The following is a 71,542-nucleotide window of genomic DNA, read 5'->3' as shown; positions in this document are numbered from 1 at the left end:
GTACTCATCACTGCACACTGTATGATGCCTATAGTACTCATCACTGCACACTGTACGATGCCTATAGTACTCATCACTGCACACTGTACGATGCCTATAGTACTCATCACTGCACACTGTACGATGCCTATAGTACTCATCACTGCACACTGTACGATGCCTATAGTACTCATCACTGCACACTGTATGATGCCTATAGTACTCATCACTGCACACTGTATGATGCCTATAGTACTCATCACTGCACACTGTATGATGCCTATAGTACTCATCACTGCACACTGTACGATGCCTATAGTACTCATCACTGCACACTGTACGATGCCTATAGTACTCATCACTGCACACTGTACGATGCCTATAGTACTCATCACTGCACACTGTATGATGCCTATAGTACTCATCACTGCACACTGTACGATGCCTATACTACTCATCACTGCACACTGTACGATGCCTATAGTACTCATCACTGCACTGTATGATGCCTATAGTACTCATCACTGCACACTGTACGATGCCTATAGTACTCATCACTGCACACTGTATGATGCCTATAGTACTCATCACTGCACACTGTACGATGCCTATAGTACTCATCACTGCACACTGTACGATGCCTATACTACTCATCACTGCACACTGTACGATGTAGGGCTGCACGATATATCGTTTACACATCGACATTGCGATGTGCGCATGCGCGATAGTCACATCGCAGGACGTGCGATGTCAAAAGCAAATTAACTCGTCATGTTGCTTGATAAACTCTCACTTTAGGGGTAGCCTACTGAGTGAAATGCAGGCTCTCTCAAAGGAGAGAGACGCCCCGCTACTGTACTCACTCATTTAATGCTTAGCTTCAACACAACAAACATGCACAGAGAGCAAAATTGAATTGTTTTTGCTTATGTTGCGTTGCTGACAGTAGCCTGTCTGTAAACGATGTGATTGCGAGGCGGACTTGTCCACAGCTTGCAGCGCACTAGTATACAGCAGGCTGGCTGCTGTAACTCAACATGTCCGTGGAGTGGAGATATTTACTCTTGAAACACCAAAAAGCAAGACCGCAACTTATGACACGAAGGCTAAAGTGATTACTGAGAAGTTGTCCGTGTATCACCGCAGCTCTCTCTCCCCCTCAGTCTGATGATGCATCAGATGATAGCAGTAACGTTACGGTAGAGGTAATCATACATAGCGACTCATTTACACAAAACATGTCGGTGAAAATAAAAAGACAATAGACATAGCTGGGCAATTAAATATATATTTATTACTTTTCACGAATGAATTGTTTGTCACCGGTCGGCTGCATGTGAATCCTCGTCTCTGTACCATAGATATCTATGCTCTGTACTGCCCTGCGTGCGCTCAAAAACCGGAACTCCCCAAATGCGGAGCGTACCACTTGGTAGTTTCTGGAGGGGGGTCAGACCAAGTGTGTGAAGTAACCATGTGTGAAGTGGCAGCGGTGTTTCATTGTTGATTTATTGAAACGTTAGAAGAACGAAAGAAGTTGAAAGCAGTGATTATAATCAATTAAATCTAATGTTTTTCTGCAAATAGCATCATTGGGAGGTAGATTCTGGCACTCAATATTAGGGGTGGGCAATATATCAAATTTATAACTCACTTTTTCATGTATGTAAGTCATGGAAATCCATTGGTCAAAATGTGTATGCACCCTGATAGATGACGCTCTGAGGCCTACCAGTAGGTCACATCCCAGTGGTTGAGAAACATTAAAATACCTAATTTCCCCTCCAAAATCAGATGGACTCCTCTACAAAATCATCCCAATCATTCTAGAAATATTATTTTCTTTCAAATAGAGCTAATCTGGTGAAAATCTGTATTTTTTCATATCGCAATATATATCGCATGGGCGGGGAATATCGCAATGTCAGTTTTTTCCAATATCGTGCAGCCCTAGTACGATGCCTATAGTACTCATCACTGCACACTGTACGATGCCTATAGTACTCATCACTGCACTGTATGATGCCTATAGTACTCATCACTGCACACTGTATGATGCCTATAGTACTCATCACTGCACACTGTATGATCAGGTTGGGTGGTCTCCCCTCTCCCAGAGACACAACATATTTATTCATTTAGAAGGCCCTTATCGGCAAACTTCCACCATACATTACTTACATGCTTGACTGGTCCTCTGGACCACATCTCACACACTGACTGGCTCTCCTTAAAAGTCCAGAGTTTGTATTTTCCTGAAACTCTCTGGAGAGCACTTTAAAATTGGACTCTCTGGTTATGCATCCCTTGGACATTTTAAATCGCCGCTCACTAATCACTTGTCTTTTATTTTTATTAATTTCATATCTTCGGGGAGCTTCGCCAGCAGGACGTAGCACGTGGGATGATCATGCTATTCCCACCAGTTCCCTTCCGCCCCGAAGAGGTGCCCCGACCGACCAGAGGAGGAGCTACTGCAACGACCAAGACACATAGCCCCATTCTGGCTTCCCACCCACAGACACAGCCAATCGTGCCTGTATGGACGCCAGACCAAGCCGGAGGTAACACGGGGGCGCGAACCTGCAACCCTCGTGTTGGTAGGCACAGAAACTGCCGCTACACTACGCGGACGCCCCGTGTATCTTTTATTTCTTATACACTTGTTTTAAAAAGGTACATACCTTTTATCTTTTGTACACTTGTGTTTTGATGCTTTCTTCCATCTGATACCTTATCATTTTATCTTGTTTGCTCGACATCATTGTCAATTAGGGCTGATCTTTCGAGTCTAAATACTGTAAAGGTAATATTAATAATACTTGCATACTCATAAAACTATTATTTTGAGTGCTGTAGTGTAGTATGCCATTGCCATGTCAGACAATGCTGGGGAACATGCTGAGTCCGCACAAAGCAGATTCACAATCAACCCAAGCACTGGCAGACTTTGGCTGCCCTCTGCTGTCAGACTAAAGTAATACAAGCATTACAGCAATGGAAACTTAACAGGCATATATATACATACCGTACATATATATACACATACATATATATACACATACATACATACGCTGGTGGGGACATTACTGATGACATTTCTGAATACAAGCATTACAGCAATGGGAACTACAGGCAACGTTTGACCCAGGAGGGACAAACGTGTTTATGTATGTGTGTGTATATATATATATATATACTGGCGGGGACATTTCTGATGGGGACATTTCTTGTGGAACCAGCTTTGTCAAAGTAAAACTCTTTATATAAGGATTTGACTAAATTCCGACTGTGGGGAAATGACTTAGGTCCTCTATCAAGCTAATCACATTGAAATGACTACAAATTATCTGCATTCCTGAATACATTCAGTTCTGTTAACACCACATCTCTCTCATGGTTTTAGTGAAAGGATGTTATAGTCAAATTGCACACTAGAGGGAGTTTTTTTTAAAGCGATCTTGTTTATGTCATTTGTTCCCACATTAGTCAGTACCTTCATCCTGTTGACTTCCCTGTGTTTCTTCCCCCAGTCAGCTCTTTCTCTACAAATATGACAACGTTGGCCGTGTCCATGTTGTATATAATAAAGTGTAGGCTAGCGTGTTTCAAATGCCATTTTATAATTATGCTGTCTCTTTAAAGGCCATAGTTAATCATGTGTAACTTTTTTGGGGAAGTTATATCACTTTCTTAATATCATGTTGTATTAAAGTGTCATAATATAGTGTAATGATTTTTTGAATGCCACAGTAGCGCTTGTCATTTTTCAAATGCCATAGTATATGCTGTATTTCACAATAGCATAGTACAGCATGCTGTTTCTCCATATGCTGTGATGCAGAGGATTTCAAAGTGGGAGGCGGGCCTGCCCAGGGGGGCTCCAAAGAGTTTCAGGGGGGGCTCAGTGAGTTATCAACAGGAAAACATAGAATAGCCAAAAGATGTGTCTGATTTGGTTAAACAGATAGTACAGAGATTCAGTAGTTTTGGGGAATTTTATTGTTTTTCCCACTTTGCCAGAGGCAGAAGCAAATAAATGCCTTTAGACAGACCGTTTTTACGTTACAAAAAAATACATAATGTATTTGGTGTAGTCTGAAGTATATCAAATAGGGATGCAAATTGTAACCAAATTCCTGAATCGATCATCATAACGTTAACGAGCAATCAATGGATTCATTTTAATTAAAATGACAGATTTATCAAGCAATACCAACTTTTTCTCTCTCAATCAAACACTATTTCCACAGCAAAAACATCCTTCCTATATTATAAAAGGGAGCAAGTGGGCAATTTCTGTTTGTTTCAACTTTTGTCCGGCCACAGCTTTTTTGTGGTCAGTTATGATTTAGTTTAGCATTGAATTATAACGGTTACTTTTAATTTACCTACCAACATGCATACTTGGAGAAGGTTGACATACAAGTATTCAGAGCAGCGCGCCAGAATCCTCACCTGTCCTCCAGATTTGCCGCGGCCGTACTGCCGCCCCTCCTTGAACCCGGCGTCCCAGTCTGTCCGGATGATGCGGTCGTCCAAACGCGTGCCGTTTACGAAGCGCATGGCGTTTTCTGCGTCTCCACGCGTGTAGTACCTGGTACAGCGGGGGGTCAAGGTCTGACTGGGACTACATCATCATGGTGGATACATTTAAACCGATTAACGATACTATTGAAAAACAAAACAAATAATGTTAACGATACAGATCGTGACCCACAACGTGTGTTGAATTCAACTAGCTTGCAGTAAACTGACCGAATTGCTGACGGATAATGTTGGATTCGTGTGGGCTGGGCTGTTTTGTTAAGGAGAGATAGAAACACGCGTTTCTATCTATCTCAGCAGCCCATGTACTGGAGCGACTTCATGGAAACAGGCCAGTTGAATTCACAGTTTAAGACTTGTAATTTTACTCACATTGGGTTGAAAACAGGGAAGAAGGTGAAGTTTTACTTGAGGGCGCCCCTCCCTAATTGGGGGTGGAAGCTGCATGTGCATGTGAGTTACGACGGCAAGCGTCTGTGCTCCATGGTAAAAGGATACTCGACAAAGCAGAACCCGCAGGCCGTCTTCTTGACTTTGTCGAGGCCGATGACGATGCGTTTGACGTCCCCGCCTTTGGAGAACAGCTCGTACACCTGCATGTTAAAACCGACAGACAAAAGAGATAGATGTGGAAGAGGTTTGCAGAAATATCACTATTAAGATGATAGACCAGACGGAGTGCAGACTGCCGAGTGCCGAACTCTGTGCACTACTACTACTACTACTTAACGGGAGCTTCTATCTCTCCCAATGTGAAGGCTGGATGGCTGCAGCAAGGTCAATAATATACAGCCTTCATTTTCTCATTGCTACCCCTGGGGTTCTCAAAGTTAAATTTAAGACTTTTTAAGACCACCCAGGCCTGTTCCAGGCCATTCTTCTAGGTCTATAATGCTTTATTTTCAGAAAATTCTGTTCAGGGAGAATTGTAAATAAATCCAGTTGGAAATAAGGTCCAAGTTGTAAAAACAAATGGAATTCTCCTTTAAGTTGACTAATAGCTTAGCGTTAGTCCTTTAACAAATGCTCTATAGGTTATGAGTCAGACCTGCTCCTCTGTGGTGTAGAAGGACAGGTTTCCCACATACAGTGTGGGGCTGTACTTCAGCAGCTTCTCCTGCTCATAGCGGTTACCCTGAAACACACACACATTACATTACATTACGTCATTTGGCAGACGCGTTTATCCAAAGCGACTTACAATAACACATTTTTGTCAGCAATAGAGCAATCAACTATGCAACATAGTCTATGACAACTACAACACCTGAAGGAATAGTGGTAAAGTTAAGTTAGTAAATTATTTTTTTATGAAGAGAGAGAAAGAAGTTAGTTCAAGAAGGGCCCAGATGGAGCATGAAAAGGTGTGTCTTTAGTCTTTTCCGAAAGATCGGCAGTGATTCAGCCATCCTGACTGAAGGTGGAAGCTCATTCCACCATTGAGGTGCCAGGGACGAGAAGAGTCGCGATCGGGATGAGCGACTTTTTAGCCCCCGTAGCGAAGGAGGGGCGAGGCGTCCTGCACTAGTGGAGGAGCGAAGGGAGCGGTGAGAGGTTTGGAACCTGACCATAGATTGCAGGTACAGAGGAGCTGTCTGGTGTACTGCCCTGTAGGCCAGTACCAGTGTCTTGAATTTGATGCGTGCCGAGATGGGAAGCCAGTGAAGGTCCCGGACGAGGGGAGTGACATGAGAGAATTTGGGTTGGTTGAATACGAGACAGGCTGCAGCGTTCTGAATGAGCTGAAGCGGTCGGATGTCGGTGGCAGGTAGGCCGGCCAGGAGCACGTTGCAGTAGTCCAGGCGGGAGATGATAAGTGACTGGACCAGGAGTTGAGTCGCTTCCCTTGTGAGAAAGGGACGGATTTTGCGGACACACACACACACACACAGTGACCAAAATGCATTGGCCAGAGCTACACATTTACACACTCTAGAGTTTTTAATGGGTAGTCTAGATTTCTTTTTAAATATACCTTCAAAACGTGATTGGATTATCAATAATTTTGTAAGCATATGCACCCCCCCCCCCCCCCCCAATTTGCGGCCATCTCATTCATTAACCTGGCTAGTTATTTTATTCTGTTGTTACTTATTTGAGATGTAAAGTGGAAACCTGGAGCACAAGATCATCTCTATTCCAAATGAACATCCTTCAACATGTGAACATTTCAATCCGTTGAATCATTGGTCAGCGAGTAGAATAGGTTAATAATACCCGTTTTGTTTCAACTGTTTTTGTTGTTGTTGCTTGCTTGCTTGTAAAATGTAATTTGAGTGATGACTGAATGTTACTGACATTTTCCCATACTCTGAACTGACATACCTTGGTAATTAACTAATTGCTGGGTCGGATTAATCAGATAAACAAATGCTCACTTCGAATTTGGCCCAATATAACCCAACTAACAAAGTAACGAATCAATCCAACGCGTGTGCTGGTCACTGTGTTGTTTGTTAGCCGCTAGCGTTAGTTAGCGGACAGAGCTAACCACGTTAGCTAGTGGAGTTCACTGAATAAAAGCATATTCTCCAACATACCTTAAAATGCTGGTCTCTGTACTGACTTATGTCGACATACGAGTCACTGTGCAGCGCGTTGAGTTTAGAAGACATGGTGAATGTATTTAAACAGGCTATCTGCAGCGAAGAGTTTTGGAGTTTAGCTCGCACGGCAAGTGTTGCCGGACACGGAGGCGCGACTTCCGGTTCTGTGCGTCCCTCGTTTTAATAACGCCGGGTGGAACATGGAACGGGTGCGTTCGTAAATCCACCCTCTACACTGAAATGAGCTCACGGTATGAAAAGCAATATCTCTGTAATGTGTTGATATAGTTAAATTACTCACAAGAGAGTATTCCTAAATGTAACTTGGCAACCTTAGGTTTGAATGATAAGATTTATCTCATTTTTGTAGAAAGTCATTCCATAGCACGTGCGTGTGTGTGTTTTAATACATCTGTCATTTTTCTGTTATATATTTATGCAATTGACATGTTTACTGATTTCTCTCAATGTGGTTTAGTGCATTGGATCATGGTATCTCATTGATGAGCCAGATTGTTGACTCCTCCCCCTGCTTTAACCTATGAGTTTCAGGCCTCCCCTTATACAGCTTGTCAACATTGAGCTGCGCGCGCATCGTGTAGGCAAAAAGCCTTCAGCCCAGCATTCACAGACAGTGAAAAAGCCCCGCTGTCAGGACTGCTCTATGCCCATCTGCAACACACAGTTATATTTTAGTTTTAAAATGCAGTTCTCGGCTTACTACCACAGCTTATCGCCTAGTGATAAGCAATGTTATGCATCGAAATTAACGTTGTTTAATGGGATATGTCTTACAGACCCATACGCACTGGCGCTGTCAATTGGCCAAGCCTAGTCATACATATCGTGCATTCCTTTATAACTGGGGATAGCGTAGATAATTATTCTGTAACTTGCAAAGATATATTGTTATGTTGATAATGCACACAACTCAATAATGACATTATGTAATGTTACTTGGTCGTTAACTAACCGAGCGATGTGGCTGAGCAGCCTACAGCTTCAGGCAGCTTACCTGATTATGAAGAGCACTACAAAGTCGGGCATTTTTAATGATGTCCTCGTTCCAATCAGTTCAACTCAATAATGACATTATTTAACGTTACTTGGTTGTTAACTAACCGAGCGATGTGGCTGTTACTAGCAGCCTACTACAGTTTACCTGATATGAAATGAGCGAGCACTGCAAAGTCGGGCATTCTTAACGATTTCCTCTTTCGGCTTGCAACCAAAGACACCTACACCTACTGCATTAAAAGCAGTATGAGTTGACGGGATTCGGTAAAACTTTTGTCCTTGCTTTTAATGCTAACCGTAGGTGTCTTTGGTTGCAAGCCGAAAGAGGAAATCGTTAAAAATGCCCGACTTTGCAGTGCTCGCTCATTTCATATCAGGTAAACTGTAGTAGGCTGCTAGTAACAGCCACATCGCTCGGTTAGTTAACAACCAAGTAACGTTAAATAATGTCATTATTGAGTTGAACTGATTGGAACGAGGACATCATTAAAAATGCCCGACTTTGTAGTGCTCTTCATAATCAGGTAAGCTGCCTGTAGCTGTAGGCTGCTCAGCCACATCGCTCGGTTAGTTAATGACCAAGTAACGTTAAATAATGTCATTATTGAGTTGTGTGCATTATCAACATAACAATATATCTTTGCAAGTTACAGAATAATTATCTACGCTATCCCCAGTTATAAAGGAATGCACGATATGTATGACTAGGCTTGGCCAATTGACAGCGCCAGTGCGTATGGGTCTGTAAGACATATCCCATTAAACAACGTTAATTTCGATGCATAACATTGCTTATCACTAGGCGATAAGCTGTGGTAGTAAGCCGAGAACTGCATTTTAAAACTAAAATATAACTGTGTGTTGCAGATGGGCATAGAGCAGTCCTGACAGCGGGGCTTTTTCACTGTCTGTGAATGCTGGGCTGACGGCTTTCTGCCTACACGATGCGCGCGCAGCTTGCTTTGTTGTCATTGTGACGTAGGCGTATAATTGGTCTATAGTAGTTTAAACTGTGATTCCACTGCTTTTCAGTCAGTCAATGTCAGTGTGTTGATCTGACCCAAATAAAGACTTTTTAAGATGACCTCCTGTTTGATGCTGCTGTGTTCCTCATCTGTGAGCACCGGTCATCTCCATTGCAGGTCTGAAAGAGAGAGAGATTGGTTCTACAATACAATTATCAATAAATTAAATATTATGGTATTTTGTGTAATGGCAATTTGATTTGAATTAAGACAAAGGAGACATAGGTTTGTTTGCAAACAGGCAGGTTGTTATCCAGACAAATGTTTGTGTGGTCACCCTATTTTTAGCATGTAAACTCTCAAGAAAGAAAGAAAGAAAAAAAGAAGCCTGGTCGCCAGAATAAAATGTTGCTAGTTTGTTTCTGCAATGTCAACGTGGTTTGCGAATGTCACCATTTCTGCAAACCATGTTGAATGTCAACATTTGTTAATCAAAATACATTGCATATCAACAATGATCTACTAATACTGTAATTAGTACCCACTACCCAATTATGCTAATAATTCATCAAAAACAATAGTTTGCCCAGGGTATCTGCACATTTTCAAGTACAAATGTAATTACTTTTAAGACCTTTTTAATACCTCTAAAAGGAAAAAAATAATAGCATTGCCGGAGCAAAATAAATTGACAAACTAGACTACAGTATACACACCACGATTGACTTTTATTGAACTTGACAGAAACAGAAATATTCAATGAATAATGCCTTCTCATTAACGAAATGGAAAACAGTGTCCCCTGGGCCCTGTAATATCATCAATCTATCTCAGCAACACACTCTCGCGAGATTTGGCAACAGGAACTCAGGTTAGCAGGGAGCGATTAGCTAAAGCTAAAGCTGAAGTTTGTTGATGTAGTGGCTAAATCTGTGCCTAGAAAATATCTTAGTTTCAACTGTATTGAGCTAACAAGGGGCAGCTTTGTGTTTATATGTGTGGTTTGTGTGGAGTTTGGGAACTCACGCTCTCCATTTCAAGTTAGCTTGCTAGGTCAGCACTAACCCCGCGTCACCAGGCACACAGTCCTCTCACAACACTTCAGGGGAGAGGTGACCACGTGACCATTTAGGAGACTTGCTGCTACCATTTGTTAGAATTGGTGGAGCCTGCCCTGCGGTGACCCACCTATAGTAATATAATATCTATGGTCAGGTCTCCTGATTCGGACACTAGTAAAAAACTATAAAACACACTATATAGTCCACTATTTCTGTAATAGGGACCAGTTTCAAACAGGGCTCTTGTTTCCATTTTGAATAAAACCTTTACCATAACACAGTGTGTGATATATAAACACACGACAACACAACAAAGCACACAAAAAAGATATCTACATCCAAAGTACATACTCGCATACATAAACACTCAAACCCCCCTCCACCACAGATAGCAATTAAATGTTTACTCTCCTGTGTGGAGCATCATGTGTCTCATCAAGTGTCCTTTACGACCAAAACCTTTACCACAGAATGAGCAATTCAATTGTTTCTCTCCTGTGTGGACTATCATGTGTCTCTTCAAGTCTCCTTTTTGGCCAAAACATTTACCACAGACTGAGCAATTCAATTGTTTCTCATCTGTGTGGATTATCAGGTGTTTGTTCAAGTCTCCTTTTTTACCAAAACATTCACCACAGACTGAGCAATTAAATTGTTTCTCACCTGTGTGGATTATCAGGTGTCTGTTCACATCTCCTTTTTGACCAAAACCTTTACCACAGACTGGGCAATGAAATGGTTTCTCTCCTGTGTGGACTACCGCGTGTTTGTTCAAGTTTCCTTTTTGACCAAAACATTTACCACAGACTGAGCAAATAAATTGTTTTGAACCTGTGTGGACTAGCATGTGTATCTTCAAGGTTCCTTTATGACCAAAACCTTTACCACAGACTGAGCAATGAAATTGTTTCTCACCTGTGTGGACTATCATGTGTTTGTTCAAGTGTGATTTATAATAAAACAATTTACCACAATATGAGCAACTCAAGTGTTTCTTCCCAAGAACGTCACTGTTTCTCTGTGAGTCTAAACCTGACTGAGCTTCACTAGTTTCCATCCATTCTTCATCATTGTCATCATCAGTCTCAGGTTCAGAAGATTCTGAAGTCTTGCCAGCACTAGTTGGTTGTAAATCACTAGCTGGATCTAAGTTCCTGGCTGGTTCTGATACTCCACAGTCCTCTCCTTTAGCTTCTGTTTTGAACTGTTCAATTGAGCTGCTAGCTAGAGGCTCTGCCTCTCTGTTCTCAGTTTGGCTTTGATGAAGCTGTGAGGACTGAGGCTTCTCTTCATCATCTTCACTCTTCACAGGGGAAGCAGTGAATGGGAACTGGGTGATATGGGCCTCCTCCAGCCCTTGAAGCTGCTCTCCCTCCTGACTTGTCCAGAGTTCATCCTGTTCCTCTTCAATTTGTGGGGACTCTGTGTCCTCCTGACTGATCCAGAGTTCCTCCTGTTCCACTTTAATGTGTGGGTGCTCTGGGCCCTCCTGACTGGTCCAGAGTTCCTCCTGTCCCTCTTTAATGTGTGGGGGCTCTGGGTCCTCCTGGTGCAGACTGGGGCATTCCTTCTGCTCAGCGGAAACCTCTTCTTTAATGACCAACAGCTGCTGGAGGTCTGGAGGCAAGGCTTCTCCGTGTAACCGCACAGCGTCCAGCAGTTTTCCTTGTCGGTCAATCTCCTCCCTTGAGCAAGCAGCTTCCTCCTCGTACTCTGCTATCGTTCTTTCAAACAGCCCACATATCTCTCCAACAGCCGCAGTTAGGCGCTGCTTCACCACCGCTCTCAGATTCTGGACTTTAGACATTTTCATTTTCTGGAACTGGAACGTTTCCTCCTGAACGAAGGTAATACTGACACACTTTATCCTTCAAAGCTCCAATAGCTTCACAGCTAGCTAACGGTTAGCTTTACAGCTAAACCATTCACCTGAGTCCACAAGAGATTAGCTTCTTCTTCCCATCAGAGTTAAACGGTTCCAGTTTATATATTCGTGGTAATATCATCCGCACACACGAGTCTTCTGTTTGCAAATTAAACTTCTGAAAGGATATACCCGGAAATATATGCTACTTCTACGTTTGTTTGTAGTGTACACACAGATACGCCATCTTGCGCAACGTAACAAACGCGTCATATTTCGAAAGCCACGCCCACCTTGTGAACGGCCTCGCCTGTTGAGGATTGTGAAGCCGCAGAAAATAACCTCGCGTCACCAGGCTCTTCTCGGCGAGAAAGAGCCTCTCCGTTCACAAGTGATTTTGTCACCCTGCCTGCTTCCGGCCTAGACAGGAAACTACAGCGGAAATAGCTCGTTAACTTGACAATTAGACACAACGAATCAGAAAATAAAACGGCAAACAACAAAACAAAAGATGGACGTACCGAACGAAGTTTTTGAAGAAGTTCTTGTAGAAAGTTTAGTTAATGTTCATCAACCATGTTTTATTTTGAAGGGTATTACCGGAAGTACCTTGTTTGTTTGTCGCAGTGAGTCTTGTGTCGTGTGACCTGCAGCGTCCTCCACACAGATTTGACAGTCGGCGGCGGTCACCTTAGGACAGATAGGAGCATCGGAATCATGGTTTTCGAAGAGAAAATGATCGCGAACGGAGAACCCGAAGATGTTAGTCACCTTTTCGGATACAAAGCTACTTTTATGCTGATTGTAACCTTTGGCAATGTGAGCTATAGTTACTAGTCAGACAGACATAGCATTAGCTAGCTAACGTAATAACGTTAACTTAAACGTCGGCTAACGTTATTTTATGTTAGGGTAGCTTTGCCCGTTGCAGGACTGTAGCCGCATATGATTTCATCATCCGTGGTCCGGCAGACGATGACATCATATGCGGCTACAGTCCTGCAAGGGGCAGGTTAGCTAACGTTCATGCTAACTCATCTTCGTCACTCTGTCATGCTGTTGTTGTAATCTGTAGCCTACAACTGTATTGTAAACACCGTAGTTGCTGCAGTAACGTTAGCTAACTGGTGGTAACTTTACTGGGTGAATCTCTGTGTGTGTGTGTGTGTGTGTGTGTGTGTGTGTGTGTGTGTGTGTGTGTGTGTGTGTGTGTGTGAGAGCTGCCTCAGGAGGAGGAGGAAGAGGAAGAAGAGGAAGATATGGTGGTATGTGCAACAACTAACATTTTAGGGCTAATGATTATTTTCTCTTACTAATTACTAATCGATTAGTCGTTTGGTCTATAAAATGTCACAAAATAGTGAAAAATGGTAATCACTTTTTCCCCAAAGCCCAAGATGACATCCTCAATTTTTGTTCCTAACAAACCAAAACCACAACCCAAAGATAATCAGTAATTACTGTCATAGAAGACTAAAGAAACCAGAAAATATTTTCACAGGAATGAGAGAATTGTATTGCCTGATATCAGAATGAATTGTCAACTCGTTACACTCATTTCCATCTTCAAGAGCAGCCAAACTCAACTCAGTGGAGTGGGTGGATTCGAAGGTCTGGACTAGGGATGTTCATCAATTATCGAAAATCGATAATCGATCGTTAAGGATTGGAATCGATCCTGTGGCATTTGGATCGATTTTTTAATTATTAAAAAAAAAAAAAAAAAAAATTTTTTTTTTTTTGGACTAGGTTTGGGTGGAATTCGTTACTCCTCGCCCCACTCCATTGCACAGCCGACTAACGTGAGGTGGAGCTTCATATAGTCTCTAGTTTTCTGGCTGGGCACGGGCCTTTGTGCCAACAAAACTGTTTTAAACATGGGAAATTCACACCGGCATGCGCCGGGGACAGCAGTGTTGGAGAGGAGACACATTGAAATAAAGAGTTCATTGAGGAGAACACGTTGTCTTTCGTATTTTCTGCCATAGGCATTCATTTTGTAAAAAAAAAAAAAAAAAATTGAAAATATTGAAAATTTTCTAAGTATTAATAAAATCGATAATCGATAATTGATCGTTAATTCTCACCGATTATCGATTTTGGAAATTTTTCAAAATGAACATCCCTAGTCTGGACCCAGGCAAAGAATTTTAGTATTTTTACTAAAAAATAGTATAAATGATTAATCGCTTATGAAAAAAGTTTTCTGTTGATAATTGTTGCAGCTCTAAACATTAATATGACCTACTTGCATACCTGCTGCCAACACTCCTGATTTACACGGGAGTCTCCCTATTCTTAACCCTTTCTCCCGCTGTGCTCCTGATTGGTAAATTCTCCCGCTAATCTCCCGATTTCATAGTGATACGACAACTCAAATGGGTGTTTCATAGTTTCTGTAATATATACAGACTGTAGGATGTGTCGTGGTACCTGGACCGCATGTAAACAGTCAATGGGCTCTGCTCGCTTTGTCACTGAAAATGCGAAACAGGTCCCACAGAGAAGAAATACGCATCCAAATTTCAGTCCACTTGGTGAGAGATCTTCCCGTTTCTAACGGCTAGCCACATCAGCAAACGTGGTTTGGAAGCTTTGACATCCTGTCTCACTTGCCTCTGCAGACTGTAGTACTGCATAATTCTTTATCATTCCTGTTCTTCTTTTTTGAAGGCTTTCTCACTCACGGGCACTCAGACTATTTGGACTTGATATTTTTTGTAATGTAAATTTTAGATGTTGACTTTTGTTTTGATCACATATTTTTGTACATTTTGTATGTTTATTTTATTTTATTATTATTTATTTAACTGTGAGACATGAATTTAAGACTAATTAAGTCATTCCCCGCCAGGCGTTTCTGACCATTTTCACTGATCTTCCGGGACCCACAGAATATTTTCTTCTGTGACTATGTAAACACAGAATATCTCAAAACACAGAAGAACGCCTCTACTTTCATGGGAGGAAAAGTTTGTTTCTGCCTTCTTCCATTCTTTAGTTATCGACACTTGAATGTAGGTCGTTTTCACAGATAATGCCCGTCTGTCCCAGAGCGCTGAGAAAAATGCCTTTTTGTGCAGCGAAGATGAGGGAGAGATTCACCCCGCGCTAGAGAGTGGACATGGCGGGTCAGACCCTCATCTTGCCCGGGAGCGGTGGCTTCTGGAGCTTTGATGTATGGAGGTCTGGGGGCATATTTGACGGCTGACATTTACACAATGTGAGGGTTCACAAAGCGGATTACTAATCTACCTGACAGGAGAAGTGATTTGTGCGCGTTTACCAGCGTCTGGTGAAAAAAAATCCTTCCGCTTTGAGTGACTGTCACGAGAGCGTCTGACAGCACGTGGAGCTCGGGGGAAAGCTGCTCGTTGCAGCGCTTTGACACACCAGAAGGGAGATCATTGCTTTTTCCACTGGTTGGTTGCCATCTTCTATCACATGGCGGTGAAAACACGGATTTACGTCAATCGGCCAAATTTTCATATCGGGGCATTCCCTACTTTTAACTCATTCCCCGCGATTGACGTAAAGCACCGATTGAAAATTTTGTCCGATACCGATAACCAGTATTAACATTGCTTTTATGGCCAATAACCGATATATACCAATGTCGATATGGTCTGTATAAAAACACATTTCTATGATAATCAAATTTGGTACAGACCGAAAAACATGTAAACACAAAAGTAATGCATTTCTCTATTTCCAAAACATTTGGAAAAGCCCGTAATAGATTTACCGTATTGTTTCCTCTCAATATGAACATTTTGGCCAAAACCGATAACCGATATTAACCTTGCAACATTGGACCGATGCCGATATATTAAAAAAATGACTAACATCGGTCAATACCGCTATACCGGTAATTGCAAACATATGCATCCGTAATTAAAAGTAATTTAGCCTACTTTACATCCTTGTATTTATTCTATTGATTTGTGGTTTAGGGTTACATGGGGGCGGGGTGACGGGGTGACGTTGAAGGTAGGCCATTCACCGATCGCCACCCCAGAAAATCTCCCTCTTTTTCACAGCCCATGTTGGCACACGTATGCCAATGAGTGTCAAACGTTGCTGGGGAAGCTAAGCCCGACTAGCTCAGTTGGTAGAGCATGGGACTCATACCTTCTTTTTTTTTACATCAAAAGTACCGCTTATAAACTTTTTTTTAACCCAGGAAAGCAGCATGGGGTGATCGGCTTTTAAACTTGTAGATTGCATCTCAACCTGTTCAGTTGCTCCCCGGAGCGGGCTCTCGTCCCCCTCCCTCCTATGAGCAGTTTGCTCACATGGCTGCCCAGCATCAGGCCAGCCAAAACAAAATGAGGTTAAAACTTTCAAAATAATGTCATTCAAACCAAAGTAATAGCCTATTGATGCACGTTGAAGGAGGGAAAAGTTATTTCAATGAATGAATCAGCAAACCTTGTATCAAAATACTCGTGATGTTAAGATTACATAATGGAGTAAAGCCTTACTGAAAATTAATATTAATGTTAATGTTAGAATAAGGGTTTAATTTTGAAAGCCCTAAAGTGGATGACCTACTTACATTCTGGCTGACTTGACGCCTGACGCTCGTGCACTAAATGGGGGAGATGCTTTATTCTGTCAGCATATTCTGTAATTTGGGTTCCATTGGACACAATGTAAAGACATTTTAAAGTAATTAACCATTAAGAAAGTCGAATTTCAGCCTGTGGGAATCACATAATAACTGGCTCGCTCCGGAAATGTATATCAAGTGCCGTTCACAGCTGATCCGTTTGTGGATATTAGTAGGTTTTTTTTGCCAATCTAAAAGGGGCTTTAATCCCAGGGTCGTGGGTTCGAGCCCCACGTTGGGCGGTTGCGATTTTGTGGTTACCGGTAACTATAGATAAAACAAGGTTACCTTGAATTTCATTTTGTAATGTCCGTATGAAGCCCCCCACTGCAACCCCTCATACTGGAAATACATGTTATTTGATCTGTACAAGGCATTGAAGAAGTGCAATGACATGCTAAATGTTGACTATTCTATTCTAGGATCCCCTTGAGACAATGCGACAGACATGTGAAGAGGCGGAGCATTGCGTCCACACTCGGGAGCTGCTGGAGCAGTGTGAGAGCAGAGTTGGCTCCCGGTCTGCCACTCAGGAGGACTGCACTGAGGAGCTGTTTGACTTCCTGCACGCTCGCGACCACTGTGTAAGTGTCATATCTGCAAAACAAACACCATGGAGCCAGGAGTCAAGATTACCCAGCTAACACATAGCGAACTAGGTTTCCTGTTAGGGTTCAGCGGTAATAAGGTAATACCGTATACCGGTGTATTTGAAAATTGCAACGGTATCCATTTCATTACTTCGTTGTTGTTGTTTTTTTTTTTTTTTTTTTTTGCCATTTTGCCTTCATTTGTGAGGATAGTGTCATGGCAGACAGCGACAGGAAAGCAGGGAGGGAGAGAAGGGAGGACATGCAGCAAATGACTGCAGGTCAGAGTCGAACCCGGGTCAGCTGCGTTATGGACTAAGCTGGTGTTCTACTAAGTGAAATTCTGCTGTGCAATGTGCGCATACCTTACATATATATATATACAGTATATATATACAGATACTTTCCAAAAAATTTGAATATCATGGAAAAGTTCGTTTTTTTCCATGATACCTTTCAGAAAGTGAAACTTTAATAGATTATAGATTAATTACAAAGTGAAATATTCTAGCCTTTATTTGTTTCATTTTTCATAATTTTGGCCTACAGCTCCAGAAAACCCCCAAAACAGTATTTCAAGAAATTAGAATAGTGTGAAGAAAATCAGCAGTTACTTCTCAGTTATGACTGATTTCAGCCTCAGTCCACTCCCTCTGAATCTCCGCCAAATGTTTGAATCGTCTTTGCTTGACAATCCGCTGAAGCCCACGGTCATCCATGGTATTTCCATGATATTCAAATTTTTTGGAAAGGATCTGTATATACCTGTATATATGACCCGTAAATGTCCTTTTGGAATGGCCATCAAAAAATATAGCTGTAGAATAGATAATACTCTGTTTGAAATATAAAAAGACAACCTAGTAACTCTCCCTGTTACAATATAAAAAGACCACAGTGTTTTTCTTTCTTCCATTCTGTCAAATGAAGTCCTTCCAGATCGTTGCTCTACTGGCTGATGGCATTCTTCAAATACTTAAACATAAGAACATGGTTTAAAAAAGATCCACTATGGATCTGCTGTATGTTGTAATTTAAAGTGCATAAATTGTAAATTGAGTATTGAAACAAGGTTGTGTCAGCAGTAACTCTTCCCGTTACAATATAAAAAGACCACCTACTGTTTTTTCTTCCCAGTTGCAGAATATTTTGCCTGAAGACTGAGCCTGTATAATTTTTTCCTACCAAGGAGTAAAGTGATTGATATTATTTTATGTGATTAATATCAGGTTTGACTTGAGTACCATGGCAAAGCTTTCTGAGGCTCACACATTTTGGACAAAGTCAAACAATTGTGTGTCTTACAAGGTTCAATGTTTGTATTATGGAATTGCCTCTTATTTCCCTTTTCCTCTAGGTGGCACACAAACTCTTCCATTCTGTCAAATGAAGTGCTTCCAGATCGTTGCTCTACTGGCTGATGGCATTCTTCAAATACTTAAACTTAAGAACATGGTTTAAAAAAGATCCACTATATGGATCTGCTGTATGTTGTAATTTAAAGTGCACACTGTATCTGCTCATGTGAATAAGTTGTAAATTAAGTATTGAAACAAGGTTGGGTCTGCATTTAATTAAATTTGATGGCATGAAAACCACTTATGTTGTGTTATGTGTCCATATTTTATGTCTATACAAGTATGAGATTGTAAAGTGATCATGTCAGCCTTTGATGTCAAATAACGTTACTACACCGTTTATTTAAACACGACTGGCTGCATTTCCATCTAAAGCGTCTCTGAGCACTGTGAAAAGTGCAATATAATTTTAATGTATTTTATTATTAGTATTATATGTAGTGGCTACATTTGCTTTTGGGCCGCTAAGGATCAAATCATTTCCTACAAGATTTTATTGCATTGGCCTTATTTCAGGTTACAGTTAATATAATAGTTTTACCTGTGTGAAAATGCCTGTTCAGTGTTCATGCAGTTCATTATTAGGTAGGGCTGTCCTCTAAAAGTCAAATCATCAGTCGACCTGTGAGTCCATGGAGATTCCTCAAGTCAAGCAGTTGTTTTTCCCCCCATCTAAATTCCAATCTTAATTCATTATTCTTGTTTAAATTTATTTAAGGCCTATTCGTTTTTGAGAAATAGGCTAAAGAACTGTATAGCCTAGCCCTAATAATAATAATTGATTGGATTTATATAGCGCCTTTCTAGACACTCAAAGCGCTTCACATATCAGGGGAGGGAGGGGGAGGGAACTCAGCTCATCCACCACCGATGTGGTGGTAGGCATTGGAGATGTCATTTCAAAGCAGCGGTAATGTCTTATTTGACACCATTTCATTTGTTTATTCATGTAGCTTTAGGGCTCTGTAAGCATTTTCAAATGACTAGGGATGCACCGATCCGCATTTTTTCACATCCGATCCGATTCCGATACCTGAATTTGGATATCTGCCTATACCAATATTATGCTGATACCAATATTTTTCTTGAATATACAGTATAGGCAAAAATTTGACCAATTAAAGATTTTTTTTTCAAATATACCTTGCAAAAAGCAGACAAAATTAAGAAAATATACAAGGCAAAGAAGGATACTATTATACATGGGCAAATTACGTGTGCGGCCCGCGCTGTAATTGGAAAAAAAAAAAAAAAATCCTTCCCCCGATTCCGATCTGAGAATTAGTGCCAATATTGGCATCCGATACCGATATTGGATCGGCCCCATCCCTACAAATGACTGCTAAAAACCTACCTTTCAGAGTTCCATTTGAAGGCAACATAACATATTGGAGACGGCTTATGTTACTGTGCAGGTTAAGATATTTAGGCAGAGGTTCTCAAATGTTTTTCAGCCAAGGACCCCTTACAAGATAGAAAATATACTTATATATCTATGGGAAAATGTCCCATAGAGGACAAGTTTTAAAAATGACAAACCATCGCGACCCAATTCACAACATCCCTTATCTATAAATCGAGACGAGCGAATGTGAATAAATGAACGTTCCTGACCATTTTTACTGTCACTTCTGCATCACCTTATATCTTGAATAGGTAAACCAGCCGTTACAAAGAGATAACTATATGTTTGATAAATCACAACTTCCTTTTATGCACCTTATAATTGGAAACAGAAATGATACCAAATAAATGCATTTAGGTGGAGTTAACAGGCTATCTCATTGTTTTTATTTCCAATCAGGAAAACAATGTACACATTTTAAATAACACTGTGGAAGAAATTTTACAAATGTATTTATTTGGCGACCCAAACAAAATCTTCTGCGACCCACCTGTGGGTCCCAACCCAGTCTTTGGGAAACCCTGCTATAGATAGAGAGCCAAAGTCCCTTACCTTCCAGCGTATAAAAAAGAAGAAGAAAGAATGGTGGTGAAAGGCGAGATACGTTACTTTTTTTTAATCCCATTTGAATTGTGCCACGGGGTAAACACATGATGTTTGTCAATTTAAAAGATACCTTTGGAAGTCAAGAAAGTCGCAGTTTGTGGTAAAACTCTGGCACTATAAGTTGTAAATCAGAAAGACTACATGTACGCACAATCGGTCTCTGGTGATGCTAGCCGCAGCGTAGCGGCTCTGTGTGTGTGTGTGTGCATGGTGGTTAGCAGCACGTTCTCCAGCGTGGTGCTAGTCGCGGCTCAGTGTGTGTGTGTGTGGCACGGCGGTTAGCAGCACGTTCTCCAGCGTGGTGCTAGCGGCTCAGTGTGTGTGTGGCACGGCGGTTAGCAGCACGTTCTCCAGCGTGGTGCTAGCCGCGGCGTAGCGGCTCAGTGTGTGTGTGTGTGTGGCACGGCGGTTAGCAGCACGTTCTCCAGCGTGGTGCTAGCCGCGGCGTAGCGGCTAAGCCGGGCCGTTAACCCTTTCCTCTGCAGGTAGTCCAGCCGGCCGGTGTTGATCAGCATCTTACACAGACGACCGACTCGCTGCCACTGCTCCACCGGGAACATGCTGCAACCAGGAAAACATGCTTAGCATTTATATAGGAATAACCAGGAAAACACTGTTTTATCATATGATGATATATCACATGGTACACGGCCTGATAATCTAGTTTGGTAGGACTCCGGCCCCTTGTGGTGTTGTTGTGTTGTGTTTTTTTATGGTCCGTTTGTGTTTTGGAGGTCTACAGGCTTTTCTGTCGTCCGTCATGTACTGTAGATGTGATAATATTTACTTCTATTTGCTATGGCTGATATACCCTTTTGATGTGTTGGTTTGCTTATTTATAATGAAAACAGCGTCTTTCTGGTCCCACGGGGCTGCCGTAACGTTTGTGAAGATGTATGCTGCACATGCGCACGGGAGTTCAGTCCGGGCCATACAGAGGATTGGGGCCATAGCCCTGAACACAGCATACTGATAGTTGATTGATACTGATTGATCAATACGTTATTATGTGACTGCATGTTATTGATCAGTTCTCTGGATCCTGACTGACCCGCTGAAAGTGTCCGGTCCCGCCTCCTCGGCCGGCTCGTGCTCTTCCTCATCCACCGTCTGATTGGCCGGGTCCTGAGGTGGAGCGTTCGGATTGGTCGGGTCCTGAGGCAGGGCGTTCTGATTTGCCTGGTCCTGAGGCAGAGTGTTCCGATTGGCCGGGTCCTGAGGCAGAGCGTTCCGATTGGCCGGGTCCTCCTGATGTGGAGAATTCCGATTGGCCGGTGTCTAGGGGTGGGGGAAGAAATTGATAAGAGTATTAGTATTGTTATATTTTGTGTGGCAATATATCGTATCACACGAATGCTAAGTATCGCGATATTTGAATATATAAATTGTCAGGTGCATTGTGCATGCAACATTTATAACAGGTTTTTATGAGTGTTGGTCAGTCTGTCTACTTGACAATTTTGCTGCAATAAAAATGATTGAAGTGAGATGAACAGACTGGAAACTGTATCTTACATAAAACAGATGTTGACAAAGTTTTCCTTTGGGGGCATCATTCACAGTGGGAAAAAAGGTAATAAATCACAATATAGCTATACTCAATATATCACAATACTAGCATATCACAATACTATTGTATCGTGATAATATGGTATCGTGGGGCACCTGGTGATTCACAGCCCTACCGGTGTCAGGCCGCAGATGGCCCAGCTGGACATGCGACGAAAGGCGTCGAACTCTGTGGCTCCAAGTCCTCTCTGCAGGAAGAAGTCTTTCCCCACATAGTGACGCCACGAGCAGCGGTGGTGACAGCACAGCGCCACCGCCAGGCCGCACACAGAGACCCCCGGACCTGGACCTGGATCTGCTGGTCCTGGATCAGCTGGCCCCGGCTCTAGAGCTGCATCAATTAACTGATTAGTTCTCAACTATGTATATATATGGTTTGAATTCACTACTGGGCTTGAAGGCCCCAGTTATAGAGTTGTGGTTGAAGGGCCCAGACCCCTGGTTGCTTTCAGGGTTCAGGTATAAACGTGGCTCAGTTCTTGGAGCTGGCGTTGTCGCAGGCACACTGGCAAGAGTGCGATGGAGGCCCCTTCTTCCCATAACCCGCTGGCCAACTGGGTGTTGACCAGCAAAATAATAGATTAATAAACTGAAATAATCGTTAGTTGGAGCCCTACTTGGTTCAGGGTGAGCTGGTTCTGGACCAGCTGGTCTGGGGCGTTTGTATGGCGGTTCTGTGGGTTCCTCTCTGCTTTCTTCCTCGTTGGTTTTTTCCTCTGTGGTGTCTCGTCTCTCAAACAGACAGCGCAAAGTGAGATCTGAGGACAGAGGAGAGACTGCAGGAGAAGAAGAAGAGAACAAAACAAGCCAAGCCAAACAGGATGCCTACAGGAGTGGAGACAGGTCCCTGTGCAACCAGGCCAGAAACATGCTGACCGAAGCGGTCAAAGCAGCAAAACACAGCTTACCTGTGGCGTCTCCACATAAATGTTTCCCGACTGCGACAAGCGGAAGTCTCTTCTGTCTGAGCAGAGGGACTCGACCTGCAGGACAGATTCAGATCCAGAGTCACACCAGATCCACATCCAGATCTTAATGGATTTATTAGAGGATATTTTGTCTTAAGTGAGATCCAGACTCACTCAGATCAAGGTGCTGGTTATGTGTGTGTGTCACTGGTGTGTGTGTGTGTGTGTGTGTGTGTGTGTGTGTGTGTGTGTGTGTGTGTGTGTGTGTGTCCTCACTCAGATCAAGGTGCTGGTTATGTGTGTGTATGTGTGTCACTGGTGTGTGTGTGTCCTCACTCAGATCCAGGTGCTGGATGTCGACCTGAAGCCGCTCAAAGGGAACGTCATCATCCTGGTTTTTCCCATCCACCTGACACACACACACACACACACAGTCACCAGGGGCCTGTACAACCACTCAAGACCATTTCAGTCAGAGCGAAGGGAAATCCCGTTCCCTTTCCTGCGTGTTGCTCTGAAATGCCTCCGCCGCTGTGAGCAACCTACATGCTGAAAATGGCAAGTTTTGACAAAGATTTGGATTGTGCCATAAAGCTGGCCTGCTTGGTGCTTTCGGTGGATGGTTGTAAAGATAACGGAGCCTTTTTCCCCACTATACCAGAGTGAGAGTAAGAGCACCCAGAGACAGCGTAAAAAAGAGATAGGTCTGGCAAGCAAGACTACTTCAGGTTTAACCCTGGGTTTGCCATCCTACGATGCTAGTTCACTTCTTACTCATAGATCATTCAGACTTATAGATCACCATAGCAACTCATGCTGAACAGCTAACCTGCTCCTAAGTTCAGCGGATCAGATCAAAATGCATGGAAGACCCACCTTCTGACCAACAGTGAGTCACCCACTGATATAGGATCCCCATATGAAAAATAGATTGCATTAAAATGAAAATCACAAAAGAAAAAAGAAAATAAAACCACTAACGGTTTATCTCAATTCGTAGTACAGGCCCGTGATGCTGCACTAAGACCCCTACAGACATGTAGACTGTATGATGTGGTCTTGCCTTGAAGCGGGTGCTGGATCTCTCCACCAGCAGGAACTGGTAGTCCGGCTGGGTCTGGACCCCTGTGTCGGGTCCGGGTCGAACCTCTGGGTCGGGTCCAGGTTGGGACCGGATGGCCTGGTGGATCCAGTGGGACAGTTTCCCTTTTCCAGCACCGAACTCCACAAAACACCGAGAGCCGGACAGCAGCTGCAGCTGCTGCAGGTTCCCTAACAGAGAGGCCTGAGGAGAGAGACAGATGGTGCCGGTGAAGCGGCAGCCGGTTACGTGCAACACAGCTCTGTGTAGTTTTTCATTGTTTTTAAGTCTTTCAGTGTCCGTTTTTTTATGCTGTTGGTTGTCTTGAGTGTTGAATGTAGCTGCATCATTAATTACGAATTTCCTGCAAAGGCTCAATAAAGTATCTATCTATCTATCTATCTATCTATCTATCTATCTATCTATCTACAGACAGACACAGACGGACAGTAGTTGTACCTGCTGCTTGAGGTGTTTGGTGGCAGACTCTCCGTTCTTGGGGTTGTTGAGTTCCTCCTGGAGAACATCATGAGAGAGAACGCTGTCCTGCAGCTCCGCCTCCAGCCCTGCAGAGCGTGACATCATCACTGAGTGACCTCATCACCGAGTGATCAGCTGGCTGGTTAAACGAGCAGAGGGGGAGGAGTCTCACCTTCAGCAGCCGTCTGCAGTTTGACGATCAGAGCCTTAAGCTCCGCCCTGCTGCATTTATCTCGGAGACACACCTACAGACAGACACACACACACACACACACACAGGAATGAATGTGTGTCTCATTCCTGCGGTACTCTATTGTTATTATTATTAAATGCTATAATTAAAATGGCACCTCACCTGCTCCTCATCTTCCTCACCTGAACCTGCGTTTCTGTCTTCTACATAATAAACCTGCAGACAGACAGATTCTGTTAGACACAGACAGAGATAGGCAGAGACAGACAGACAGACAGGCAGACAGAGAGGCAGGCAGACAGACGGACAGGCAGATAGACAGAGAGGCAGGCAGACAGTTGTCTCACCGGTCTGGGTTTCAGTCTGGAGTTACACTTCTTCAGGTGTTTCTCCAGCTTGGATTCTCTCACTGTGCTGAGAGAGACAGACAGGTTTACATTTGTATTTATTTAATAAAAACAGAATAAATTGTTATTATTGATCTCTATAATGAGAGTATTTCCAGCAAACATTTTAGAGGTTGAATAATTGTTGTTTGAGCGTCCAATCAGATGTCCCGTTACGGTTCAAAATAGTTCAAAAATGAAAGTGTGGACATGCGGACGTTACGTGGCCGTCAGAGAGTTATTCATTTAGTTAATTAATTTACGATTTGTAGTAGAGAATTGGGGGACAAGAGGGACTTGAAGCGACTTTTATTTTTTTTTTTAAACGACTTTTAGGGTTAGGGTCAGGTTTAGGGCTAGGGTGTGGGTTAGGGTTAGGTATTGGGTTAGAGGTAGGGACAGCAACAAACTGATAGTCGAGTGGTTACGACAGGCGGCTTTCAAGCCAGGGACCCCGGGTTAAAATCCCGCATCAGGTTGTAATTTTACCAAACTCTGAGACTGGGTTGTTATTCACACGAACGCTACAGGTCGCTAAACGTTGAAATGTGATTTTAGATTGTATTCAGCTGCTTGTACAAACGTCCTGGGTCGTATCCACTTGGAGGTCAGTCTCAAAAATAAACAAAAACAACTCTGTTGTTGGACTGCATCCACAGTGGCCTGGTCATCCTTGGGAGTGGAGCGGAGTCACTTTTTGTGTTTGGTTTCCCCTAGGCCGGGCATAACAGTGTGTGTGTGTGTGTGTGTGTGTGCGTGTGTGTGACTGACTGTTTTGGGTCGAGTGGACAGACGATCCTCCCCGTGTTGCCCTTCTCCTGCAGACAGAAAGTAATCGCATTACAATATGACATCAGCGCATTACAATATGACATCATCGCAATAGAATATGACACCATCACATTACAATACATCACTACAATATGACATAATTTTGATGACAGCGTTTTCATGTTGTATTAGCTTGTGTGGAGCTTTGTGTTTGTTCTGTGCTCTGATGGAGGAGTTTGGGTCTTTGTATGGGATTGTAGGGGCTGGCTAACTTCATGAGCTGATAACTGACAAAGCTGCCATTCTGCAAAGGCCATCATACTAAAATATAATCTATGGGCATAGTACATGTTCAAAAACCGTATAAGTGATATTTTGGGCTTTTGGCCCATGGACTATTTTGTGTTATTGCTGTTGTAATGCACTCATTTATAAGTACCAAACTTGAAACTTTAAGACAGTCTTCCCGTTGCATTTACATGCATTTGACCAGCAGGTGACGCCAGCGCAGGTGTTTCCAGCGTTTTGAAACTGTGAATCAATGTTTGTTTCATACACAAAGTAACAGTGTTGGGGAGTAACGTCAGTTACCTTAACGATAGTTCATTACTAACATACCACTTAAACTACAACTTGCACTAGTTGTGTGGTAGTTTAACTACATACTGCCTGCTCAGCTGCTCAGTGCTCACACGTCATAGCATGTTGTTAGCATGTAGCTGGACTGAGCATGTTAGCATGTAGCTGGACTCACTCACCATGTCATGTTAGCATGTTGTTAGCATGGACTCACCATGGTGGCGTGTTCTCCACAGAACTCCTTGCCCCTCCCGGCCTCCATCTTGCAGAAACGTTTCTTCTTGTCGATGTAGAAGCTGCAGCGACCAGCCTCACGAGCGACAGGGACGGCCGCCATGTTGGATCTTCTTCTTCTTCTTCCGTTTGGTTTAACGGCGGTTGGCATCCGAAATGTTGCATTACTGCCACCTTCTGGATCAATCCACATCCAGTTATCATTAGTCTCAGAACAGACGAGTTGGCTTCCGCAATTTTCAAATGCTGTTTGTTTAGCTGCATTCGCCGGATGTAGATGAGACAGTCTGTTTTAAGAGACTAAGTTATCATCGTCCTTCTCTCCACTTTATATCTCATGCATCATGAGATCAGAGTAGACCACAGTCGCCTTGAGGCTACTTGACACCAGTGTTGGGAGTAACTAGTTAGTTACTAAGTAACTATAACTAGTTACTGTAACTGAACTACTTCTTACTTTTCAAATTTAGTAACTCAGTTATAGTTACTAAAATAGTAACTGGGCTAGTTACTAGTTACTTTAGGACATGAAAATAAACTAAAACTCTCTCTAAACTCTCGTAACGGACAAGCCCGTCTTTTATTGTCACACGAACAAATAACGGACAACTTCAGAGGATTATCCGGTTTCTGATCCTCAGACCTAGTTCGGGGAGAGAGCTGCAGCTGCAGCCAGAGCCCCGGCGGAGGCTAATGACCTTGATAGGCTATAAGCCCCAGAGGCTAAAGACCTTGATAGGCTATAAGCCTCCCAAATAAGTGAACGTTCAATGCCACACTGTGGCACAGCAACACTAACATAATGTGTGCATTAATAACAATCGAAGCAGACTTTTAAAAGTAATGCAAAAGTTACTTTCCCTAGTAACTAATTACTTTGAAGTTACTAGTAACTTTAAAGTAATTAAATTACTTTTTGAGAGAAGTAACTAATTACCAATTTTCAGTAACTTGCCCAACACTGCTTGACACACTATAGGCTGATGTAGGCTCGTTTGAGTTTACTGCTGCCTCACCTGGAAAGCAGACGAGAGCCGAGCGCAGTCAGGCTAGGCATCAACAAGTCGAACACCCTCGACTGCACACTCTCACTGCAGCTTTTCTTCTTCTACAGTTTTGTTTAACATCAGTTTTGTTCTGATATTGAACAAGGGTGGCAGCATTAATGTAGGAAATGCACATAGCTAAACTCCAGGTGATGAATCAGCTGTGTGGAATCTAAATACACTTTTAAAACATCTACAGACAAAGACAGACAAATATCAACTAATAAGCTGTTCAAAGTTACAAATACTATATTCTGTAGGCCGAATAAAGTGTTACCTACATTGTTATTAAACGTTACTTTCAACATAATAAAGACACTGCAGACACTGTTAAAGGGGAATATTTATTTGAAAAGAAATTAAAATTAGTGTTTCAATACAGAATCATGTGATATCTAACTCCAACACGACTCCAATCTAACAGACACAGTGTGCAGTGTGTGTCTGGACAGCAGGGGGCACTCTAAGGCAGAGAGCCGCTCAATAATTTATTCCAAAATGAAATCAGCGAAAAAAGCCTTTTCTCCCAGCTGAAAACATGTGGGCATCAGGGACGCACGTGATATCCCACATCATCAGTATTGGACAATCAAGGCTTCACAATGAAATATCGGCATCGGCCCGATATGGCAGGCCGATAAAATGAGGCTTTAATTATGCCCAAATGCTTGACGCTTACATAAATAAAAATATGGCATGTTTTACATAAGTTAAGTTGAAGTAGTTTTCTTATTTTACCCAGCAATTGGAAAAAAAGTCCCATATGGTGCACCCCTAGTTGAAACAGATGTTAGATTCATTGAACATTATCATGATGTTTTACTGTTATTGAGTTTCTTTAGCCCTTACAAATTGTGAATATTTTAGAGCAGCGATTCCCAACCTGTGGGTATTGCAAGTGGACCGCCAAATCATTACACTGTAATGTGCGTGTATATGTATGTATATATATATATATATATATATAGGCTATATATACTGTATATATATATATATATATATATATATACACTCACTATATTCACATATATATATATGTATATATATATAAATTATATGCTGCTGTGGTAGTGACTGGAAAATATTTTCAAGTACGAGTCTGAGTTAGAAATGGTTGGGACCCGCTGTTTTAGAGAATGTGATTGTGTTGACTGAAGGGGTGTGTTGGTGCTAATGAAGACACGCGACGATGAAATGTTTCAAACCAAAAATTGCTGATCGGGCTCACCACACTGGATACATCAACAAGGATAAAATTGCAGCAGAATTAATAAATTAAGAATTTAAATGTGTCGTCCGTTTCCTTCTGAAAACTGAATGTTAAAGTAAGAAAATCACACGTCGCTCCGGACGTTTCTACACCGGAGAACACGAAAAATACACAGAAACGTTCTGATTGGATCCAACATAACATGAGTGGAATCGTACAAAACACAGAGTACAAAATAAAAACTAACAAGCTGAGTAAAAGTGGAAGGTGTAAAACTCGTTTCTTAAACCTCCTTAGAAAAATCAAACAATAAAACAGCGTGATTATCCTTCACAACAAACAGCGATATAGAGTTCAGAACAGGGTTTTGCGTTAGCTCACTAAGCTATCTGGGCGTGGGTTCATGCATTCAGGTTAAAATCTCTGAGATCCTGCTGACAGCAGTGGGGCTGTTCACACACAGCGTTTTGGCCTTTCCTCAGTAAAAGAAAAGGTTGCGCCTGCCAGGTGCACAACAGATGGTTTTCCCTTCCCTATTTTCAAAAGCTGAGAGATGTTCAACTTTTCAGAAAAGCTGCGGGTGAGGTGAACCTCTTTTTCTCGGCTGACCAATCACGATGAAGCAGCCGTTTCCCATAGCAACAACAAATATGAACGTTACTGTAACAGTGATCTTAAAGGCAGCTATGGATACCGGACATGTATTGGAAATATCTGCTAACCCTTTGCTTGTTCCACAACACTGTATTGTCTGCTAGAAGAGCTAACCAGTTGGTTACTGAGCTAGCAGCTGCTAAGCTAACGTCAGGTGATGCTAGAAGAGCTAACAAGCTGGTCACTGAGCTAGCAGTGGGTAAGCTGATGTCAGGTGTTGCTAGAAGAGCTAACCATCTGGTTACTGAGCTAGCAGCAGCTAAGCTAACATCAGGTGATGCTAGAAAAGCTATCAAGCTGTTCACTGAGCTAGCAGTTGCTAAGTTAACGTCAGGTGATGTTAGAAGAGCTAACAGCTGTTTACTGGGCTAGCAGTTGGTAAGCTAACATCGGGTGATAAGATCTAACCAGCAGGTTACTGAGCTATCAGCTGCTAAGCTTAAGTCAGGAGATGCTAGTAGAGCTAACCAGCTGGCCACTGAGCTAGCTAAGCTAGCAGCTGCTAAGCTAATGTCAGGTGATGCTAGAAGAGCTAACCAGCTGGTTACTGAGCTAAAATCAGGTGACGTTATCATGATCTGCTTTTTATTTCTCCTCACCAAAAGATCTCCAGGCAAAACACCATGTGTGTGAACTGGCCCTGAGCCTGCCAGCTAGTCCTCTGCAGGCTGTGGGGACTTTCCTAACAAGCATGGGGAAAGGGGGGGGGCGCATGTGGTCCCTCTGTGAGCACATTCTAACAAAGATGAATGTGTTGAAGTGAGAGAGGCAGCAGACATCACGTGGAAACCACCAGAAACATGAAATGAAATGTAAACTAGGAACTGCTTTCTGCTGATTTAAAAAGAACACTTCTGACTGGAGGAGGCACCGGGCCCAGACGACCACACCAGAGTGATTTAAAGAGAGAGTGGTGCCAATGGAAGACCAAAATGCTTGATCGTCACGTGACTCACATAGCTATAGTGTGTGCGGGAGGAATAGTTCCAGGAAGTATGTTTGAATGCATAAAATAGAGCTGATAATATACAATTTGATTCTTTAAAGGGATACGCCAACGAGTTTCGTCCATTTGCCATATTGCCCACACATAACCAAGATACACAATACCTTTACCGTCACTCTCCATACAGTATACAGTGAGCTACACTCGTCCAGTTAGTTTGTATTGGGGGAAACAGTACAGCTGTTCAAAGTCACCAAAAACACAGCGCCAAAAACCTCTATGTGCATGTTGTGACGAGATTCAATATTAATCAAAAATGCCTAGAAACAATATATTTTTTAAGGTAAATAGATAGCCAGAACTATTTTCTAAACATGGCCACCAGGCGTACAGCGCATGGTACAGGCAAACAAGGAAATAACTCAGTGTGGGGATTTACTACGAAAATGACATTTCACGTAATGACATTTCACATAACTATGGATTATTATTTCATCACGTGGTGAGTACCGGAGTCATAACATGTACATACATAGAGATTTTTGGCACTGTTGTTTTTGGTGACTTTGAACGGCTGTACCGTTTCCCCCAATACTAACTAACTGGACGAGTGTAGCTCACTGTATACTGTAAGGAGAGTGAAGGTAACTATGAAGGTATTGTGTATCTTGGTTATGTGTGGACGATATGGCAAATGGACAAAACTGCCAAAAAGTTGGGATACCCCTTTAAACGTCTTACCCTTTTAAAGTACATCACAAACGGTCCATTCTGCTGCAAATCTACAGCGCTGCATAATCCAGAACCTTACTTCCGGGAACTATTCCGAGGTAAAAAGAAATGGTCCATTGGAGTGACTCTTACTTCTCTACGGCTCTGGATCGCACCACCCAGTTTGGATTAAACCCAGCCCGTATGACAAAAGCCTTGGATTCCAAACTGGAAAAACATGGTGGCTCGTTTAGAAAGGTTACCGTATAGGAAAATGGTTCACTGAAATGTGTTTCCGAAAACATTTGAAGAGAGAAATCAGTTGTGCAACTGCTGAATCTCTAACGAGTTTCGGGAGTTTCCACAGACAGCAAGTTACGTGGTTTCATACAGACAGCGAGTTACGTGGTTTCACACAGACAGCGAGTTACGTGGTTTCACACAGACAGCGAGTTATGTGGCTTCATCTAAACTGGGTTGGAAAACTACAGACCTGTGCTGAGGGGATGGACACACTGGCTCTCAGTGCAGTGAGAGCTGAACACTGAACACGGTGACGTTCAACCTCGACCCCGCCCCCTCGGTCAGAACTAGACCTTGACCCCCGCCCCCTCTGGTCAGAACTCGACCTTGACACCGCCCCCTCTGGTCCGAACTCGACATTGAGCCCGCACCCTCTGGACCTCGACCCTGCCCCCTCTGGTCAGAACTCAACCTTGCAGGCGGGGAAGGTGGCGTCCTGCATGGCCACGGTGCTGTTGCTGCCCAGCACGGTGACGCCCAGCTCCCTCTGCCGCTCGTGTGTCTCTTGGTACCAGGCATGCATGGCCAGCGAATCAAATGTCGGGATCAGGGTCACCTGCAAAGGTCAGGGGTCAAAGGACAGAAAAGAAGCAGGAAACAGGCTGATATGAACGCTGAGGAACAGTATCAAACAGTATCTCTCCAAATTTCCAAAATGCAGGGTGGCCGAGGCAGTGATGATTTTGATCAGTAATAATGTCACTGATGATGTCACAATGTCTATGACATCATCAGTGATGGTTGTCAAGGTCGGAATTACAGGTTGGAAATTCAGCTATCATTTCAGAGCTCGGTTTGTCCGAGTTGATGTCATCGTCAATGTTTGTTGACCTAATTTGAGGTGTAATTATGCAATATGTGTTTATATTCTTTGTATTTCGCTCTGATTATAGCAATATGTTGAATTCACCATTCACCAAAACAAAAAATATGTTCAAAATATTTTGAACATGAGAGAGGCAGCAGCATTAACGAGACGCGCAAATGAGGCAAACATCAAAACCTGCTGCTCGTCAAGGTAACCTCTCTGTGTTGTGAAGGGGGGACTTTGGAGTCGTCTTTCAGACATAGAAATGCAACTGATAGAATGTGCACTGCATGTAGCGTCATACTAACGATCTGTCTGGAAAGGCAGATCATGGAGCCATTATAATCGTTAACGATCTAAGATCGTCATATCGCCCACCCCTAGTTGGACCCTGAGCTCACCTGTACATTGGGCCAGGCTGTCTTCCCCTCCAGCAGAGCGTTGAGGATGCCCGTCATAGCGGCCTCTCTGCGCGGCTCATCTCCGGACACGATGTAACATGCCGAGCGCACACGTCGGAAAAAGTCCACATCCACGCTGGAGGAGGCGGGGCCTGACGGCAGGTAGGCCAGGTCCAGGTACACCACAGAGCCTCTGGTGGCTGCGTGGGAAAGAGCAGGACAAAATATTATTGTAAGTGTCCTCCGCTATGTGGACCGTGGTCGGTCCGTTACACTTCTTCTCAGACGTCACGTCGCTGACCGGACTTTGACAAAATGTGGGGGACGATGCATCTCACCACTGTGTTCTCATATTCTTTACATTACACTGAACAGGCTAAGGGTGTGCGTGTGGGGATCTAGATTATAAAGATATTGAATTCTGTCTGTGGTACAACTCTGCTCAATTAATAGCAGACACCAGCTGATCCAGTTTAAAGTCGCTCACCATCTTCACTATTCCAAAGATAAATTCCACAAGATCTTCCCTTCTGTTTCACCATTGTGTGACAGGTGTCAGGTGTCTGAGAGCACACTATCTCATGCCTTCTTGTTCTGCCCTTCATGGGACGGGATTCTGGGCCAAAATATTTGACTGGTATTCTAAGGCCTACAAAATAACCCTTCAGCTGGAGGCAGAACTTGCCATCTTCGGCTACTCGGAGTCCTCTCTGAACTTCCCTACAGCTGTGCAACAAACAGTCTCTGACACTGGGGACAATTGTTGAAAAAAAAAAAAAAAACTCATTCTGAAGGAATGGAAGTCCCCCTCTTCACCTCCTTTTCAATTATGGTTGACAGACCATCTGTTATACGGATGGAGAAACTCAGGTTCCTGAGAACCAACTCACTTAAAGTCCCTGGAAACCAGAAATTATTTTTTATTATTTAGCATTTTGAGTTCATCACATCACAGGAACCTATGTTAATAAGCCACCAGCCAAATTTGAACGATGATGAACGTCGCAAAGTATATAAATTTAGGTTTGACAGTCATGACAAAAGTCATGAGAATCAATTCGATTTTAGACTTTTCTCCTGCGGACTGTGTGGGCGTGTCCCGTGTGTGTGCGTGCAGGACTTCTCCTCCGAGAGAGAGAGAGAGAGGGAGGGAAACGGAGAGAGAGGAGAGAGAAGGAAAGAGAGATGGAGTGTGTGTGTGTGTGTGTACGCTCGGCGCATACTGACAGAGAGGAAGAGAGACTGCCGCTGCGAGTGCACAGCGCTACTGTGTGTGTGTGTGTGCGTGCATCCGTGCGTGCGTGTGATTCGATTAAACCTTATGACGTGATAAGATCATTCATTGTAGCACCGCGCGCACCGCTCTCTTCAATGAGGAAGTGGAAATCCAGACCTTGTAGAAAAGTGGCGATTTTGGGGCTTTGGGTTGAAACTAATGTCTCCTACTTTCTGAGGCACACAATTACTCACATAAGACCCTAAATTTAATTGTTAGAAGGTTTTTGTGGATTTTGGTTTCCAGGGACTTTAAAAAATGTCTAACCACCCATTTCCAGCCTACCTCGATGAGGTTAGGGGCGATGGGTGACTCACCCGGCTGGTTTCTCAAGGACCCCTTGCGTGGGATCCCATGTGCATCTCTTATAGGCACAGGGGCACCTTGTGCGGCTGATAGCACCACGTGGTAGTGCTGAATGTTGATGATGTTTGTATGTTTTTTCTTTCTTCTTTTCCTGTGTCTGAGCCTGTTTGTTTTGTTTTGTTTGTGTACTGTTCTACAGAAAACCTAAAATAAAAAAGACATTGAATGACAAACTTCATGGAATGTTTTTCCAAAATGGATTCATAGCATTTAGGATAGAACATAATTACCGTATTTCATCTAATGGTGGCCGGTAGTGAAGTCAAGGGTACTCTATAATAAATTAATGTGAGTACTGTACATGCACTTGAATACTCATATTACTTAAAATGCCATCCCTATTCCAGCACCATACATCCCTACCTGAGTTGGGGTTTTTTGCAGTAGCAAGTCTGGAGCTGCCAGCGGAGCTTCTGGACGTGAGCTTCATGTCGAGGCTGGAGGTCGTCTTCACCGCCGCGATGCTGCCCACCTTCGGCTTGACGTTCGGGGCCACGGCGTTTCCAGACGGCACCTTCTGGGTGGTTCCTGCCGGCTTCTTGGTCTTAGCAGCTGAGATCTTTGGGTTCTTGAGACTTGAAGCCTCGGCCTCTGTGTCGGCCATGCAGGCTCCGGGCTGGGGCGGTAAGGGGGGCAGGTCCTTCATCGGGGCTGGGGGCGGATCCTGAGGGGAGTGCGGCAGCCCCCTGTGGGAGGCGTGAGGGCTGGGACGATCCTGTGGATGATCAGGGGGGAAAAGACCACTCGAGTCGTCATCGGAGTCTAAATCTGCGGTGATGGAGGGACAGTCCTCGGTTCCAGGGGGGACATCGGAGTCTGTGGTAGTGAGGACGGAGTCACTGACTGATGTGGGCGGAGTCTCCTGGCTGTATACAGAGCTGTGACTGCTGTGACTCTGCGGTCTGGCCAGATCCTGGGAGTGGCTGTTATCGGAGAGATCTGGTGGGCTCGCGGCGGCTAGGCCAGGGCTAACGTGCTGCTGGTGGCTCTCTGGGGACTTGGGGTGCTGGAACTCGCAGGGTGACACCAAGCAGAGGTCTACATCGTGTGGAACATCTTGGACAAGGTCCGACATCCCGTGGATGTGTTCCTCAGAGCCATATCCATGGTGCAGGTGGTGAGACGTTCTCAAAGGCAAAGTCATCTCAGTTTTGGAGTCAGAGTTGCTGACATGTCCGTTAGAGTATGATCGGTCTCCTAGCGTCCCTCTGGGCGATTCTTCGATAGACGGCAGCACTTGCTCAAAGGAAACCGACAGTGATTCGTCGACCTCTGTGGAGTGAGGAGAGCCAACCTCTGCGGGCATGGAGGTCACGGTGGGGGAGGAGTCTGGCAGGTTGTCTTTGAAAGGACTGAGGGTCAAAAGACTGGACTGTTTCTCCTGAGAAGACGTGGAGGTCTCCAGGACAGACGTTCTACAAGAACCTCCCTGGTTGTCTTCAAAGTCCTCAAAGCCCAGGCTCGGGACTCTGGTACCGAGGCTGCTGTCCTCACCTGAACCCTGAACCTCCTCCTCGTGGGACTGATGGAATGGAGTGTGACCCGCACTGCTAGGAGCGGAGTCTGCAGGAGAAACCAGCTCCAGAGTCTTCTCCTCTGGGCTACCACAGATATCATCTTCTTGTCCATTGTTCAGGGAGCCCTCACCCTGCCTGTACGCAGTTGGAGTCAGATCAAAGTTAACACTGCGCTCGCTTTTTGGCGTTTTGGCGAGAGGTGAGGAGGCCGTGGCTTGGTCCAGCTGAACCGGTGTCTCCAGACAGTGGAACTTCTCTGGACTTTCTACCATCGACTTCTGGTTCCCGTTGGCCCTCGCTACTTCAAGAGAGTCTCCGTCACCCACAGAGTTTGCTACCACTGTGGCCTTTGAGTTTTGACCACTGTTCCCGTTGTCGTTTTCTAACCGAAGTTTTTCAAATTCTGCCGTCATGTCCTCAGGCGTGGACATCTTGGAGCGATCAGTCTCCATACCAGAGGTTCTCTGGTTATTCTGCTCCTTTACACTCAACTTGGCTTTTGTACCCTTGTTCAAAGCGTCTTTCTTGGGCAGAGTTCCGTCTTTCTTTAGAGTTCCGTTCTTGGCTAAAGCTTTTTTTGTGTCTGAGTTTGCGGTCAACGCTGTGCTCGTAGCCCCGCTCATTCCTTTCTTCACTTCTTTAACAGCAGATTTTGCCGTTTTCTTCTCCTCCGGTTTCACATCCTTCTTGCCATCTTTCTTTGTATCAGGTTTAATATCTTTCTTTGGCTTTGAACTTAGAGGTTCCTTCTTTACCGGTTCTTTCTTTTTCTCCCCAATCTCCTCTTTCTTGACAGCACCAGCGGGGGTCTTCTCATCCTTCTTTTTCACCTCCTTTTTCTCTTCTTTCAACAGATCTTTCTTTGGGACAGACTTTTCAGCAGGCTTTGCTAGCTTTACTTTCGCTTCGCCATCCTTCAGTTTGGACTTCTCCTCCCCGTCTTTCCCCTCTTTAGGGGCGGAGTCACCTGCTGCCTTTGGCTTTGTTTTCACTTCCTGTTTCTTGACATCCACTCGTCCGAGCTTGTCCTTGAGCAAGGCACTACTGGGTCTAGAGTCTTTTGGCTGAGATTTAAGGCTTTCACGACTCTCCGCTCGCTTTGGTTGTTTCTCTGTTTTGGACGTCTCTAGGTCTCTCAAGCACACCACCGGGTGCTTGAGGAAATCTAGATGTTTCAGTTTTTCAAGTGCCTCCAGGATTTTGGCCTGTGGGGTACATCCAGGGAAAAGAACCCGAATGATCTTCTCCTGAGGGTTGAACGGATGCCAGACCAGCAAAGCACAAATGGAAACAAGGCATGGCAGTGGAAGATCTGAGCCCTTCATGGTTGATCCATTGATTGGCCAAGTCTGCATGAAAGTCTCAAGTTCTTTACTGCCTTTGACTGGATTGAGGGTGTACAACTCCAGACGGCCGACGCCCATCTTGTGAAACAGGATGACCGGCTCAATGCTGGGTCCACTGGACCGGCTGAGAAGCTCGGGTTTGATGGCCAGCCTTTCTAAGTGCTGTAGAGCGAGTGCTGCTTGGTCACAGCTCCGTAGCTCTTTGGGATCTCCTTGGATGGACTTCAGCCTGTCCGGAGCGTTGAGGAACACCACCCCGACTTCAGGAGAGATCAGGTTCTTCACCCAGTCCTCGGCACTCTGAGACCCAGCAGACTCGTCCTCCTGCTCGGCCACTTTCCTCAGCAGCAAGCTGTTCAGTCCGGGGAGATTGTCGACGCCAATGTGGGTCAGCAGCACCGAGTCGATCCTGTCCAGGTGTCGAACCAGCTTCCAGAAAGACGAGCGGAGGTCAGAGCCGCCATTCACCAAGATGTTGAAGCCGTTAACGGCGAAGAAGGCAGAGTCTCCCCTCCCACCGGGGAAGATGTAGCAGCAGGGCCGGGAGAGCTTCAGAAAGCCCACGTTGCTGGGTGGCTCCAGGAGGTCAAAGGGTGACTCTGGCTCCAGAGACTCAGAGAGGTACTCCGTGAACTCCTGCAGACCTTCCATCTCCGGGAGGACCAGGGGAGGGTTGATCCTGATGTCCATGAAGTCTTGCAGGTTGTGTTTCTGCAGCGCAGAGTCCTTCCACAGCCCGTAGTCTGGGCAGCTCAGGGTCAGGCTGGCCTTCACTGTCGGGTCTGCCGAACTCAACAACTGTCCAACCTGTTCACACAGAAGAACAGCTTTAGAAATCTAAACATCAGAAAAACATCGTCTCAAAAAACTTTATTCTGATTGGCTGATAATAGACACCTAAGTAGTTCCAGTGAAACTGTCTGTACACATGGCCTATCATTTGTTGGTGGAAATCTTGAAATTCACTTGGCTGCTGTTGTATCTGTGATTTGTTTTAAATATTTACTGTTTCTCAACCATACGCAATGTTATTGCCCTTGAAACTTGCTAGCATAACATTAGCTTTCTAGTTCATAGCTGAGCCAAAGGGTTCTATGAGCCAAGCGGACTAGATGACCTCCTGTTGCCAAGTCGTGGTCCTATTTATTGGAGCAGTGATAATTTCCATTGCATGAGAAGGTGATGGGATGGTAATGATTGTTCCTGGCATTAGTCAAACCCTCAGGTGTTACCACTTACCAGGGAAACAGAGTTATGGCGGGTGAAAAACTTTCATTTGATTGCAAAACGCATGGAAATATTAATTAATGGTCTTAATGGTTTTTCTTTAGCAAGTGACCCTGGTAAGCGGAAAATGCCTGATGACGCATCTATGCGCGTCGGCCAGTCTGGCCTCCCCATCGCCTCCCCATCATTAATTCCTGATCAAAATTAAGTTCCGGGTTAGGCATACTACAGACATTTCATAAGATGCTTATAGAAGCAGTTGACTCCCACACAGTGACTTCACTTAAACAAGACTTTTATTAAGTGACAAAAGTAAGTTTGGGTCAAGGATCTAAAGTGTATTTCTTGAAAACATTACATTAGTACACCATGTTTTATTTGAACTATCCATTCCATATAAAAATTAAGACTTTTTTGGGTCATTAGATACATGAATCTTGTTAAATAAAACTCAAGTTGTTTTCGTGACGGAAACTGGGTCAAACAAAGCCTCAGTCTTGTATTTGCATAGCTAGTATCGATTGGCTGCTCGGCTTTTGTTCGGGTATCGGCCAACACACACGGATTCGACGCGCACCCGCATAAATATTCAGTAGCCACGCCAGCTGATTCACAACATTCACAACAGCTGAACCATGGACAAGCAAGAGTCATCCCTGTCATTGCGCCGAATAGAAACTCTTATGTTCGCTCATGTGTTTTAATTTGCGCACGGTCTTGCCAACATAGGCAAGGCCACAAGCACAATAGATCATGTAAATCGCATGAGTAGCGGCACAGGTAATAATACTTCTAATAGCTCATTTCTTTCCCATGTGTGATTCATCATCCACACAAAAGAAGAGTGAGGTAGTGTGTGAAATTCATTTGGTCGTTAGTGTTGGGGAATTGTGAACGAGTGAACCATTCCGAACACGGGTACTGACAGGGGAGTCTGACCACTGAGCAACACACTGACAGAGGAGTCTGACCACTGACCAACACACTGACAGAGGAGTCTGACCACTGAGCAACACACTGACAGAGGAGTCTGATCACTGAGCAACACACTGACAGAGGAGTGTGATCACTGAGCAACACACTGACAGAGGAGTCTGACCACTGAGCAACACACTCACAGAGGAGTCTGATCACTGAGCAACACACTGACAGAGGAGTGTGATCACTGAGCAACACACTGACAGAGGAGTCTGATCACTGAGCAACACACTGACAGAGGAGTCTGACCACTGAGCAACACACTGACAGAGGAGTCTGACCACTGAGCAACACACTGACAGAGGAGTCTGACCACTGACCAACACACTGACAGAGGACTCTCACCTCTTCATCAGCAAATATGTGGAGGAAGTTGTTGAGAGAGAAGCAGCCTTTCTGCAGCACAATGTCTCCACTCTCCTCCAGACACTGACCGGCCAGAATCAGCAGCTTGTGTCGAGACGCATCACAGACCAGCCGACGCACCTGGAGAGCAAGGAGACATGAGCAAGGAGACAAGGAGAGAGCAAGGAGACATGGAGAGAGCAAGGAGACAAGGAAACATGAGCAAGGAGACATAGAGAGAGCAAGGAGACATGAGCAAGGAGACATGGAGAGAGCAAGGACACAAGGAGAGAGCAAGGAGACATAGAGAGAGCCAGGAGACATGAGCAAGGAGACATAGAGAGGGCGCGAACCTGCGACCCTCATGTTGGTAGGCAGGGAATCTACCGCTACACTACCCGAATGCCCATTACATCAACAATATTGACATTATCACAATATGAATTTTTGACGATATGATAATGAACTGTAACGATATATCGATAACAATATGATATGGCACACCCCCTAGTGGGGGTAAAAGTTAAAATGTAAGAACACTTTGAGAGATGAATGTTAAAGCTTGAGGAGACAGTAAAGTGAAGTGTGGGTCGGTACCTCTGAGCAGACGAACTCGTGGGCCGGGTTCACGACCACCTGTGTGTCCAGAACCTCTCCGCTGTGCCGCAACGTCCGCTGGCCTGAGGGGGCGACAGAGAGATACGGCTCACGCATGCTTGCACCAACAGGTCAAGTTGCAGACGACATCCATGTTTGTCCAGACTCATACAAGCACAAATAACGTGAAGCCTGCAGTGCAGTGGTGTGGCTATTCAGCCTTATGGCACTTTAGGAAATGTTTGGGAGTGATTTGAAGAGATTCCGTCAAGGTGTCCCTCCGAACATCGGATAAAAAAAGGGCAAAATTTTCCGCTCTTTTGTTTAGTTTCGGTCAGAGTGAAATGTTCTATGGTCTCTCCTGATTATAAAAATAGCTGAATCGCTTGGTAGTCAAAGTATTTTTAGAAGCATTTTAACCTCTCTGGAAAAATTTATGTCGAACCCAGAGGAGGGCGTGACTTAGGCACTCTATTGGCTCATTTCCACCACATATAACAGCACAGTACAGCTCTACTCGACCTGGTCTTACTCGTCTCTACTTGATATAGACTGTTTCCATAACAAGTTTACTCGCCTTCGCCCACACCTGGTCGTCATAGCGACCGCATATCTGTCCTCCGCCCATAGCCCAAGTAGGCTATAACGTATAACGTTAAAATTAAATCCATACACGGAACTTTTAAACTGAAAATAAAAGTAAATGAAATATAAGTAAATATAAGTAAATGAAATACTGGTGCCTGTAAATGACCGTGTACATGATACAGTGTACATGGGCAAATGTGGCAATCGGCGATGAGAATGGATATCACTTTGTTGTTATTCAAACTCACATGCATGCACTGCGCGAGGGACGGGAGTTGCGCTAGGGGGAGAAGGGAAGCCTCTACCCCAGCGGCCTCTCACCAGGCAAGACCGCGGGCTTCGCTAAACCCCCGCCTCTGGCCTAGCAGAGCCGACGTAGCACACAACTACAAAGGGCTTCCCGAGGAGCGGACTTTTTCTCTCTCAAAACAATTTAAAACCACCGTCATGTTAAAGCTGAGCAAGGAGATCGATTTTATTTCACCAGAGCCGAAGGCACCAACACAAAAGACTGATGGAAATAACAGAAGAGAAGGTAAGCCTCACTAAACTGGTATCCAGCATTGACAGTAGATACAGTAAACATGATTCTGCCTGACCAATCAGTCGTCTGCAGCGTTTTCACATCACGGTATGGTACCGGGTCCACAGCGCTGGAACCTCAACAAAGCAGGGACCAAAACTAGCACGACTCAACCCCCGACTCAACCCGGGCTGTCCACATTTTTGATCGGTGGAATGAGACAAAAAAGCGAGACGAGCTGGGCGGGGCTGCGCTGATACCAGCGGTGGAAATGGGCCATATGAGGCAGACAGCTTGTCTGGTTCAAACACACAAAAACAGTCAGCTGAGAGGCTGCTGCAGCCTGGAGACGCATGTGCGCGCAAACACACACGCACGCAGGAAACGTAACCCTTTATCCTCAGCTGGGACATCCTCAAAGATGACAGAGAGTGTGTGTGTGTGTGTGTGTGTGTGTGTGTGTGTGTGTGTTTCTCACCTGGGACGTCCTCAAAGAAGGCAGAGTGTGTGTGTGTGTGTGTGTGTGTGTGTGTGTGTGTGTGTGTGTGTGTGTGTGTGTGTGTGTGTGTGTATGTGTTGTGTATATGCAGTTTAGATAATCACTGGCAGACGTTTTTTCATTAGTGTGTGGCAAGGAAAGTAATTTAAATGATTTAATTTGCATTAATTAAGTGCAGGGATGCATAGTCGTTGGTAGTGAAAAAGGTGACAGATACCAGGGCAGAAATACCACTCAGAAATCCTCCTATTTTAAGATGAAAAAGGTTACTGTCACCTAAAGGTGACTAGTTTATATTCCTGTAAAGGCGCTGACAAGGTTCTGCGCAGCCTCGACTTGGAGCCTTGCCGCCGACGAGCGGCGACAGCGAGACTGTACATACTCGAACGTTAACTCGGCGCATTGGCTGCAGTACACGTCCAAAACGTTATCGTGTCGTTTACCAAGAACTTGGAATCATATCGTGGGGGGACATTTTATTGTCCCTCCATTTCAAAACTCATTCCGGTGAGCCTGCAGAAGGCTTTGCTAGATGAGGGACAAGCACTGTTAAATGAGGAAATGGCATTTCCTCATTCCTCACAACAATGAGTTGACGCCGCGGAGTCACATTTTCGAGGAGCTGCACGCCCCCTCCGCCGAGCTGCGCCGATAGGACGCCCAGCTGCGGCGACCCCCTCGGCGCAGTCAGCGCCGCCGATTTCGCTTGAGCATAATTTGTGCTTAAGTGACTAACGTTATACTAACAAACACGTCCCACGTGTTTATAATCCTAATATGCGTGATACAAAAAGTTCTTGGGTCTCGGTCTAAAACACTCCCACACTTAGATCATGGTGGACAATGTTTTGTAGCTGATCCTGTCCCTGTTGCTTCATGGGAGTTGGGAATAAGTTACCAAATCCATGTGATAGACGGAGCCAACTTCACTTTCACTGAAACCACTTCCGCTATCCGACAACAACAATATGACTTCCGGTCGTATTTCCCCCGAAATAAAAGCCATTCTACACAAGTCTAACGCACACAGAACCCATTAAAAACTTGTATTTTGAAATCTGAAATTGGAACGGAGCTATCTGTATTAATGATCTTTTCTTCACTTACTTCCGACACATTGACGCACGTTATGCAAGTTGACGTATTTACGTAGTCGATGACGTCGACTAATCGACGTATCAGGGACAGCCCTAATGTGTGTGTGTTCCTCACATGGAACATCCTCAGAGAAGAAGGCAGTGTGTGTGTGTGTGTGTGTGTGTGTGTGTGTGTGTGTGTGTGTGTGTGTGTGTGTGTGTGTGTGTGTGTGTGTGTGTGTGAGTGTGTGTGCTCCTCACCTGGAACGTCCTCAGAGAAGAAGGCAGAGTGTCTCGACACAAAGAGCTTCAGCTGCTGGTCCAGAACTGAGACGTCCAGATCCACGGGCCAGCGCCGCAGACCTGCACGCACGCACGCACACACACACACACACACACACGCACACACACACACACACACACACACGGTCAGAGGAAATAGAAAATATAGAAAATAGAACAGAATCCTGAACGATCGCTTCAGCGTGTCTTGAGCGTGGCACGCGTGTGGCTGGTGTGAGCTGTCTCGCCTGTTAAAAGGACACAGAAATGAAACTGAAATCTGATCTGAGATATATCAGAATTGAGCACTAAGGTTTGCGGCGTCAGACACTTTATATTCCAGCAATCAATGTCTAGTTTCAAGTCTTCTTCAACACAGCATGATGTTCATTTAGTAAATCATGCTCCCATTTAGAGTCAAATAGGCGGTAAAACAGACTATGTTTAGTTTTGGGGCATGAATGACATGTCGCCTGTCCAGTGATCGTGCAGCTCACCGCTCACCGACCAGTAGCTCCAGCAGTACACCAACACTGCAGTAATGTGTGTGTGTGTGTGTGTGTGTGTGTGTGTGTGTGTGTGTGTGTGTGTGTGCGCGCGCATGTGCGTGCGCAGTGGAAACTTCTATATAAAGATCCTCACTGGATGCTGTCTGACTGCACACACATACACACACACACCGCCTGTGTTTTGAGGGGCACAGTCACTTTGCTGCTTTGGTCCACTGTGCTTGCCGTACGTACACACACCATGTGCATAGTGCATCTCAGACTCAGCTGCAGCCTGGCTGATGATGTCATCATGGCTGCATGGCCCTGCTTGAACCCCAGGAAGACTGTCATCTAAGGCAGCAGCTAATAGAGAGCCAAAGTGGAACGTCACTTCCTGCTTCAGCACTCTACCAGAGATTTTTATTTTCCCATAGACGTTTCGTAAAATGCTTATAAAATAGTTGTACTTCGTCGAACCAAACGGTTCAGCTAACGCTATAATCGGAAGAGACCATAGAACATTTCACTCAGACCAAAACTTTAAAAAACATTGAAAAAATATTTTCTTTAAACCCGCATTTTCTTAACGTTTTGGTCCCAGTGAAATGTTATGCGATCTCTCCTGTTTCTAAATATATCTGTACCATTTGATACAAGATACAAGATGTTTATTGTCACACGAATGTACAAGTACACACAGTGAAATGCTTGAGCTGGGGATGAAGCTATTTCGTAGTCTGCTTGTCCGGGTTTTGGGGGGTTCTGTATCTCCTACCAGATGGTAGCAGGGAGAACATGTTGTTGAGTGGGTGGGTTGGGTCCTTGATTATTTTCCTGGTTCTCTGAGTGGGGGTGGGGGGGTTGTGGGTGGGGGTTCCTGACTGTGGGGGCCTGGGGTGGGGGGTTGCCGGTGTTGGGTGGTTTAGCGGAGGGGTCGAACCTTGCGTAGAACGCGTTCAGCTCGTCTGGCAGGGAGGGCGAGGTGTTTTGGGGCTGTGGTTTGTCCCCTTTGAAATCAGTGGCTGCATGGAGGCCTCTCCATAGGTGCCTAGGGTTGTTCCGTGTCCAGTTTATTTTCGAGCTGTTTGCAATAGTCTCGTTTTGCTATTTGGTTTGAACCAGTAAAACTATTTTTATAAGAATTTTCCGAAATGTGTATGGGAAAATAAATGGCGGATGAAAATCTCTGGTACAGTGCTGAAGCAGGAAGTAGGCGGTCACTTTGCCTCTCCATGGGGATCCATTCAATAATAAACAAATGAAGATCAGATAAACGCTCTCTCTCTGTTCCGCTCTGAAACAGCTGATGTGCTTCCTACTGTTGATCAGATACACAAATGAGCAGATGACATCATCCGTTTCTCAACACAGGAAACCAGGCTCATCTGACTGAGCTGCACACGAGATTACTCCAACATCTAATCGTGGTCATCCTGGGAGCCAATCACAGTTGCCTAGTAGGCGTGGGCGATATGGCAAAAATATCATATCATGATTTTTTCAGGCAGGATCACGATCCACGATCTTATCACAATTCTTTTTCATATCGTTTTTTTAAGACTATTTTGCAAGTTACTGAAAAGTAGTACAACCAAACTAATTTCAGGGTTCGTACGGGCATGAAAAACCTGCAAAAGTCATGGAAATTTAAAATATAATTTCCATACCCTGGAAAAGTGATAAAAAATATTTTTTTTAGTTTTGGAAAAGTCATGGATATTCAAATTTCATAAATATATTCATAATTTCATAATTATTAATAGTTCTGTGGCATACCTCTAGAGACAGCTTGTGCCGCTGGCCCTTTAAGACAGAGCCTTTCGGACCTAGTAGAGAGTTGCCGTAGCTTCCGGGTTAACTCAGTCAGTTCAGTTGAAGCAAGCTACGAGAAGATATTAGCCTCATGCATACATTACATTGCATAGCATGTAATGTTGAGAGTTGGAGTGTTTGGAATAAATACCATTGATTGGATACAGCAAATCATCTAATCTTTCCTGCACACTCCACAGTTTCATAGTTATTGTCATTCATTTACCCTGAGTTTACAATCATTCATGTGCGAAGAAATAACAACATCTCACTATGTTTCTCTCCTCTCTGTTTCCCCGCCTCAGCCGACAGGAAGTGATGTTACTTACTTCCTCTTTCACAAACCAAAAGGCTGTGAATATCACAGACTGACCACAGACTGTAGCCTGGTTAAAACCATCCTGATTGATCACGTAAACCTCACAGTCTGGACTTCCAGCCACCCAACAGCCATTTCCTCCAATTACACTGCAGCCAGCCAATCAGGGACTGTGTCCTAGTTGATCATGTAACCAGCCAATCACGGACTGTGTCATAGTTGATGACGTAACCGGGCCAATCAGGGACTGTGTTGTAGTTGATAATGTCACCAGCCAATCAGGGACTGTGTCGTAGTTGATGACGTAACCGGGCCAATCAGGGACTGTGTTATAGTTGATGATGTAACTGGCCAATCAGGGACTGCAGGGTTTTCCATAAGCGCCAGCTGGCAGCTAAATGACCGGACATTGAAACATTTCTAGACGGCTACTTTCATATTGTCACAATAAGTAATATTGCCAGTCGCGTACATAGAGAGACAAAGTGACCGCCTACTTCCTGCTTCAGCACTGTACCAGAGATTTTCATCCACCATTTATTTTCCCATCGACATTTCGTAAAATGCTTAAAAAACGTTTTACTGGTTCAAACCAAACGTTCAGCTAACGCTACAATCGGGAGAGACCATAGAACATTTCACTCAGACCAAAACTTAAAAAAACATAGAAAAAATATCTTCTTCAAACCCGCATTTTTTTTTACGTTTTGGCCCGAGTGAAATGTTCTATGGTCTCTCCCGATTATAGCGTTAGCTGAACGTTTGGTTTGAACCAGTAAAACGTTTTATACGCATTTTACGAAATGTCGATGGGAAAATAAATGGCGGATGAAAATCTCTGGTACAGTGCTGAAGCAGGAAGTGACGTTCCACTTTGCCTCTCTATAGACAAGCCAACCACGGTGGATGGCAAGCAACCGCCACAACCGCACTGTTATTGGGTGTAATTCAGAGGTGTCGCTTGGTGAGATGACCTCTAGTTTCCCGGCTGGGACACTTCAGTTCAGACCTTCAGGCCGATAAGCAAACAATAAATAATCAGGGTCATACAGTACTTCCTCAGTTTCCTGCTCGCACCAGACCAGTACCGCCGTTTCACTCTCAAACGACCGTATATCAGCACATGAATAGAATCACCAAACTGTTTTTTTACTGAATGTCAATTGGCATTTCAATTCTCAGCCCTAATAGCCTGCCTACTTTGTGTAGGGCTGCCACGGTATTCATTTTTTCCATACCGCACAAATTAACTGAGCCAACAAGGTCTCAACAGGTAAAGGTAATTCATTTGTGCTCTCTCTCTCTCTCCATGGTCAAATACTGTAGGACGGGGGTTCCCCAAGGCGGGGTGAGCTCACCGTTTCTGTTTACAGCGTATAGTATACCAAGGATTGTAGGAATACTCAGCCGAACAACTATGTCATCCAATTTTCAGATGACACAATTATTCCGTCTGCTGCCCCCTGGAGTTTCACAGAGAGATGTCTACCTTTCAGGCCTGGTGTGAGAGTAATCACCTCATTCTAAACACTTCTAAAACTAAAGAAATGATCTTTGATCTTTGATTTGGTACAAGGCACATCCAGCAATAAAACATTAAAACCAGGTGCAGGATCGAAGTACAAGGATAAAAAAGTAGTTGCTCCCAAAGATTTAATCAGGGTGTGTTTTTTACACTTGTCTCGTGTCTGAGGAAAGGCTTTGCCCCAAAACGTCACACGCTTGTGGTCTGATTCAATGTTTGGGAGCAGTTGCCACTTGCCAGTGTGCAGACTCTTATTTAATTTTTTTATCATTCCTGTGGTCATTGGGGACAGCAGGGACATTGAGCAGGTCGGCTCATATAATTATCTGGGGATACAAATGGACAACATGCTAAAATGGAACGTTCAGGTTGCCTATCTGTGTGCCAAATTGGCTCATAGACTAACGTAGGCTCAGGTCTGGCTGTAACATTACGGTAGAGCCATATGAAATCCGTTTTATTGTTTTCCAAATTCCATTTTATTTCCCCCCGAATTCCGTTTTAATTTTTCTGAATTCTGTGTTTTGCTTTTTATGCTAATTTTACCATCAGAAAGTGTCTAATAAGTGGGAATGAATCAATGTCAGGCAATCCACACAAACAAGTTTTACTCTACCTAGTATAGTATACAGCCTATTCTGTCAGTTCTATCTATCTATCTATCTATCTATCTATCTATCTATCTATCTATCTATCTATCAATCAATCAATCATATATTTATACACAGAGATGTGACATCTCCTTGTCAAACAGCTGGAATACAGACATCTCTGTTTGACAGGGCAAAGGCATCCCCCCCCCCCACTTTAAATCTTTATTGTACACACGTTGGTATACAGAGTGCACACATGTAGTTGTCAGACAGCGGGGAGGCGGTGGGTTGCACGCACTTGCCCAAGTAACGTTACTGGAGGCGGGTTTGTTTACCATATGAATGATTACGTTCGGTGTGCCGTTAATCATCGATAAAAAGTCATCATCATAATGGGATTATTGTAACCTCACACTCTTTCTCTGTGGGGATTTAATTGAGAAGGAGTCATCTCCTCTTCCTCACTGCATCTTGCTTGTCATCTCACATTAGGGTTGGCACGATGGACGATGGCGCCGACCCCCATCGACCTCTGAGCCTTCTACATCAGACTATCATGATTAATTATCTGTTTGAATTCAAATTGAGCAGATTTAATCATAAAAAAGGCTTCATCCACTCCATTCAACCGGGAACGCACGCGCGGCATTAAACAAGCGTACCCTGTCCCCAAGTCAGAGAAGCGGCAGAGCCACTGCACTGGTAGAGTGGAGAAGAGGAGGAGGGGGAGGGGAGGATAAGCAGAAATCGGTTCTGTTGTTGTGAAAATGTTAAGACAAAGAAGAAACGTCACATTCTTTCCTGTTTTCAACCCAATGTGAGTAATGTTACAAGTCTTTCAACTGTGAATTCAACTCGCCTGTTTCCATGAAGTCGCTGCTGCTGTGTTTCTCTCTTATATAATACAATACACTGAAGTCTATGAGAATGGTACTTTAGTCTTAGTATTTTGTACATTAACCACACACACACACACACACACACACACACACACACACACACACAATTTTTTTTAACTTATTAATTAAAACACTAACCTATAAAGAGAGCAGCTGGAGTTGGGCTGTTACGGGCTTAATAATAAAGTAATGAAAGCAATGAATGATCAGAGTTTGGCAGCGCCGCGGGAAGTAGGGGTGCTGCAGGTGCTGCAGCACCCCCTAGATTTTTTCCAAATTTTTTTTTTTTTTTACAAATGTAATTAAAAATATTTTGCAGTGCACTATGTTCCTTTCTTGTTTAAGAATGTTTCGGGAAATTAAAATGTAGCATATTTAAATAGAATTATCAACAATAACAATCAAGGAAGTTACATGCTTGTAGGCTAGAGAAGAAGAAGAAGCGCGCATGCACGCACATGTTGTGTTGAACCAACCAACAACCAATACGAATTGTTTAATCTGGCAATAAAGAAATGTGAACTTGACATGCTATTTTAATAGCCTACTCAAAAATGCACCTCCCACTATACAGCAAAGAGAGGAGTCAATAACTGGGTTTCCATCCAAATGTATCGCATAATTCAAGCGAATTTTGTGAAAATCCGCAAAATAAAATGCGAATTTATGCATGTTTCCATTCAGTTTTGTTTAGCGAGTTTTGGGAGTCGGCAGGTTGAGCAGTCGGTGGCGCTTCTCGTCAGGAGGAGGCGTAAAGTGCCTGTGTGCCTGTAAGAGATCTCTATCAGCGGAGACCTGCTTTGATTGAGTCGTCACCCGGTGATGGTGATGATCACCGTCCTCATCGTCGTAAAGTCGCCTTCAAAGCATGATGTTAGATTATAACGAACTAGTTGTGTGGCTTAGCCTTCCCAAATGTTGAGGGTCGTTTTTTAGAATTTAATACATAGAATTGCGAACGTTACATTCAATTTCATTCAGACTGCCTGGCGCTAATCGCCACCATTTCCCCCTGGAGTAGCATGAAGCGGAAGTGAAGTCACATCTGGTACGTCATCGTTAATTCGCAAAATCTGTTTCCATTGCAAAAGTTCGCATCTTCCTACTGTCGATACGCTGATAAATCCACCCCCTCCAAGCGTAAAAACATTTATGCGATATTTCGACCTTTATTCGAATTTCTGGTGTTTCCATTCAAGTTTATATTCGCATTTTGGGTAAATGCGAATATCCAGAGGTGGATGGAAACCCAGTTAGTGTCTATTGATATATGCCATTCAGATCAGAATAATTAGTCTAGTCATTAAGTTTGCTGATAATATTTCTATCATGTTAAGTCTGTGTCATGTTAACTGGTGTATTCAGAGCAAATAGGGAGATATAGAGCATTGTCATCATGCTATATATCTCCCTCTTTGCTCTGAATGAGTGAGAAAAGGAGAAAATACTGAATAATTACATCACAACAGTATCCTAATGTTAATTTAAAATGAGATATTCCTCTAAATATGGCAAAAAAATGTAAAAAAAAAACGTCCAAATTTTTTTCGGCGGGGCCCTTGCGGGCCCCACCGAGAGTCCCTTCCTCCCAGCACCCCCTGCTTAAAATGACTTCCAGCGGCCCTGGAGTTTGGCTGTAACCTACTGTAGCCTACAAAATGACAACCAGAGTGAAGACATACAACTTCCTGTATAGTTTTTCAAATTAAAGCTGATTGAGAAACAGTTTCATAATAATGCAGAATACAGTTTAAATACAGAACGGCATTCAGGTGATCTGCTGTAAATTAAAGACATTATAAAGGCTAAAGAGTGTTGTCATGTTTGCTAAAATACAATGGCCCAATGATACCAACATCACTTCCAGGGGAGAACTCAAGTAGCCTACAAGTAACATGCTTTATAAGCATAAACAAAGGTAAACTAAAAGGGGGATTTCATAACTTTGATTCATTGATTGGAATGGTTTTCAGCCAATAGGCCTACTTATATAAGTCCTAAAGCAGGCTCAGTTAATACAGCTTGACACGCAGTGCTGGCCCCAACAACCCAAATTGTTTAAATAGTAGCCGGGGATCGGAATCTGTATGCGACTTTACCACCAATTAATGAAACAATAGAAGCGCTTTATAACGACGTGACTGCAGCTGGTCCGCTTCATAGGCTTTTATTTTGAAGGCGAGCCGCAGACGTTCCGGCGTGGCTGTGGTTAACGGCTGTGGGCGCGTGGCTCTGTCGGTTCTATCGGTACCGGCTCGGTCTGTCAGGTGTGTGAAGTCACAGCCTCACCTGTTTCCACCTGCTGTAGCAGCCGCTCGAGCTCCGGTCCGGTCCCGCCGGGCCGCGGCGCGAGCGCTCCCGCCACCACCAATACCGAGTGATCCGCCATGATGGATCCACTCCGTCTGACGTCACCACACACACGCCCCTGAGGGCAGACGAAACGCAAGGAACCTGTAAAGAAGGAAGAGACATCATCACTCAGGCCAGTTATATTGAAGTGAATGGAGCAGGCAGGGTAAGTCCAATTATAAACCATCATATCTGTGTCGTTTCACCGGCTTTGACTGAAAAATGCTTCCACCAGATTAAAGAAAACGAATTATGTGTAAATGTGTCCATTAGTTTTCCTTATTATTGGTCTCTAAACAGATCATTGCTCTGTTCAGCAGCTGCATAGCTCGACTCAAACCCCCGTTTGGTCCAAAATAGAGCTAGATTAGCTAACTACATCAGGATACATGACCGAATGGGGCATCGGTCAACATCACGTAATGTGTTTTCTTTAATCTGGTGGAATCATTTTTCAAAGGTGAAACGACACATGGCTCCTGTGACGTGAGATGTCTTATCCTTCTTATTAAGGGTCCTTGACGAAAAGACGGAAGTCGGGGTGGAGATGTGACCAATCAGAGTGGGGAGATGACCGAGGGGATAGGAGAGCCGACCAATCATAAGAGAGAGATGAGCCATCACAGAGGAGCGCCGACCAATCAGAGTCGAGCTGCAGTCAGTGTTGCTGTTTGATTTGATTTAATGGTAACACCAGAAAGTAACAATAAGCTACTGAAGGCAAGACAGCTCTGACCGGAAGGTCGTGCGTTCAATCCACCGGCAATATACATCTACACCACTGTGGTGGTGCCCTTGAGCAAGGCTCTTAAGCCAAACCGCTGTGTGTGTGTGTGTGTGTGTGTGTGTGTGTGTGTGTGTGTGTGTGTGTGTGTGTGTGTGTGTGTGTGTGTGTGTGTGTGTGTGTGTGTGTGTGTGTGTGTGTGCGTGCGTGCGTGCGTGTGTGTGCGCGCGCTTCTGGATGTCTTGTGATGTTGCACTCAGCTGACAGAACTGTCATGGCCTCTGTTTGTAGCCTACAGACACACATTATTGTAGCCTACAGACACATTGTTGCTGTTTGTTATTGTAGCCTACAGACACATTGTTGCTGTTTGTTATTGTAGCCTACAGACACATTGCTGTTTGTTATTGTAGCCTACATACACATTGCTGTTTGTTATTGTAGCCTACAGACACATTGTTGCTGTTTGTTATTGTAGCCTACAGACACATTGTTGCTGTTTGTTATTGTAGCCTACAGACACATTGCTGTTTGTTATTGTAGCCTACAGACACATTGTTGCTGTTTGTTATTGTAGTCTACAGACACATTGCTGTTTATTATTGTAGCCTACAGACACATTGTTGTTGTTTTATTGTAGCCTACAGACACATTGTTGCTGTTTGTTATTGTAGCCTACAGACACATTGCTGTGTGTTATTGTAGCCTACATACACATTGCTGTTTGTTATTGTAGCCTACATACACATTGCTGTTTGTTATTGTAGCCTACAGACACATTGCTGTGTGTTATTGTAGCCTACAGACACATTGCTGTTTGTTATTGTAGCCTACAGACACATTGCTGTTTGTTATTGTAGCCTACAGACACATTGTTGTTTGTTTGTAGTAGCCTACAGACCCATTGTTGCTGTTGTTTGTTAGTGTAGTCTACAGACACATTGTTGCTGTTGTTTGTTTGTTAGTGTCCTCTACAGACACATTGCTGTTTGTTTGTTACTTATTGTAGCCTACAGACACATTGTTGCTGTTGTTTGTTTGTTTGTAGTCTACAGACACATTGTTGCCGTTTGTAGGTTACAAACAGATTGTTGCTGTTTCTCTACGCCTCTGTGCAGTTATTTAAGAAGTTAACTAAACAGAGTTATTTGCAGCAGTTTGTGCCATTCCATATTACATTTGGAGTTATGCAGGACAAACAACACGCTGATTATTATGACCAGGGGTGTAGTGGTAAATACAGAGGTGGGTAAACTATCCAAGGTGAGTAGTTTACCCTGATTGATACAGTTGATCTGAAAATAAGTGAGTAAACTCTCAGCCTCATTTCAAAGAGGTGGGTAAACTGCGTTTACTTGCCTTTACCCTCCACTGATAGCGACTAATCTTTTGGGTCCAGACAAAAAAAAAAAACGCAAAATACAAACATCACCATACAACGTCTTGGTCTTGGTCTCCTCTTATAGAAGGCATGGTCTTATTTTTGAACAAAGAGTCTAACAAAAATGAAGTTGATAATAACTTTATAAAATTGCTGTGCCTTTTAGGCAAATGTATTCACAATGTATCAGATTTCTTCACTTTCCTCCAAACATAAAGGTGTTTTATGTTGAACTTCAGAAATTCTACGATTCTGTCTGGAAAGTATCTAAACACAAAAAGCTTTAAAGACATCTCATTTCTTGACAAACATTATGGAGATTGCCAGATAATTTAGGTTGGTTTGCAATATTACTTATTCATTTAAGTTATATTTAGTTTTTCTCTCTTCATTTCTAGATTGTGCAGTGGTGCAAAAGATAATGTGAGACATTCAAGGCCAAGTCTTTGAAACAGCTTTATTATTTGTGTCACTTTCCTTTTAGTTGAATCAATTTAAAATAATCTTCTTTACTGAAGGACGAGTGAAGAAATGTTAAAGACAAAAAGTCCAAAATGTCTTCTGAGTGAATCTTCTCCTCACGCAGGCGGCCGGGCATGGCAAGTCCACTTCAGCTGTATTATGAGCTCGTCTCTAGTTTGAAGTTCTAATCAGCAGCTAGCAGATCATTGGACGAAGTGAAGGCTTTCATCTTAAAGGGACCAATCAGCAGCAGACTATTCTTTGAGTGTCACACCATTTAAAACCAGTTTGAACCAGAGTGGAGACATCCTGCTGAGAAGATCCAGAAGAGGAGAGGGACATGAAGATCTGCTGAGACACGGTGAAGATACCGTGCCCGGCCGCCCCCTCTGCTGTCGGCACTGCAGCCTTCCTCACGGCTCTTCCTGGTTGGCAAACACGCCGGCCTCCCAGCGGAGGGCGCGCTTGTTTTTATGCCTGGTGACACGAGTGGCCTCCAACACCTGGAACAGAGAAACGGATCTGGGTCTGGAGAACAAAACAGGTTTGGAGAAGTCTGATCGTTCCCCGCTCTCTGTAAAGCCTGGATAACTTCTTCCAGTCCTGATGTTATGAGCGTAAGCTGCAGACCCGCTGTCACTTACAGAGTAACTAAACCCAATACCACTTTTCTTCCTGCTGAAAACAGCTGTATACGGGTATTTAGTAGTGGAGTCAGGTTTGAATCTTGACATTTTAGTGACCGCCCCCCATATAAAGCCACCTTCAGGATTATACTCCAGATTGAGTATAATGATTGCAGAGTAGTTTGTTTGAATAGTTACTTAGCATAGATTGCTTACAGTATTTAGTAGGTTAGTTAGTAATTTTAGACCGTTGTTAGGTTGTTCGATTTTTCCAGCTTTAGCTGTAGGTAGTGTTAGTTGTTTTACGGCTGGGACACACCAGAAGTGTATCTGAGGTGGAAACCTCACCTCGCGGAGGCAGCTTCATTTCGGCATCCTTGTTAGCAGGGGAGACCGTCCACACCGGCCGCGGTGCGTCGCCTCGCAATGCGTCACCTCGCCATGCGTCACACATTCTGCAGCGAGACTTTCGGCATCGGGTCTATTTTTGACGCCAGCCGCGAGGGAGCGGCCACGTGCAAAACAGAGCGCTCCTGGTGTGAATAGCAAGGCTCCTGCTCGACACTTCAGTGATGCGCTGCTTTGGAGATGCTTCTAGTTAAAGTTTGTGTGTTTTAGATAGTCGTTTGATTAAGGGTTAAGGTTAGGCTAGGGTTAGGGAGGGGGTGTGGAGGTTAGGGTTAAGCTAGGTTTAGGGAGGGGGCGTGGAGGTTAGGGTTAAGCTAGGGTTAGGGAGGAGGCGTGGAGGTTAGGGTTAAGCTAGGGTTAGGGAGGGGGCATGGAGGTTAGGGTTAAGCCATTGGGTTAAGCTAGGGTTAGGGAGGGGGCATGGAGGTTAGGGTTAAGCCATTGGGTTAAGCTAGGGTTAGGGAGGGGGCGTGGAGGTTAGGGTTAAGATAGGGTTAGGGAGGGGCATGGAGGTTAGGGTTAAGCTAGGTTTAGGGAGGGGGCATGGAGGTTAGGGTTAAGCTAGGGTTAGGGAGCGGGCGTGGAGGTTAGGGTTAAGCTAGGGTTAGGGAGGGGCGTGGAAGTTAGGGTTAAGCTAGTGTTAGGGAGGGGGCGTGGAGGGTAGGGTTAAGCTAGTGTTAGGGAGGGGGCGTAGATGTTAGGGTTAAGCCATTGGGTTAAACTAGGGTTAGGGAGGGGGCATGGTGGTTATGGTTAGGGAGGGGGTGTGGTGGTTAGGGTTACACAGTTAAAAGCAAACATATCTCCAGCCTTAGTCAACCCCCCAGCGCTGCTTATGTTGCTAGGCTACTTTTTTCATGTTCATTTTTTTAATTTCCACTCTGAGGTTGAGTGACTCTTTAACATGTAGTGATGTTAAGTACAATGTTCAGGTACAGTTAACAGTCATATGGGATGACATCATACTGAACACAATGACTGACAGCTAACAGAGACCTACCTCATTGTTGACGTCGTCGACCGGCTGGATTCCTGCGTACTGAGAGAGAGCAGAGGGAAACAGTGAAAATCATTGAAAACTAAAGAACTTCTTCAAAAGAATGATCTGCATATTCGTTGCATATGAACATTTGTAGATAACATGTAAAGTTATAGCCTAGACCTCTAGTGGTCGTGTAAATAACGACAGTCTGCTATTGAAATAGCGGGTTAGAAAGTAAGCGAGTCTGGGGTAACTTATTTGATTTTCTCTCTAAAGTGTTTGATAAGGAGTTTCCTCCTGATCCTCTAACTGTACTGTTTGGGGGTAGTTGAGCCGGGTAGGGTGAGGGATAGGTATGAGGCACAGGCCATCTCTCTATCCACTCTGCTAGCCAGGCCATCTCTCTATCCACTCTGCTAGCCAGGCCATCTCTCTCTGCTGGCCAGGCCATCTCTCTATCCACTCTGCTAGCCAGGCCATCTCTCTCTGCTGGCCAGGCCATCTCTCTATCCACTCTGCTAGTCAGGCCATCTCTCTCTGCTAGCCAGGCCATCTCTCTATCCACTCTGCTAGCCAGGCCATCTCTCTCTGCTGGCCAGGCCATCTCTCTATCCACTCTGCTAGCCAGGCCATCTCTCTATCCACTCTGCTAGCCAGGCCATCTCTCTATCCACTCTGCTAGCCAGGCCATCTCTCTCTGCTGGCCAGAAAACTGCTGCTACAGTCCTGGAAATCAGAGAAGTGTCCAACATTTGATTTGTGGCTTAAGGAATTGGGAAAATCCAATTCACTATCTCAAACCGAGAAGAGGTATTTCAGAAAATCTGGCAACCTATAGGCCCTTCTCACGGGGGGCATTTTGTGTCGAAAAGGCACAATAAACACAGGTGCAAGCAAAACATTAATGAGGGTTTCCAAATTCCAATCATGGAAGTTGGAAACCCTCATTAGTGTCTTGCACCTGTGTTTACCCTGCCTTTTCGACACAAAATTACCCCTGTGAGAAGGGTCTATTGCCTGCTTGGAAAGTGTAATGATTGAGGTTTTGTTGAGCTGTGTCTTTTGTCATTGCCGAGTAACTTATATCTGATCATTTGTATGTACCCTTCCTCATGTGTGTCACCACCATTTTCTCAGCTTTCTTTTCTTTGTTCTTGGGGGGGGGGGTGCTTTTGTGTTTGTTCTGTTCTGTATTTCTGTGATGTCTTTATTTAAGAAGGCAACTTTTCTTGTGGCAAAACCCGAGAATGCTGACTTGTGATTCAGACCCTCCATCATTGAAAGTGATGATGTCTGACCACGCGAGACTCTTTACTTACTGAACTCTCTTCCAGCTTCAGTTTAACTCTCCACTCCTCAAAGTCTTCCATCAGTGTCTCCGTCAGACCTTTAGGGAGCAGTGTCTCCGTCAGGCCTCTAGGGGGCAGTATCTCCATCAGGCCTGTAGGGGGCTGTGTCTCCGTCAGGCCTTTAGGGGGCAGTATCTCCATCAGGCCTGTAGGGGGCTGTGTCTCCATCAGGCCTTTAGGGGGCAGTATCTCCATCAGGCCTGTAGGGGGCTGTGTCTCCATCAGGCCTTTAGGGGGCAGTGTCTCCGTCAGGCCTTTAGGAGGCAGTGTCTTCGTCAGGCCTTTAGGAGGCAGTGTCTCCATCAGGCTTTTCTGAGGGACAGAGGAGGAGGGCAGGGAGGAGGATGGAAGAGAGGAGCGGAGGAGGGGGAGAGGAGAGGAGGGGGGAGGGGGGCTCCAGGGCTGAGCGGTGATGAAGGAGAAGGAGGTCAGCCGGGCAGCGGGGGGGCGAGGGCGGCTCGGCAGATTGCTGCTTCTGTCTGAAAGATAACGGTTAAAAATACAAAGTCGAGTTATGAATGATACATTCTGTTACATCTTCCAGCCCGTAATAACGTGCCAGACACCCTGTGTCAGTGTTAACATTGTGCCTCTCCTAGGTGTGAAAAGTAGACCCCCTCATCAAGCTGACGTTCGAGTATATAGGTCTAGCTGCCATCAGCAAGGCTCCAGGTCGAGGCTGACGTAGCATGTTTCCAGCTTAAGCCACATTAAAAAAAATTAACAACCATTTTTCTTATTTAACCATGATTTAACATACTTTCTTATTTAACCATAATACCGGCACGGTGCCCCGCTTTGGCATCATACCGGGTTGCAGCTTCAATGCATTAATTTCCGCATCATAACATTAAATTTTAATCTCATATTTCTTTAACAGTGGACGGGAAGTACATTTGAATGGTTTGAATTAATTTGTAAAATACTATGCCTTCATGTAGAAAACAAAATAAGATTATCATTGAATATCTCCGAAGTCTAGCATGAAGTTACTGAAGGGGCACTTACGACTGACTCGCACTGTCAGTCGTTGTCAGTGTTGCTTCATTTTATTCACTTGGTTTTGCTGCTGGTGATATTCTTTGGCCCTGCAGTGGTTAATCATTGCAGCTCCTCATCCCGGTCCACAACACCTGGACTTTACTCCGGGTCTTATTAAGTTACTCATTCCTTCTGCTTTATGAAAGTCAGCAGAAACAAGCCAAGCAATGACGCACCTTGTCTGAGAAAGTGAATGAGATATTTCCTTCTCATCTGCATCGAACATGAAAACAGCTTATAGGTTACGCAGGGGTGTCAAACATGCGGCCCGGGGGCCAGATCCGGCCCCCCAAAGGGTCCAATCCGGCCCAAAGGATGACTTTGCAAAGTGTGAAAATTGCACTGAGAAGTCCTTCAATCCAATGTGATGCACTTGTGAAGGCTAAGAGGTAGCAGGTTTCAGGAGCAAGTTAAATAAGTAGCCTATTCATGTTATCTGTATTAATCACTAAATAGTCAGCTATTTTCATTACCTTTACTTGACTATAGATAATTGCACAGTTGCCATCAATTGTAATCAGGGGTATAGTGATAAATACAGAGGTGGGTAAACTATCCAAGGTGAGTAGTTTACCCACCTTGTTTGCCCTCATTGATTAATACAGTTGATCTGAAAATAGGTAAATTATAGAGTAAATTATCTGCCTCATTTCAAAGGGGTGGGTAAATTGTTTAATAAGTTTACCCTCGACTACACCCCTGATTGTAATGCACAGTACAGACAGCAGATAATGTGCTTGATGGTAGCTGAGATAACCCTACGTGTTGTAGGGTTGTACCTGTCATTCTTTACACTAAGATAAACGGGAACATTTTGAGGTTTTGTCATTTATAGGTTATTATTATTGATTATTGATTTTCATTGTCTGGCCCACTTGACACCAAACTGGGTCGCATGTGGCCCGTGGACTAAAATGAGTTTGACACCCCTGGGTTACAGTCATCAGACAGAATTTTCCTGTAACATGGCTGGCTGTTCTCATTCACTGTTCGTATTCATACGTACGAAAAGTAATGCACTATAATTCATATATAATCCACGTAATGTATGGAGGTGCAGTATCCAGCAGGGGGCGATATAGGCACTAGATGCCTGAAATAAAATGGCGGCGGATGGGCGTATAAGTTTACCTTCGACCGGGTGTGTTCAAAGTACAACCGTAAGCCACATTTAACTTTTTAACAAAAACATTCCTTATTTAACCATGACCAAATCCTAACCCTAACCTTAACCAAGTGCTTTCACTTGCCTAACACTAACCGTAACAACCAACCATTGGGACGTAATTCAGCATTTTCAAAGCCGTGATACAGGGGCTTGCGGAGGCGCATTGGAGGCTCATGTTCATGCACGAAAAATACTTTTTGTAGATATCATTCGAACATTTCATGAGAATATATTGAACATGGACAAGTAACTCTCCTAAGATGAAATATAAGGAACACAGTGGAGACTCCTACCTGTTTTTGGTGCTGGAGAAGAAGTGGGGTAAAACTGGCTGATGGCCATCTTGTTGGCCTGTTCTGCCAGAGGAGGCGGAGAGAAGAGAGGCGGACTCGTCTGAGAGGAGGCTCTGTCTGGGTCCGGGTTCTCCTCTCTGGACTCCCTCAGCTCGCGGAGCTCCTGCTCCCGTCTAAGGTCCTCCTCGATCTCCTTCTGAATAAGGTCCGGTGCTCCTGGTCTTCTGGACTGCAGGCCGGAGTCCAGGTTCTCCCTCCAGGAAGAAGGAGGCGCGGTGGCATCCCGTCGAGCCGTCGGTGTGACGGAGTCGGCCGGCGTCGGCGAGGAGGATTGTGAAGATGATGAAGATGAAGTGAGAGCTCGACTATGAACAGGATCCTTCTTGCCCTCGAGTGATGGAGACTCGCTAACTGTTTCATTGACACTAGTTCCTCTGTTGACCACTGTGACCTGAGGCTTTGCCACCATCTGGGCTTCAGAACCTAGGTAGGTAGGTAGATAGACAGACAGACAGACAGACAGACAGACAGAGACATAACTTAATAAAAACACAAACAATGAGGTAGGTAAAAAAAAAGTCAGAACGCAGAATTACAACTACTGTATATACAAAAAGGAAGAAACCTGACCTCGGCCTCACTCCTGATTTAGAATATTTAACTGTAACTGGCCATTCATTTTTGCAAAATTGTGCGAGATTACTCTACAAAGTCAATGCAAACGTGCGAGTAAATGTGATTTCATCCCGGGTGGCGCAAATCATTCAGGTGACACGAATTTTCGCTCGTTGGCCCGTTCCCTCCAGTTGAAATTTTTCACCTTTGGGAAATAATTGAGCAAAGCTTTTTTTCACTTTGGTGTAAACGCATGGTTAGGCATATTATATTGTGTTGCTATGAATGTACACTTTAAATACAAAGTGTGCATTGTGCATTCAGAGGCGGAGTCCCCTCTGAGTTATTGTACCTCTCAGCCTGACTCGATCCTCTGGGAAACCTCTAGGGAGAACTCTGCTGAGGTCCTGGATCTCCTGGAGCTCCTCGTCCCACAGCGTGATGGAGAGTGGAGCAGCTGGGCTCATTGGGCTGATGTACAGCTCTGTCTCCTCAGGGTGTCGGTGAGGGCAGCACGATGAGGGAAAGCCATCTGAGTTGTTGCTCATTCCAGACTCAGACCAAGACCTTCCATCTGTCCTGTCATTGTCTTCTCTGTCAGATTTGTCAGATGTCTCAAAGACCCTCTTTCGCTCCACTAGTTCCTGGGGAGGAAAGGCAAGTCAGCATTATTTGTATAGCCCATTTCATACACTGAGGCAATCAATTTGCTTCACAGAGTAATACAAATATAGCAAAAGATTTAACATGAAAAAGTGCTAGACAAATACAAACAACAGATACAAAATACTTAAACAGTAAACTAGTGCAGTCTGGTCAAACTAGGCTTTTGAGTTCCTAGATAAAGCTCTGTCATCTAGCTCTTTGAGTTCCTAGACAAATCTGTCATCTAGCTCTTTAAGTTCCTAGATAAAGTTCTGTCATCTAGCTCTTTGAGTTGCTAGATAAAGTTCTGTCATCTAGCTCTTTAAGTTCCTAGATAAAGTTCTGTCATCTAGCTCTTTGAGTTGCTAGATAAAGTTCTGTCATCTAGCTCTTTGAGTTCCTAGATAAAGTTCTGTCATCTAGCTCTTTGAGTTCCTAGATAAAGCCCTGTCATTTAGCTCTTTGAGTTCCTAGACACATCTGTCATCTAGCTCTTTAAGTTCCTAGATAAAGTTCTGTCATCTAGCTCTTTGAGTTCCTAGATAAAGTTCTGTCATCTAGCTCTTTGAGTTCCTAGATAAAGCTCTGTCATCTAGCTCTTTGAGTTCCTAGATAAAGCCCTGTCATCTAGCTCTTTGAGTTCCTAGACAAATCTGTCGTCTAGCTCTTTGAGTCCCTAGATAAAGTTCTGTAATCTAGCTCTTTAAGTTCATAGATAAAGCTCTGTCATGTAGCTCTTTAAGTTCCTAGATAAAGCTCTGTCATCTACCTCTTTGAGTTCCTAGATAAAGCCCTGTGATTTAGCTCTTTGAGTTCCTAGACAAATCCATCATCTAGCTCTTTGAGTTCCTAGATACAGCTCTGTCATCTAGCTCTTTGAGTTCCTAGATAAAGTCATCTAGCTCTTTGAGTTCTTAGATAAAGTTCTGTCATCTAGCTCTTTGAGTTCCTAGATAAAGCTCTGTCATCTAGCTCTTTGAGTTGCTAGATAAAGTTCTGTCATCTAGCTCTTTGAGTTCCTAGATAAAGTTCTGTCATCTAGCTCTTTGAGTTCCTAGATAAAGTTCTGTCATCTAGCTCTTTGAGTTCCTAGATAAAGCCCTGTCATTTAGCTCTTTGAGTTCCTAGACAAATCTGTCATCTAGCTCTTTAAGTTCCTAGATAAAGTTCTGTCATCTAGCTCTTTGAGTTCCTAGATAAAGTTCTGTCATCTAGCTCTTTTAGTTCCTAGATAAAGCTCTGTCATCTAGCTCTTTGAGTTCCTAGATAAAGCCCTGTCATCTAGCTCTTTGAGTTCCTAGACAAATCTGTCATCTAGCTCTTTGAGTCCCTAGATAAAGTTCTGTAATCTAGCTCTTTAAGTTCATAGATAAAGCTCTGTCATGTAGCTCTTTAAGTTCCTAGATAAAGCTCTGTCATCTACCTCTTTGAGTTCCTAGATAAAGCCCTGTCATCTAGCTCTTTGAGTTCCTAGACAAATCCATCATCTAGCTCTTTGAGTTCCTAGATACAGCATCTAGCTCTTTGAGTTCCTAGATAAAGTCATCTAGCTCTTTGAGTTCTTAGATAAAGTTCTGTCATCTAGCTCTTTGAGTTCCTAGATAAAGCTCTGTCATCTAGCTCTTTGAGTTCCTAGATAAAGTCATCTAGCTCTTTGAGTTCTTAGATAAAGTTCTGTCATCTAGCTCTTTGAGTTCTTAGATAAAGTTCTGTCATCTAGCTCTTTGAGTTCCTAGATAAAGTTCTGTCATCTAGCTCTTTGAGTTCCTAGATAAAGTTCTGTCATCTAGCTCATTGAGTTCCTAGATACAGCTCTGTCATCTAGCTCTTTGAGTTCCTAGATAAAGCTCTGTCATCTAGCTCAGCGTTTCTCAACTGGTGGGTCGCGACCCAAAGGTGGGTCGCAGGGCCGTTTTGATTGGGTCGCGGACATTGGCCAAAAAAAATTATTAACTTGTTTAAAAACATATAGGCATGCAATTCAAGATAAGTCTGCCTTTTATTTCATATTTCATACAGTTCAAATAAGACTTTCTGAGCATGACCAGTTTGACTTGTTTAAATTTAAAAACATATAGGCCTGTAATTCAAGTCTGCCTTATTTCAATTGGTTTTTAGCCCTAGTTGCACTTCTGTTGCACTTTTTTGTTCATTTGAGGTTTATAACAGTGCATGAAGGCATTGTGTATTAAATTAATGCGTTATTTTTTGTGCAATAAATTTGAGTGGTTTAAAAAGAAATCTGAAATTTGGGTCGCGACTTCATGACAAGGAAAATAGTGGGTCCTGAGGCTACACCAGTTGAGAACCACTGATCTAGCTCATTGAGTTCTTAGATAAAGTTCTGTCATCTAGCTCTTTGAGTTCCTAGATAAAGTTCTGTCATCTAGCTCTTTGAGTTCTTAGATAAAGTTCTGTCATCTAGCTCTTTGAGTTCCTAGATAAAGTTCTGTCATCTAGCTCATTGAGTTCCTAGATAAAGCTCTGTCATCTAGCTCTTTGAGTTCCTAGATAAAGTTCTGTCATCTAGCTCATTGAGTTCCTAGATAAAGTTCTGTCATCTAGCTCATTGCGTTCCTAGATAAAGCTCTGTCATCTAGCTCTTTGAGTTCCTAGATAAAGTTCTGTCATCTAGCTCATCGAGTTCCTTGATAAAGCTCTGCCATCTAGCTCTTTTGAGTTCCTTGATAAAGCTCTGCCATCTAGCTCTTTTGAGTTCCTTCATAAAGCTCTGCCATCTAGCAAACCTTGGTGGGAGAACCTTGGCTGTATCGCCCCAGGAGCTGCTGGAGCCCCTCCTCCCTCCGGCTCTCCTTCTGGATCTCCCGCTGGATGAGGAAGCTCACGCGGTTCTTCTCCTTGGCTTTGACGGGCGTGAGCGGCGACAGCAGAGTCTTGGTCTTGATCTGCACCATCTCCGCCCTGCCGTCGCCATGCTTCAGGCCTCGTAAACGTCGGAGGCTCTCCTCACGCTCCTGAGTCATCCGGATTTCCCTTTCGATCGGCGTCTCGTACTCGCTCATGGACTCGGTGTCCCCACTTCCACACTGGATTTTGTCATTGGATGCGCTTCCATCACTGGTGTAGCCACCACCTGCCTCCACTGACAGCTCCTCCAGGCTAGAGTCCAGGTCATCGAACACGCTGCTCTGACTGGTTGGTTTCCACTCCTCAGTAGGGTACACCATCACCTTTCTCCGCGTGTGAGCCTCGTCTTCATCCAGCTGTTTGAACGGCCTTGCGCCTCGGCTCGGCGACGCATCTGTGGTGTCCGTCTCTATCTGCCGGGATGAAAACATATCGGCGTCTGGCAGCAGAGATCTGCTCGCTGCCTTTGGAGAACCGGGAGTCTTGAGCGGCACATCCAGCCTGCTCTGCTCCATCTTTAGAAACTGCTCCCGAGCTGCGCTGAAGTTGATCTGCTCCTTGTCGACGCTCCCCGGAGAGGTTGGCTCTGGCTTGGAGCTGATTGGCCCATAACACAAACTGAACCCTTCTATCAGCTTGTTAGGAGGGCTGCTCAGATCCAGGCTCTCCAACGCGCTCCACTGCTTCTTCAATACAGGGTTCTTCTTTGGTGCCTGGCTGCGAATTATCTCCTTTCGAAGCTGCTGCTCCTGTACTTCCTCGACTACTTTGACACCGATGTTCGTGTCCACCTTGTACCGTGAGTCTCCGTTGCTCTCCTGAAACAGACTCTCTGGCTTCCGGCCGCCGGAGTATGTCTGCACTCGGAAGCTGTTCTCCTGCTTGAGGGTGGCCAGCTGAGCCTGCCTCTGTGGAGAGACCATCCACGCCTCATTAAGCTCCGCCTCGGGACTCGCTGGATCCTCCACGAAGGAGTAGAAGCCGCAGTGGGAGCCCAAGCTACTGCAGGGGCTGCTCGGTTCACTGGGGCTACTGGGCTGCCACTCATCCGCGGTGCTCGCGCCTTCCTCCGACACGGCCACCTGCCGGGCCTGCACCACCACATCCCCAGACACCTAATGAATATCACAAAAACAGGGTTGTTGATAATCTGGTTCTGAAATGACACCCTTCATTTCCTCACACATCCAGATCTTTCTTTGTTGGGTGTGGCTCTGTCACTGTTTTGCCCTGCACCTATTGCATGCTGGGGGAAAGGGGTGGGGGAGTTTTTGCATGCAGCCTCTTCCAAGTTTTCGTACTACTTTTTCTTGGTAGTTTTTCCTTGTGTGCACTATAGGGTCTAAGGCTTGGGTGCTGGGCAGACTAGGCTGTAGAATAGCTAGATTGTTTGTCTTGCTCAAATCTGCTCTGGCCTACCTTGTGTTTTTTTGCTATGCTTGTCATATACGTTTGTTCAGTTGGTTAGATCTAGCTAGACACATTCTCCGCAAAAGTAATTTTGAGACATTCTTGTGATTTACGGCCATATAAATTAACAAACAAACCTCGCCCCGCTGGGAGGACACCAGCACTGAGGATTGGGCACGGGTGACCGAGATGCTGTTGCTCCAGCCGGGCTGCTCGGGGTCAGGGGGTTTGGGGCTGAGCATGGTGCGGAGGTCCGAGCCCAGATCAAGCTGGGGAGACAGTGGCTGCAGCACCCACCTGGTTGACATCGAAGACCTGGTTGACATCTATAACACACTTATCAGACTGTGTCTATAAGGACTGATCGGCTTCTGTGCAAAGGCAATTAGTTGTCATTGCCAAAACTAGAACCAATATAATGAGAATCTACACTGTCTCTTGCCGCATCAGATAATATTGATTGTATTTGATGTTAAGGTTTGTTTTTTAATAATGCATAATCATGTATAATAATATGTATATTTGTTGTCTTTTATTCCAATTCTACATCGATCTATACTAGTGCAGTGCCCGTTCCCCAATGCACCACCCCGTGGGTGCTCCCCCCAGCACACACACCGCACTCTGTCAGGTCCCCCTAAGCACTCTCGAGATACGCTAAGGACAGACATACACACACTCCTGGAATAAGTCCAAATTGTGTGAAATGCTCAAATGTTTCTTGAGATAAAATGCTTTTTATGTTGCCAGAAGGTGGCGCTATGTCAAATTGCAAGAAATTCAGCACTGCACTACTTCTGAGTTCCCAGGAGCAAACTCCCAAGTTTGAAGTCAATCGGATGAACGGTTCTCAAGATAAACCACTTTTTGTGTTGCCAGTAGTTGGCGCAGTGCCGAATTGCACAAAATTCGGCATTGCTCTATGTCAAGTTGCCAGCAGCGCACTCCCCAAGTTTGAAGTCGATCAGATGAATGGCTATCGAGATAAACCACCTTTTGTGTTGCCAGTAGGTGGCGCTATGCCAAATTGCACCGAATTCAGCTCCCTGCACTCCCTTGAGTCCCCCTAAGCGCACTCCCCGAGTTTGAAGTCGATCGGACGAACGGTTCTCAAGATAAACCACTTTTTGTGTGGCCAGTAGGTGGCGGTGTGACGAATTGCACGGAATTCGGCACTGCAATGTGTCGAGTTCCCATCAGCGCACTCCCAAAATGTGAAGTCGATCGGACGAACGGTTCTTGAGATAAACCACAATTTATTTGTTGCCAGTAGGTGGCGCTATGCCTAAGTTTGAAGTCAATCCGACCAATGGTTCTCGAGATACGTGAAGGACAGAGAGACAGAGAGAGACAGACAGACAGACAGACCTGCTGGCATTATAGTTAGGATACAGTTGTGCATAATGCCAACATTGTATTGCAAGTCAGAATGATTCCACTCAAACTCAACTCAAACCCACCTCCTTGGCTGGCTGTTTTTATCCATGGTGGCCGAGGGGAGCGGGGCACAGGGACCCTGGGCACACGGTGGGGGGAGTGGGGCACAGGGACCCTGGGTGCACGGCGGAGGGAGTGGGGCACAGGGACCCTGGGTGCACGGCGGAGGGAGTGGGGCACAGGGACCCTGGGTGCACGGCGGGGGAGGATATGGAGTGCAAAGCCGGTGAATACAACTCTGTGATGCGGGGAAACCCTGCTGAGTCAGCACATCCTGACCGTCACCCGCTGCCAATGAGTGTCTCTGGAAACAGAGAGGGGACAGGTTAGGTTAGTGACCCCACTTTGACGTCACAAAAATCTAGGGAGCCCAGACATTCACATTCGTGGTATGTTTGTAATACTATTTGTACTACTATGTAATACTACTCCATTCTGTAATTCTGACTTTAAACTCAGGATTCTGACTTTATTCTCAGAATCCTGACTTAAACTCAGAAATCAAATATTCCTTTCTTCCGTAGTTTTAAATTGTGTGTTAATAAATAAAAAAAATAAAATAATACAAATTAAAATCAGGCGACCCCAAGGTTGGGAACCACCGGGTTAGTATCAGTATGTATGGAAACAACAGGAGGAGGAGAGAGGTTAGTATCTATGGAAACAACAGCATAAGGTCCTTTGTGTAGCGGCCGCTGCCTGGCCTCTGGGTCCACATTCTGTTCTGTTCTGGATTTCATAATAATAGTAAGAAGCTCCTCTATCGCTCTCTGTAGGGAAATAATTGTAAATAATTGTAAATAATAATTTTCTCTGGTCTCTTCCCACAATGCAACATGAATTCTGAGTATTAAGACTACAGTCGGTGCTTTAGGACATTATCATTTCAATTATGCTGTATTCCGAACCATCTACTCTACTGCATACTACCAATGAATGCAGGATGCAGTATGTATGTACTACATATTGCAGTGTCATATGCATGTAGTATCACATTGTTAAATGGATTAATTTGCAGTATGTTTGCATCTATTAAGAATCAGGAGAGACCATGGATCATTTCACCTGGGGGGGGGGGAGCGTATACAAACCTGCTATCTGACGATTGGAAGGAACCAGATTCATCAGCATTTGTTAGCCTGCTTCACTGCAAAGCTAACATGAGTTGAAGCTACTTCTCCTGGTATTTCTATTGCTTTGGAGGCCTAACGTCATCCTTGCCATCCTTGCTTCAATCAAACTGGCTGGCTGGTATCTGTGTTTGTGTAATGGTTTGGTCATTAGGGGTTCAAGCCCCCGAAAGGGCTCGAAGCTGGACGTCACCACTGATGATGTCACAATGTGATGTCATATAGCAAGACTGATGATGTCATCAATATGTGACATCACTGATGACATCACTGCTCCCTAATGATGTATAGTATGGTGTATAGTAGGTCATTAGTTGACCTTCACCTGTAGATCATTAGTTGACCTACACATTAGTTGACCTACAGGAAAATAGCTGGACCAGCTGCAGTGAGCTGGACGACAGAAGAGGATCTGAGAGCATCTCAGAGGGTGTGAAGGAGTTCAGAAAGATATGAAGGTGAGACACTGTACTGAGTTAATGATACAAAGTGGAGAGCATTGTCCTCTAGAGGTATTGGTTATGCAAGTCAAGACATTTTATGGTTTCACAGAAACGTGAAGTAAGGGGGAAACTGTCCAGACTAATGAATGAGGGCGGAGTCTCAGGAATGCCAACATGGATTGGTCAATAAAGTTGATCAGATGATCAATGCCACAGGTACCACAGATTACAGCAGAGATTACAGATTTACAACATCTGCCATAAAGCAAAAATACTGCCGTGACGGGAAGGACACAATACTGTGCACTGTGCTCATTACTACCAGACAGGCGCCAGCCGCTTCTTTTCACCTGACGCTGAAGTTTCACGTACATAGCGCATGGGAGGATCACGATATTCCCCCCAGTTCCCCTCCCCTGCGAACAGGCACCCGACCGACCAGAGGAAGAGCTAGTGCATCGACTAGGACACACGGCCAATTGTGTCTGTAGGAACATCTGACCAAGCCGGAAGTACCGCTGCCGGGAATTGGTCTGCTTCTCACCTTTAAGGACCTTCATAAGCAATCACCTTCATATCTTTCTGAACTCCTTCACACCCTCTGAGATGCTCTCAGATCCTCTTCTGCCGTCCAGCTCACTGCACCTTCTGCCTGCTTGACCATGGGGCCTTCAGTGGAACTCTCTCCCACAACACATTCATCATATTGTCTCTCTCCATCTTCAGATCTCATCTCAAAACGCACCTTAGTCCTTGAGTGCTTTGAAAGGCAGCCATATATAAAATGCACGAGTATTGTGATTATGACATTTTCATAGTCGACAGAATCTGTTTCTGTCGGCAAATTAAAGGGGAGTTCTTGGTCCAGGCAATGTTAATTTCCATATAAGCCTCCGGTGGACAGGTGTTGTAAATCAGTGTTCTGCTACAAACACTAAACACAGTGCGTCTGGTCCTTGTGCATACAGGTATGTAACAATTCAAATGCTTCTGTGATGTCCATATCAAATCAAATAAACGTAAAGGAAGAGCTCACCCTAAAATCCAAAATACATATTTTCCCTCTCACCTGTACTGCTATTTATCCATCTACGTATATCGTTTTGTGTTAGTTTTTTTTTATATATTTTATTTCTTTTTTTATATGTAATATAGACACACAAGAACAACAACAACAAAAAAAGACACACAAGCTCAGTCACAGGAAAGGAAAATAAAGAAAAAGCATACACATATCAACATTACAACATCATAGTGAGGTGCTACCACGATATATAGAATCCAGTGTGAGGAGTCAACGAGAGATCAGTTGGGTGAGTTACCCGTTGCCCCGAAACCTCGTCCAAGTAGGCCATAAATGGGTCCCAGATGGTAGAAAACTTCCTAAGTGAATTGGTCCTCAGGAACCTGAGTCTCTCCATACGTATAACTGAATCGTTTTGTTAGTTGCCTGAGTTTCGGAGATATCGGCCGCAGAGTTTCTGCCTTCTCTCCAATACAATGAAACTGGATGGGACTCGGCTTGTGCTGCTCAAAACGGCAAAAACAATACATTTGAAAAACTCGACGGCAATGTCTCTTTCCAGAGATAATGACCCGATTACCCAAGATAACACAGACCTAGTTGTGAGCAGTTTCATGTAGGAACTAACTAGTTGCTAGTGGGTGTAGTTCGGTCTAAAGAAAATAGTTCCTACATGAAACTGCACACAACAAGCTTTGTGGATTATCTTGAATAACCGGGTCCTGATTTCTGGAAAGAGACGTTTGCTGTTGAGTTTTTCAAATCTATGTTTTTGTCACTTTGACCGCCACAAGCCGAGTGCCATCCAGTTACATTGTATTTGAGAGAAGGCAGACATTTCTAGGGCTGATGTCTCCAAAACTCAGGCAACTAACACAAAACTATCTAGGTGGATAAATAGCACTGCAGGCGAGAGGGAATTTACTGTATGTATTTTGGATTTTAGGGTGAGCTGGCCCTTTAACTTAATTGATTGTAATGACACAAAGCTGGGTGAAAATTGGCCAAGTGTTCCTTTAAGTTTTTCCTCAATGGATACAGCTGTGTGTCTGTCTGTCTGTGTCTGTCAGACTGAACTGTCTGTTTGTGTCTGTCTGTGTCTGTCAGACTGAACTGTCTGTTTGCCCGTGTCTGTCTGTGTCTGTCAGACTGAACTGTCTGTTTGCCCGTGTCTGTCTGTGTCTGTCAGACTGAACAGTCTGTTTGTGTCTGTCTGTGTCTGTCAGACTGAACTGAACTGTCTGTTTGCCCGTGTCTGTCTGCTCTGCTCTGATAACCAACACTTCCAGGAACTCAGTCCTCTGCTCTCAGCTGACTGGCTGAATGGCGAAGAGTCATCTGTGTGACTCCTGAGAGATATGAAGCCGTCACGGCCCCGAGTTCACAGCCAGAGAAAGCACATCACATCGTAATAATCATGATCATAATAATAATAATAATCCTACCTGTGAGCTGCTTCCATGGTGCTTCACACCAAACCAACCACGCTGAAGTCAACCAGGCTGCACCGAAGCAGGCTGAACTGAAGCAGGCTAAACGACTGTCTGAGTGAATTGACTGACCGATGTGACAAAGTCCACCTCTATCACTTCATCTGAGCCTCCACCCACCAGCACACAGCAATCCCCCCCCCCTCCCACACACACACACACACACACACAAATGCGCGCGCACGCACATGCACACACACACACACACAAACACACGCACACACACAAGTCACACACACACACACACTCGACATAGGCTATATATATATTTACCAACGTGTTGGATTTTACAGCTGAATGAGTTACTTAAGCTTTTGTATATGGGGAAAATAGAAAGGCCATAGAGCAAGCAATCAGAACCATGGACAGCGCTCTGACACCTGCTAACAGACAGTCAAAGTATTGAAGCAGCACCTGAGAGCAGAGCTGCCTCTTTGAATGTGGTTCTGAAATGAACGCTGACTTTAACATGTTTAATGTTGATGAATGTTGATTTGATGTAATAAGCATTTTGTTATAGATTGCTACTGACTATTTTACAAAAAAGGCATATATATTATATTGCAATATTGCAATATATATTGCAAATGGCACCACATTA

General features: G+C 44.3%; 4 protein-coding genes across 5 annotated transcripts in view; 1 reads left to right on the top strand and 3 right to left on the bottom strand.

Moving 5' to 3' along the window:
- Positions 1–7,213, bottom strand: part of ncbp2 (nuclear cap binding protein subunit 2) — a 9,041-nt gene extending 1,828 nt beyond the window's left edge. Inside the window, exons 1-4 of the mRNA XM_083648459.1 lie at positions 7,071–7,213; positions 5,579–5,665; positions 5,029–5,123; positions 4,441–4,579 (exon numbers count right to left, since the gene is read on the bottom strand). Of these exons, the coding sequence (XP_083504585.1) occupies positions 4,441–4,579; positions 5,029–5,123; positions 5,579–5,665; positions 7,071–7,145 (396 nt within the window). The 5' untranslated portion in view covers positions 7,146–7,213. The remainder of the gene's footprint in view (positions 1–4,440; positions 4,580–5,028; positions 5,124–5,578; positions 5,666–7,070) is intronic.
- A 5,408-nt stretch (positions 7,214–12,621) lies between these two features.
- Positions 12,622–18,783, top strand: LOC310786710 (cytochrome b-c1 complex subunit 6, mitochondrial-like). Of its 2 annotated transcripts, none has more exons than XM_083647987.1 (4): positions 12,622–12,745; positions 13,213–13,248; positions 17,018–17,179; positions 18,543–18,783. In XM_083647987.1, exons 1-4 carry the CDS (start codon positions 12,701–12,703, stop codon positions 18,573–18,575), a joined length of 276 nt encoding a protein of 91 aa, XP_083504113.1. In that variant the 5' UTR covers positions 12,622–12,700; the 3' UTR covers positions 18,576–18,783. The 2 variants fall into 2 exon arrangements, with proteins under 2 accessions (XP_083504113.1, XP_083504112.1); XM_083647986.1 differs by having other exon boundaries at positions 12,662–12,802.
- Positions 18,784–20,549: 1,766 nt separating this feature from the next.
- trmt13 (tRNA methyltransferase 13 homolog) lies at positions 20,550–26,864 on the bottom strand. Its single transcript, XM_083647808.1, has 13 exons — positions 26,736–26,864; positions 25,943–25,989; positions 25,133–25,199; positions 24,948–25,001; positions 24,765–24,837; positions 24,572–24,678; positions 24,095–24,316; positions 23,368–23,440; positions 23,032–23,106; positions 22,741–22,881; positions 22,240–22,454; positions 21,606–21,832; positions 20,550–21,115 (listed from the first exon to the last, which is right to left on the bottom strand). The coding sequence occupies exons 1-13, from the start codon at positions 26,856–26,858 to the stop codon at positions 20,935–20,937; spliced, it is 1,605 nt and encodes a 534-aa protein (XP_083503934.1). The 5' UTR covers positions 26,859–26,864; the 3' UTR covers positions 20,550–20,934.
- Positions 26,865–32,003: 5,139 nt separating this feature from the next.
- Positions 32,004–51,482, bottom strand: map1sa (microtubule-associated protein 1Sa; the record flags this gene model as incomplete). The annotated part of the gene is made up of 7 exons (XM_083647361.1): positions 32,004–32,181; positions 32,835–33,034; positions 34,840–38,146; positions 39,890–40,030; positions 40,487–40,569; positions 43,434–43,535; positions 51,383–51,482. 7 exons carry the CDS (start codon positions 51,480–51,482, stop codon positions 32,026–32,028), a joined length of 4,089 nt encoding a protein of 1,362 aa, XP_083503487.1. The 3' UTR covers positions 32,004–32,025.
- Positions 51,483–71,542: the final 20,060 nt, after the last annotated feature.

This window comes from Poromitra crassiceps, assembly GCF_964638095.1.
Source record: "Poromitra crassiceps genome assembly, chromosome: 12".
Taxonomy (NCBI): domain Eukaryota; kingdom Metazoa; phylum Chordata; class Actinopteri; order Beryciformes; family Melamphaidae; genus Poromitra; species Poromitra crassiceps.
Note: the sequence above shows the minus strand (reverse complement) of the source record. Positions and strands in the feature narration are given on the sequence as shown.

Excerpts from the sequence above, each read along its gene's own strand:
- LOC310786710 (XM_083647986.1), top strand. The coding sequence starts at position 12,701 with ATGGTTTTCGAAGAGAAAATGATCGCGAACGGAGAACCCGAAGATGTT. Across the intron at positions 13,249-17,017 it reads AAGAAGAGGAAGATATGGTG|GATCCCCTTGAGACAATGCG; the intron begins GTATGTGCAACA and ends ATTCTATTCTAG. Across the intron at positions 17,180-18,542 it reads TGCACGCTCGCGACCACTGT|GTGGCACACAAACTCTTCCA; the intron begins GTAAGTGTCATA and ends CTTTTCCTCTAG.
- trmt13 (XM_083647808.1), bottom strand. The coding sequence starts at position 26,858 with ATGGCGGCCGTCCCTGTCGCTCGTGAGGCTGGTCGCTGCAGCTTCTAC. Across the intron at positions 25,990-26,735 it reads GTGGAGAACACGCCACCATG|GAGAAGGGCAACACGGGGAG; the intron begins GTGAGTCCATGC and ends TTCTGTCTGCAG. Across the intron at positions 24,317-24,571 it reads CCAAACACCTCAAGCAGCAG|GCCTCTCTGTTAGGGAACCT; the intron begins GTACAACTACTG and ends CTCTCTCCTCAG.